Source organism: Triticum aestivum, chromosome 6D, assembly GCF_018294505.1.
Source record: "Triticum aestivum cultivar Chinese Spring chromosome 6D, IWGSC CS RefSeq v2.1, whole genome shotgun sequence".
In the NCBI taxonomy this organism is placed as follows: domain Eukaryota; kingdom Viridiplantae; phylum Streptophyta; class Magnoliopsida; order Poales; family Poaceae; genus Triticum; species Triticum aestivum.
Window position 1 is genome coordinate 7869048 of NC_057811.1, and position 71490 is coordinate 7940537.

The window sequence follows — 71490 nt, forward strand, 5'->3', positions numbered from 1 at the left end:
GCTAGAGCTTTTCCAATGTCAAGTATCTTTTCCTTAGACCATTAGATCGTGTAACTCCCGGATGCCGTAGGAGTGCTTTGGGTGTACCAAACGTCACAACGTAACTGGGTGACTATAAAGGTACACTACAGGTATCTCTGAAAGTGTCTGTTGGGTTGGCACGGATCGAGACTGGGATTTGTCACTCCGTATGACGGAGAGGTATCTCTGGGCCCACTCGGTAATGCATCATCATAATGAGCTCAATGTGACTAAGGAGTTAGCCACGGGATCATGCATTACGGTACGAGTAAAGAGACTTGCCGGTAACGAGATTGAACAAGGTATTGGGATACCGACGATCGAATCTCGGGCAAGTAACATACCGATTGACAAAGGGAATTGTATACGGGATTGATTGAATCCTCGACATCGTGGTTCATCCGATGAGATCATCGTGGAACATGTGGGAGCCAACATGGGTATCCAGATCCCGCTGTTGGTTATTGACCGGAGAGTCGTCTCGGTCATGTCTGCATGTCTCCCGAACCCGTAGGGTCTACACACTTAAGGTTCGGTGACGCTAGGGTTGTAGAGATATTAGTATGCGGAAACCCGAAAGTTGTTCGGAGTCCCGGATGAGATCCCGGACGTCATGAGGAGTTCCGGAATGGTCCGGAGGTGAAGAATTATATATAGGAAGTCCAGTTTCGGCCACCGGGAAAGTTTCGGGGGTTATCGGTATGGCTGAAGTGGGAGGGGAACCAGCCCCTGGTGGGCTGGTGCGCACCCCATGGGCCTCCCCCTGCGCCTAGGGTTGGAAACCCTGGGGTGGGGGGCGCCCCACCTGGCTTGGGGGGCAAGTTTCCCCCCTTGGCCGCCGCGCCCCATGTAGATGGGATCCCAGGGCCGGCGCCCCCCCCCAGGGGGCCTATATATAGTGGGGGTGAGGGAGGGCAGCAGTACCCTAGCCCCTGGCGCCTCCCTCTCCCTCCCGTGACACCTCTCCCTCCCGCTTGCGCTTGGCGAAGCCCTGCCGGGATCCCCGCTACTTCTACCACCACGCCGTCGTGCTGCTGGATGTCCATCAACCTCTCCTTCCCCCTTGCTGGATCAAGAAGGAGGAGACGTCGCTGCTCTGTACGTGTGTTGAACGCGGAGGTACCGTCCGTTCGGCGCTTGATCATCGGTGATTTGGATCACGACGAGTACGACTCCATCAACCTCGTTCACTTGAACGCTTCCGCTCGCGATCTACAAGGGTATGTAGATGCACTCCTTTCCCTTCGTTGCTAGTAAACTCCATAATGGATCTTGGTGATGCGTAGAAAATTTTAAATTTCTGCTACGATCCCCAACACATCGGCCCCTGACGGACATGCCGCCGAGGGGTGCTCCTGCTACACTCGCGTCGACCAAACGACCGGCTCCAGACGGATGCACCACCAACGGCTCCAAGCTCACCAAAACGCTGCCCTCTTCAGATCCACCGCACCACCACTAACCAAGTGCTCCCGACATCAGACTTGACTCCAAGGCAATGCTTCCAACAAAGTAATGACACCAAAGGTGCACCATTACACACGGTTTTCACCCGGAGACAAGAACTTGAAGTAGGGAGAGGTGTCGCATCTCCTCGATGGCGCATCTAACAAGGAAAAATCACACCCCGAAGTAGGGGTGGAAAGTGGTAGCAGATAATCCGAAATATCAGATATTCGTATTCGAAAACTTGTAAATTATTATGCATTACAATAGTATTTATTCATAAACCTATTTATCATTGACTTATTTTATGTCACAAGTTGATTATTTCAGGTCACATAGCTATCGAATAATTTACTTCAGCAATATGTTGATATTATTCGTATCCGTTCCGAATCAAGAAAATATCCGATACTTATCCGTATTCGAATAATATCCGAGCCGCATCCGTATCCGATAACATCCATATTCAGATTCGTATTCGTTTTGAAAATATGAAAATGGAAGTGGCAAGAGCACTATCCGATCCGCATCCGATCCGTTTCCACCCCTACCTCGAAGGCATCATTCGCCACCAGCCTAGACCGAAGTCGAGCATGACTTTCGTCAAGAAGTCGAGCACCTATGCCGGGGACAACGTCTCCAACACACCACCACCAAAACGGAGCACCAGACGCCCTTGATGCACCACACAAGAACTAGCCGAAGCACCACCGGCGCGCAATCCCGGAGCATCCCAAAGGCCCTAACGAGACCACGCCACCGTGGACCACCATCCCGTTAGTGAGCCACCACACAACCTGGCTTTAGACAGTCGCCGACCGTACCGCCTCCAGGCCTCCGGCCGCCATAGCGCCGGATCCGGCTAGCAAGGGCCCTCCAGATCCGGCCGCTCCAGACCAGAGGCTGCCCGCCGGGGCGAGCCCACGCCCCCCAGCATCACCCTCTGACAGCGACCCTCACGTCCGTGTCAGCCCAGGCCTCCACGCTGCATTGTCCACGCCTAGCACCTCCACGTCACAGTGAGGGCGCGCACACACCAGCTGCTGGACAGGTGCCCGACCGTCAGCTCCATCTCGCCCCCATGGGCACGCATCGGGCGGATCCGGGGCGCGCAGACCGCCGAGCTCGAGGTCTCCTCGACGACCGAAGTAGCAACCCAACACGACGCACCTCACCAGCAGGAGAAAGTGCCCCACCGCTGCCTTCCTTGGGGTCGGACCGGGTTTGCCGGCGGGCGCCCTCCGGCGGCGACGAGACTAGAGAGGGAAGTGGAGAAACGGTGGCGGCGCTAGGGTTTCTACCCCGTGTCGACAAGCACAGTCATAAGAGCATCTCCAATAGATGGTCCAAAAATTGGCGGTCCAAAATCGGAGATGTAAAATTTGGACCACCAAAAAGTGCGTTTTGGAGCTCCGAAAAAAGCTCAACTCCAACAGATGTCCAAATTGATGGTCCAAAAGAGCAACTCCAATAGATGGTCCAAAATGAAGATGTAAATTTCTTAAAACGACAAACTACTAGTCCATTCAACATAGTTCAAACATCAAATTCAACATAGTTTCATACATAAACTTCAACTACTACTTATTCAAACTACTAGATAAACTACTACTCATCGTCGGAGCTGCGGAACTGCGCCCAGAACTCCTCCTTGTCCGGGTCGTCGCACCCCTCCTCCTCCTCCTTCGAGAAGTCTACCCAGTCCTCCTCGGAAGAGGACTCGATGGGGATCACCGTCGAGGGACCGGCCTCGTCCTCCTTCTTCGCCCCCTTCTTCTTCTGGTCCGCCTCACGCTTCCAGTAGTACTCCAGCTTGGCCTGGACGTACTCGGGATGCTCCCGAGCAAACCTCACCATCGCCTCCTCGTCGGTCTCACCGGCACTGACGACAACCGACGGCTTCTTCGTCGTCTTCTTCTTCGTCGGGATCTCCTTCATCTTGATGCCCTGCGGCACAAGCATCTCCGCTTCCGCCCGACTCTCGATTTCTGGGAAGTTGAGGTGCTCCCGGGGCCTCTCGGCATGCCACACCGCCACGTCGTAGGCAGGCGCGGCCTCGTGGGCGGAGGGGTACGTGCCGATCCACCAACGCCTCCCGGCGTCGGAGAACTCCACTCCGAAGTTACCGGAGGGCTTCTGCCTCACGCCGAAGAAGGCCGACTTGCCCTTCGGCGGCTTCTTCGGCGCCATCGGAGAGCGGTGGAGCGGCGGTGGCGTGCGGCCGGGGCGGTGGCGTATGGAGCCGGGCGGGGCGAAGCTGAGGGGCGGTGGCGAACGGAGCCGGGCGGGGCGATGGCGGACGGAGCTACGGCGGGCGGGCCGGGGCCGGGCGGAGCTGCGGCGGGTCGGAGCTGCGACGGGTCAGAGCTGCGGCGGATGGGACGGGGCGGGGCGGGCGGGGCGGCGGCGCACGGGGCTAATACCATCTCTACATAGCTAAAGAGACCATAACAAGGCAGACGCTCTATATTAGTATTCTAAACCTATTTGGTATTTCATCCAGCCAGCAACCATATATATTGGCGACACTTATTTGAGGATAGAAATTGGTCGCTGTTTGGATGATTGACCACACAGAACATGCAATGCACTAAAGAGGAGGTATTTGATTGTGTCATCGTGAGTACAAAAACTACACTTCTTGCTTCACAGTCACTTGCGATGAACGAGATTGTCTTTGGTTACCACAAGTCCACTCATGAAGCGAGATGTTAGCAAACACACATGCCTCTAATGAAGCGAGCTGCAGCTGGCGTTCAGACACACCCTTAATTCCAGGTGCTTCCCAAGCCCTAACCCAAGAACCATACTGTGATCGATCTGGGCACATGAGAGCAAAGAAGATCCTCCAACGGACGGATATCTAAGCAGTGGAGAAGTCGGTCATATGTGTCTCTGAATATGTGCATATATATGAATATCAAATAACCAATAAGCAGTACTGTTAGTTGGGAGCAATCAAACTATCACATGTGCGTGTTTGATACAGCCGCTAGTACTTCAGTGCAGCATGTAAGGCTATACATGTGCGTGTTAAAGTTAAACTACGGCATGCATGGATTGCTCTACAACTTTTTTGAGTACTAGCACATATGCCCGTGCATTGCAACAGGGGGAAAAATAATATGCATTTAAAGTTAGTGAGAATTATATGTGCAAGCAAAACACTATGTGCACGTGAAAAAAGGAACATTTCGCTTCTCGGTTCCGCCGGGTGTGAAGTAATCAATCCGCTATTTTTCCATTCATTGATCGAGGGTATTTAAGAGTTTTGTTACATCATCGTACGCCAGAAAAGACCCATAAATTATTCAATCTACTTTTCCTTCACACCTAGAGGATTTAAAGGTATGAAGTATCTGAATATTGTAGGAAACAAGAATCTTTTTTTAAAATTCTGAACATATTTTTGAAAATTATGTACACTTTTAGAAAAATGCAAAGAAAATTTGAAAAGGAACATTTTTAAAATTCACAAACATTTTATAAAAATACCAACTATTTTTTTAATAAAAATATGAACATTATTTTAATTTGTGTACATTTTTTTTAAAAGGAACATGTGTTGGAAATTCATAACATTTTTCGAAAATGTGTATCTTTTATACGCAAACATTATTTTGAATAGTAAAAATTTCACTAAACCAAGAATATTTCTCGAATTTAGAGCATTTTTCAAAATGCAATTTTCATTTTATGAATCACGAATAATTTTAAAATAATATTTTTTAAAAAATGGGAAACTTTTTTAATTCCGGATATTTTTTAAAATAGTAACGAAATTTTGGAAGTCTGAACATTTTACAAAATTTGAGTTTTTTAAGAAAATCTGAACTTTTTTTGGAATTTGAAATTTATGAAGTAAATTATATAAGATAAGAAAAATAAACTTGTAAGGGAAAAAAGAGATAGCGGAAGGAGAATAAAAATAGAAGTAAAACACAGAAACAAAGAAAAATGGGCCAGCCCATTATTGGTTGTCCTGTGCGAAGCTCCGACTATTTGTCGCACCATGCGGAAAATAGAATTTTCTCAACTGTGTGGGCAGAAAAATAAGTGGGCTGGCTTCGCTGGGCCACAAAGCGCGGGCCACGTACGAAATTCTGGAAAAGCCTATTTTTTCTAGCAGACGAACGCATAATAATTTAGTATCACCTTGGATAGAATTTTTTTTCGGCGGTGAATGGATAAAAATGTTAGCAAAACACACCTTGCTATATATATATATATATATATATATATATATATATATATATATATATATATATATATATATATATATTGCACATTCCTTATTTTCTCAGGTTCTCCCCAGCAATTTTTCCTTCTCAAAAGTAAAAAAGATAGCTGAATCTACAAGGTTGCAATATTAAGTCCTTGAGTTACTATGTTTATATTTAATACACTTGTCTATTAGTCAGAACAAATATACAGTGATTGCGCTAATTCACTACATCTATGAGGCCTCTGCTAGCAAAATTGCCTTGCTTTTAACTCAAGCATCTCCAATGAAGCATCTTATTATTTAATGGAAAATTGTGAAGATTGAAGTGCACATCAGATTTTTTCATCATATGAACATCAATTTTGGAATAGAATTTATCTTAGACTATTATACACTAATATAGCTTCATGTTCTATCTTGTAATGTAATATTTTCTATTATACACTATTATACACTAATATAGCTTCATGCTTCATATAGCACCACCACCGCCCCTGACGGACATGCCGCTCAGGGGTGCTCCTGTTGCACTCGCATCGACCAAACGACCGGCTCCAGTCGGATGCACACCAACGGCTCCAAGCTCACCAAATCGCTGCCCGCTTTAGATCCACCGCACCACCACTAATCAAGTGCTCCCAACATCAGACTTGACTCCAAGACAATACTTCTAACAAAGTAATGACACCAAAGGTGCCACCTTACACACGGTTTTCACCGGGAGATAAGAACTTGAAGTAGGGAGAGGTGTCGCATCTCCTCGATGACGCCTCTAACAAGGAAAAATCACACCCCGAAGGCATCATTCACCACCAACCTAGACCGAAGTCGAGTATGACTTTCGTCAGGGAGCCAAGCACCTATGTCGGGGGTGACGTCTCCAACACACCACCACCAGCCTAGACCGAAGTCGAGCATGACTTTCGTCAGGGAGCCGAGCACCTATGTCGGGGGTGACGTCTCCAACACACCACCACCAAAACGGAGTACCAGACGCCACTTGCCGCACCACACAAGAACTAGCCGAAGCACCACCGGCGCGCAATCCCGGAGCTATCCCGAAGGCCCTGCCCAGACCACGCCATCGCGGCCCACCATCCAGTTAGGGAGCCACCACACAACCCGACTGTAGACAGTTACCGACCGTACCGCCTCCGAGCCTCCACCCACCGGAGCGAGCCCGTGCCCACCAGCTTCACCCTCGAACAGCGACGCGGGTGTCCGCGTCGTCCCTGGGCTCCACAATGCACTAACCACGCCCAGCACCTTCACATCACAGTGAGGGCGCCCATGCAGCAGCTGCTGGATAGGTGGCCGACCATCAGCTCCATCTCGCCCCCATGGGCGCGCAGACTGCCGAGCTCGAGATTTCCTCGACGAGCCAAGGAGCAGCCCTACACGACGCACCACACCAGCAGGAGAAAGTGCCCCTGCCGCCGCCTTCCTTGGGGTCGGACTGGGTTTGCCGACGGCCGCCCTCCGGCGGCGACGAGACTGGAGGGGGGAAGTGGAGAAATGGTTGCGGGGCTAGGGTTTCTGCCTCGTGTCGACAAGCACAGTCATAATAAGAAGAGAATTCCCAGCATATATAGCTAGAAAAGAAACGTTGTCTGAGGCTCATGACTCACATAGTATATGGTGTGAGGCTTTTTCTTTGAGTTAGTTATTACTCCTAGTTCACGATACAGACGTGCGAAGCCACTTCTTCAGAGAGCCGAGGTCTCGTCTCAGGCCAGCGCCGGCGGCGGCGGCGGCAGCGGCGGAAATACGGAAGTGGCGGCGGGCGTTGAGGCCCTCACCGGCGTCGTGGACGTAGCGCGCGGCGACAGAGGTTGGTCTCGTCTTCATCGGCGTCAGGGCCGCCACAGACCTCGCCCCCCCTCAACGCTGTGGCCGTGTCGACCAGCTCGCCGGCAGCCAGATCTCCTGTACAGCAGCTGCATCTAAACGGTGAGCATCCTGGCAGTAAACGGCGCTGGCGACCATGGAGCAAGCTCCTTCTTGCTCTGCTTTCCTTCCTTCTAACCCCAGGTTCATTCATGCCCAGGCTGCGCCGCTGCGGTAGGTCGTGAGCGGCAGCGAGGAATTCTTCAGGCACATCTTGGAGCTATGAGCCGCCGCCTTGTCCCCGTCGACAGACGCATCTTGGAGCAGAACATCAAGGCTCGGTACCACGCCGGAGACATTGGCACCCAGGATGCACTCCACCTGTTTGACGAATTGCTCCAGTGTGCTGGGTCCTCCTCGATCCGTGCCATCAACTATCTCGTTACTACTGTCGGCCGTGATTGCCCTGCGCTCGGCGTCTCCCTCTTCAACCGCGTCGCAAGTGCCAATGTGGCACCAAACAGTATCACGTACACCATCCTCGTCGACTGCTGCTGCCGTGCTGGCCGCTTGGACCTCGGTTTCGCTGCCATGGGCCACATCATCAAGATGGGATTTGCAGCAGATGCTATCGTCACTTTCAGCCACCTACTCAATGCCATCTGTGCGGAGAAGAAGACCAGCTATGCAATGGACATCGTACTCCGAATAATGCCCATGTTTAACTGTGTTCCGAACATTTTCTCCTACAGCATTCTTTTCAAGGGTCTCTGCAACGAGAAGAGAAGCCAAGAGGCTCTCGAGCTGATTCAGGTGATGGTTGAGCATGGAGGTAGCTGCCAACCTAATGTGGTGTCCTATAGCACCGTAATTGATGGCTTGTTGAAAGAGGGTTTGGTGGGCAAGGCTTACAGTCTATTCTGTGAAATGCTACAGAGGGGAATTTCGCCAAATGCTGTGACCTGTAGTTCAATCATCTCTGGCATGTGCAAGGCTCAATCAATGGACAAGTCTGAGGAGGTTCTTCAACAGATGCTTGATAGACGAATTCTGCCAGATGTTACCACATATAATAGTCTGATACATGGATATTATTCATCAGGAAGGTGCAAAGAAGTTGATCGGATTTTCCAGGAAATGTCTAGAAATGGTGTTCAACCAAATATTGTAACTTACAATATACAGATGGATTATCTTTGCAAGAGCGGAAGGTGCGCAGAAGCTAGGAAAATATTTGATTCTATGATCGGTCTGGGCCAAAAACCAGATGTTACTACCTACAGTATTCTGCTTCATGGGTCTGCCATGGAAAAATCTTTTCATGAGATGCATTGTCTCATTGATTTGATGGTGGGAAATGGTATCTCACCAGATCATCATGTCTACAACATACTCATATCTGCATATGCTAAAGAAGAAACGGTTGGTGAGGTAATGCATATATTTACAAAAATGCGGCAGCAAGGACTGAACCCTAATGTAGCAAACTATGGAGCGGCAGTAAACTTGCTTTCCAAGATTGGCCGAATGGATGATGCTATGTCCCAATTCAATCAAATGATAACTGAAGGGTTAGCTCCTGATATCATAGTTTTCACCCCCCTTATTAGTGGTTTCTGTTCTTGTGGCAAATGGGAGAAGGTTGATGAACTATTTTCTGAGATGTTGGATCGCGGCATATGTCCCAACACAGTGTTCTTCAACACAATTATGGACCGCCTTTGCAAAAATGAAAGGGTTATGGAAGCCCAAGATCTCTTCGACCTGATGGTACACATGGGTGTGAAGCCTGATGTGTGTACTTATAGCACACTGATAGGTGGATACTTGTTCGTTGGTAAGATGGATGAAGTGAGCAAGTTACTTGACAATATGGTCTCAATTGGCATGGAACCAGATGTTATCACCTATAACATACTGATGCACCTCATATACCTCATATATATCCATCTTGTCTGTTATGTCCCATGGACATATCTCATTTGAATGTTCGCATAAGCAAAAAAGAGATCCGCATAGCATGATTGTGTAACCAATCTCCATTCATGCTTGTCTTTCCACAATTTTCGTTTGCCCCTGTGTCTACATAAAATAAACTTAAGGCATATACTGCAACAACAATTAGGCTTAGGTATGGGAGGCAATAGGAAAATCAATACTTGATGTCAAAGATGGTCAATAAGCAAGATGAAGCAAGCAAGAGAGAGAAACCAACGCTTGGTGTCAAAGGTGCATGTCACCTATGAATATGCTGTTGGGTTGGGCAATCTAATGTTCATCTTTATTGGTACATATACGATTGATGTTTCATAAGATAGAAAAAATATATTTGAAAACATTTCTCAAAAATTGAACTTAGGATATATGTTGAATGAATTAAGATTAGTAGGATGTAGGAACCACATTTTCTCCACATCCCACGCCAATTTGACATTCATTCATTTTTAGGTCAAGAAACATGTTCGCTGCAGTAAATCCTTTAGAAAAGATTAAATTGTTCATGCAGATCAATTATGGATACTAAACTTACCTCTTCTTTTCATGTAAAAAGAGCAAGTGAGATATAGTCTATTTTAACTGGTGAAAATATTTATCCCTTTGCTTGCCTTACATGGACAAGGCATCTTTGTTCCCTTACAAACATGTTCGATAGGTTTTGCAAATCATTTAGGTTTCAACATATTTCATGTTTCAAACGATTTCACTTTTTAGGTTTCTTCTTGCCTTCTAGAAATTTACTGGTTCATAATTTTTCCATGGTTTGGAGCGTTGTGATGTTTAAATTTCTTTCAGGTGGTGATTCAAATCGAGGTATTTCAGATCCAAGAACCCAAATCAACAATTGACCTACGTTTTTACTCATTTTCATGCCGAAAACACGAAGGAAAGGGAAAATGGGATCATTGTGGCATCAATATGTTTGGATATGTTCCATGATCACCATAATCATGAACACACACATTATCTATTTTTTGGATCTTCGAAATATAAACAAACATGTATTTTCTTAGGGAAACAAACATGTATTATTAGTTTAAAACAACATACACTAGCTAAATACCCGTGCGTTGCTACATGATGAAACAATATCTAGGTGGCATTTGACTAATTGTCCTCAGCTACGATGGTGTCAACTGTGCTATGACGACATTGGGGGCTACCAGCTCCAACCCGGAGAAAGGTGGCGAGATGAGGAGTTGAGGTATGGTTTTAGATCTGATCCTCAACAGTTGTCGTCCGTCCAAGCCACCAGCTCCAACCCTTGGGCTCCGTCGCACGCCGACAGCGGATAGGGATGCTAGTGCGTCATGTTGCCTGCTCATTGATGGATAATAAGTGTGGCCGCGACACCTAGCACAAACGTCGATGCATGCAGCCGGGACGTCACACATACTCGTCGTGGGGTGTCATGTTTGTGTCAGTGGTTGTTGACCGTCCAAACCTTGAATTTATAGGAAAAGGCTAAATCAAACCTTGAACTCCCAATTCTTGAAATCAGCACACCAAACTCACTGACCCCGCTCTATTTTGAACCTTGAGAGGATCTAGCGGGTATTCGCTGAATTGGGCCGGCCCATTAGTGCAGTCTCTCGCCTTGGTCTGGTTTTTCTTTTCTTTTTGTTTGGTTTTTTTCCTTCGTTATACTTTGTTTTTCACTGGTTTTATCTGGTTTTTCTTTCTTCGTTATACTTTTGGTTTCTTTTCTGGATTTTCTTCATATTGTCTTCTTTTTCGATTCTCTTTTGTTTCTTTACCGGTAACCAGTTTTCTTTTTTACACATGTCTAATTATTCTCAGTACTCAATGTAAATTTTCAGCGCAAATATTTTTTGATATGCTTTCGACATATTTCAGATACGTTATTTACAATTTTTTTAACTACATGTTTTCAAACAAATTGAATACATGGTAATCTTTTTCCAAATACACGTTTTACATTTCTTAACAACAGTAAATATTTTATACAACTACATGAACATTTTTTTTACATTGTTGAACATTTTTAAAACTGTATACACTTTTTTCAAATACATGTCATGTATATTCTTTTAAGGGCATGCCACATTTATTTACATCATGCAAACTTTTTTTACATTGTATACACTTCTTTTTGAAAATGTCACAAGCACACTTTTTTGAAACACATGAACATTCTTGAAATGTTACATTTCTTGAATGAACAAAACATTTGTTTGAATCACATGAATACTATTTACATTGTACATACATTTTTTCAAAATACCACGTACTTTTTTCTGAACTCGTTATATTTTTTTAGATGGCACAACATTTCTGTACGCATTTGTTCAGGTTTCAAATTTTGTTCCCATTTTTTGAATTTTAAAAAAGTGTCTGCACTTTAAAATTTTGTTCTGGTTTCAACAAAAAATATGTTTCAAAAAGTGCTTGCTTTTTCAAAATTGATTGTTAAGTATTCAGAATTTCGAAAACGTGCTCACACTTTATAAAATGTTCGGACATTTCCAAATTTGTTTACGTTTTCAATATTTGTTTGCCCCAAAAAAGTGTTTCTGAAGTTTGACGGTTCGATGTTTTCGAAAAGACAAATAATTTATGAAATTCCAAAAACATTATTTGTGACACAATTTTTGAAAATCGGAAGAAAAAAATCATATCATGTGAAAAACTGTTGGAATTCTGAACATTTTTTTGAAAAATTTGCTTTTTTAAATCACAGACAGTTAAAAAAATGTGAAATGAATTAAAAAATTCCAAACTTAAAAAAACGCAAAAGGAAATTGAATTTGTGCCAAAAATAGAAAACATGAACATTTTCAACTTCTGAACAATTTTAAAAATGTGCAAACATTTTTTAAACCTCACAAATTCTTGTTGTGGTATAGTGGGTCAGCCCAAATTTTCGTCTATCAGAGTAGCAGGTTATCCTGGTTGGGATTGTAGTATTCCCTATGTGCCAAGTAGGTCTAGGGTGTAAAATAGACCGGGATTACAAGTTCAAAGTGCCAATTTCCGGGATTTAAAATTCAGGGTTTGGTTTATCTTTCGTCTACAACTTGAAGCTTTGTTTTGGACTTTTTACTTAAATGTCCCTTACGAAGTGGTAACAAATTACCATCACGTATTGTTTTCTTTAAAATAATATACTCCAATTACATTTTGTACCCACACCCCCCACGATTGTGCATTGACCGGTCACTAGGCGGTCTCTACTCTTTAATACTCCTTTCATTCCATAATATAGTGCGCACGCATTTTTTGATCTTTAATACTCCCTTCACTAGGCGGGGCTTCTCCGTTCCCCTTTTGCTAGCCTCTCAGGCTGGCGTAGGACGCCTGGGCATGCGGAGGTGCTGGGTTCACATGGGGCCCAGCGTCCGGGGCGGCGGCAGGGCTTCTCCGTTCCCCTTTTGCTCGCCTCTCAGGCTGGCGTAGGACGCCTGGGCATGCGGAGGTGCTGGGCTCACATGGGGCCCAGCGGCCGAGGAGGCGGTGTGGCCCTCTGGTGGCGGTGCTTCGGCGCTCTGGGAGCCCGCAGGCGGTGCGGCGACTGTGGGTGGCGTCTTTCTTAGGCTGTGCCATATGGTACGGTCCGGCTAGATCTGGCCGATCTAGTGTCGGTGGCCTGTAGTGCGATGGAGGCTGCATGCGGTCCTGGGCTCGTGGGTGACCCGCTCTGCAGTGGCCAGCGGCTGGTGGTGCCAATGGCGTGTCGGTGGCGATGGTAGATGTGTGCTGGGAGGTTGAGGGCGCGGATTGCGCCTGGTTCTGCTGTGTTTGGCCTGGCCGGTTCTCACAGCGGTGCGGGCGGCGGAAGGCAAGGGCTGCGGGCAGCAACCTCTATCGTGGCCACTTCGGCTGGTGGAGGGGGCGGTGCAGCGCCAGTGGTGTGAATTCTCGCCAGTGGTGGGAGCCGTAGTGCTTGTGGGCAGAGCCCGTGGCTCGGATGCTGGCCAGTTATCATGGTCGTGAGGGCGGCGTGATGGCTGGCAATCGGCGACCGGTGGTGGGGGTATGGCAGTGCCCGTAGCATGTTTCAGATTTGGATCGTGCAGGCTGGGATGAAAACCCTGTCCCCATTGGGCAGGGCGTCAGTGACGGCGCCCATCGCCCCCTTCTTGAAGGCACCGTCGCAGTTGGTCAATCCTCTCCGAGACACTCCGGGTGAAATCCGGGATCACTTTGATCGGACGGTGGCGGCGCTTCGATGTCGTGCCCTTCCTGAAGACACCGATTTGCAAACCTCGACTCGTCGATGTTCTGTTGTGTCCTTGTTTATTTATCTGAAGTGGTGCTTTGTTACTTATCGTTCGTTTGCTTCGTGGTATAGCTGATCTTTAGCATCTTTGTATCCAGTCTAGTGGTGGTCACGAGTGCTAGCGCGAGAGCCTTTTTTTGTCTTACTAAAAAAAGAAACAGCGGGCTCCGATATGTTTTTATTCAACAAAAGGCCACTTCTTCAGGGGGAAGAGGGCCAGTGGCGGCGGCGGAAGTACAGAGTGGTGCCGGTCGTCCTCACCGGCGTCGGGGACGCAGCGCGCGGCGACGGAAGGCCGTATTCTCGTCAGGGCCGCCGCAGCCAGCACCGAGCGCGGAGATCTCGTCCTCAACGCTGCGGCCGTGTCGACCAGCTCGCCGGCGGCCAGATCTCCTGTACAGCGCATTTACCTACTGCAGCAGCTGCAACTCGAAGGTGAGCATCCTGGCATCTCGTCCATCTTGCTCTGCTTTCCTTCCTTCTAACCCCAGGTTCATGCCCAGGCTGCGCCGGTGGTGAGCGGCGGCGGCGCCATCCTATCCCCTCGAGGGATTCTTCCGGCCAGGTGGAGCTATGAGCCGCCGCTTTGTCCCCGTCGGCAGACGCATCTTAGAGCAGAACATCAAGGCTCGGTACCACGCCGGAGACATTGGCACCGAGGACGCACTCCACCTGTTTGACGAATTGCTCCAGGTTGCTGGGCGCTCCTCGATCCATGCCATCAACTGCCTCCTCACCGTTGTCTGCCGTGATTGCCCTGCGCTCGGCGTCTCCCTCTTCAACCGCGTCGCAAGGTCCAAGGTGGCGCCCAGCAGTATCACCTATGCCATTCTGGTCGACTGCTGCTGCCGCGCTGGCCGCCTGGACCTTGGACACACTGCCATGGGACACATCATCAAGACGGGATTTGCAGCAGAAGCCATCGTCAATTTCAACCACCTACTCAAGGCCATCTGTGCAGAGAACAAGACCAGCTATGCAATGGACATCGTACTCCGAATAATGCCCATGTTTAACTGTGTACCCAACATTTTCTCCTACAGCATTCTTTTCAAGGGTCTCTGCAACGAGAAGAGGAGTCAAGAGGCTCTCGAGCTGATTAACATGATGGTTGAGGATGGAGGTAGCTGCCGACCTGATGTGGTGACCTATAACACCGTGATTGATGGCTTGTTGAAAGAGGGTGAGGTAGGCAAGGCTTACAGCCTATTTTGTGAAATGCTGCGTCAGGGGGTATCGCCGGATGCTGTGACCTGTAGTTCAATCATCTCTGGCATGTGCAAGCTTCATGCAATGGACAAGGCTGAGGAGGTTCTTCAACAGATGCTTGATAGAAGAATTCTGCCAAATGTTGCCACATATAATAGTCTGATACATGGATATTATTTATTAGGACAGTGCGAAGAGGTGGATCGGATTTTCAAGGAAATGTCTAGAAATGGTGTTCAACCAAATGTTGTAACTTACAATATACAGATGGATTATCTTTGCAAGAGCGGAAGATGCGCAGAAGCTAGGAAGATTTTTGATTCTATGATCAGTTTGGGCCAAAAACCGAATGTTTATACCTACAGCGTTCTACTGCATGGGTATGCTATGGAAAAATCTTTTCATGATATGCATTGTCTCATTGATTTGATGGTAGAAAATGGTATTGCACCAGATCATCATGTCTACAACATACTCATATCTGCATATGCTAAAGAAGAAATGGTTGGTGTGGTAATGCATATATTTACGAAAATGCGGCAGCAAGGATTGAACCCTGATGCAGTGAGCTACGGAGCAGTAATAGACTTACTTTGCAGCATGGGCCGAATGGATGATGCTATGTCCCAATACAATCAAATGATAACTGAAGGATTACTCCCTGGTATCATAGTTTTCACCCCCCTTATTAGTGGTTTCTGTTCTTGTGGCAAATGGGAGAAGGTTGATGAACTATTTTCTGAGATGTTGGATCGCGGCATTTGTCCCAACAGTGTTCTTCAACACAATTATGGACCGCCTTTGCAAAAATGAAAGGGTTATGGAAGCCCAAGATCTCTTCGACCTGATGGTACACATGGGTGTGAAGCCTGATGTGTGTAATTATAACACACTGATAGGTGGATACTTGTTCGATGGTAAGATGGATGAAGTGAGGAAGTTACTTGACAATATGGTCTCTATTGGCTTGAAACCAGATGTTATCACATATACCATACTGATTGATGGTTACTCTAAGAATGGAAGGATAGATGATGCATTGGTTGTTTCCAGGGAAATGTTGGCCGGGAACGTTAAGCCTTGTGTTATCACTTTGAATATTATGATTGGTGCATTGCTTAAAGGTGGCAGGAAGGAAGAGGCTAAAGATTTGTTTGATGGTATCTGGGCCAAAGGATTAGTGCCCACCGTTGTTACATATAGCTTAATGATACAAAAACTTATAGAAGAAGGTTCTCTACAAGAGTCGGATGATCTATTCCTTTCTATGGAGAAGAATGGATGTGCTGCCGACTCCCATATGCTAAATGCTATAGTTAGAAGCTTACTTCGGAAAGGGGAGGTGCCCAGGGCTGGGACTTATCTGTCTAAAATTGATGAGAGGAGGTTCACCCTTGAAGCTTCCACAGCTAGCTTGTTGGCTGCAGTTGCGTCAGGGGGGAAAGGCCAGGAATATAAGGAGTTACTCCCCGAAAAATACCACTATTTTCTGGAACAGGGCACTGATTGAAACCTTTTCTAGAGATTTTGCCTAGATGCTCTGGAGTGCTAATTGAGCGATGAACTTCTCTTTGTAGGTTACTTCTTCCAACCTTTTCCTTTTTTAGTACGTCTGAAATGTAATAATCGTTGGAGAAACTGTAGCAAAATTTCTGACTGTCAACCTTTTCTAGAGATTTTTTAGTACTTCTTCCAACAAGCTAGTAGTAAGCTTTCTGACTGTCACCATTTTGTTGATCCACTATGTGTGTTTCATACATATGGATGGCTACTACTTCAAGGGAGTTGCACATTTGGCCTCAGCTAAGCTGCAATTTTTAATTAGTTTTGTCAGTCCTGGATTTGTCCTAATAAGTTATCCTTGGCACCTTTTGCCTTACTTTTCTGCTGTACTGATGGTCATATGCTAGATATTCAGCCCTTCATAACTTGGGTAAACTTTGGAGTAAAGCTATGGCAAGTTGGCAACCATTGCACTCCATTAGACTTCGAGAACGACCACAATCAATGCATGGTAGGTTAAACTTGTCAGAACTATTTATACTCCTAACTGATAAGGAGAAAGAATAAGCTGTAGTATGTATCCGAATGAGCTATCAGATGACGAAATCCGGAGTAGGGCAGTCTCCGAATAAGCTGAGTGCTGTCTCCGCAGTCGTGAGAGCGGGTAAGCTTCCAAGGATGCAGAGGTCTTTATACAGTTCAATCCATAATTGCTCAAGGTTGACGATGGAACCCATCAAATTCGGAACCCTTGGGGAGATTGACCACCAGGTCAACCAAGCCGAGCAGGGCACCATTCTTCTTCCAGTAATAATCTGCAATCACAATTCCAGATAGATAAAGAGTGAAGATTGTGTGTGCCTGGTTCATAGAGAGAAGATGCAATGGCTTTCATGCACTCCCCATTTGTATCTTTAGTGGCCTCTTGATCATCGCTAAGATCAATATTCAGCTTCCACAAACTCTGTAGCTTGCCAAAATCTTGAAGAAAATTGAATTGGCTGATTAAAGCCTCTGACTAGTTTCTACGTCACTAGTGCTTGCATCCTGCCAATTCCTCCTTCAGGAAATGTAACAAACTCGCCGACTAATAGATGCACCAAATTTTCTAGATTAACTACAGATGATGGTAAACTAGTTGCCCCTGTGAGATCTCTAAGCAAGATAGATGTCCTGTTTCTTCTGGAGCTCACATATTCCTGTCCAAGAGAGGTTTGGGTACCTCAAATGGAATAACCTACCAATATTTACTATCTAGATAGATGATTGTCTTCCAAACTATGGAAGGTCAAGAGAATCTGGGAGGTGTTTAGCATACGGCCACATTGTGACTTTGTGCCTTCAAATCTTTTTCTTGGGCCGATCAAGCACCGTTTCTTACACCCACGCAGGCACACAGCACAGCTTCGTCCATGCATCACACTAGAGCATGTCCGCACACTGCGTTGTTGTGCCCTTCACATACATGGAGGCACACGCCGTGTAGCCCGAGCAACTCTCTAACCATGGCACACATAGGACGTTAACAAAGGTAGGAGAGCACACGAGTGACTTCTATGTTTATGATGAAACAGAGTGTCAGCAAACACAGGAGTTTTGTCCACATTCATGATGAAAACAGTGTCAGCGATTAGCAAACACAGGAGTTTTGCTGTCAATGCATGTATACCCTGAATTCCCGGTGCTTCCCAAGCCCCATAATAGACCGGTCGCTGGACCAGGTTCTCTTTGCGCTCTACCACGACAGCCGCACCGATGGCTCTGTTGTCGGCTGCGATGTATAGCAACATTGCTTCTAAGGAGCTGCAAGAATGAGCGCTTCAGAGAGCTGCTTCTTGAGTGCTTCGAAAGCAGTATTGGCCTCGTTGTACCAGTCAAAGTTGTCAGATTTCTTTAAAAGCCAGTAAAGAGGTATGGTTTCTCGCAGCCCCATAATCAAAAAGTGACGTACGTAACCATGCACATTAGTGCTAGAAGACCCTCTTTGTTGTTAGTTCAAGTGAGAAGTAACAGCAAGACTATTGACTGATGTAACCAAGTACTATGCAGAAGCCGGGAGTTATCCTCCTTTTCAAAAATAAAGTAAACTAAGTACTAGAGATATTTGCCACCAAAAGCTCTCTCTCTCTCTCTCTCTCTCTCTCTGTCTCTCTCTCTGTGTGTGTGTGTGTGTGAGTGATGTACATATAAGCATCATATAAGTAGAAAGCAGAAACTGCAGTAGTTGGGGGCAATCAAGTTGTACTACCACAACACACGGATCTGGCTTCCTGAGTCGGCTGCAACTAAGCGGTGCATTAGTGCCACATGTGTGCGGAGTTCAACTTGTGAATGCACACTGTTGCATACATCTCTCTACTTACCAAGTTTGTGTATATTCGATCTTGAATTTTTAGAAAGTACTCCCTCCACCCCATAATATAAGACGTTTTTGCAAGCTATGTTAGTTTGCCAAAAACGCCTTATATTGTGGGACGGAGGGGGTACATACTATAAGCAGGTACTATCATTCCCAAATCAACATGTCATGCAACATACACCAAAGTAAGTCATAATGTCCCTACAATGTAAGTAAAACAAAAGCAAGTCCTAATGAGAACGCGAGAATAGAAATTTCTTGTTTTGTCGGGCTGTCCCTGCATTTTTTCTTTGAAGGCATAGAAAGACCGTTTATTCTGCACGACAGTAATATATTCACAGAATCACATGGTTGTAGTCAATAAACTTGGAATGAGGTGATTTGGAGATGGGCTAGAGTGAGCTCGAAATTTAAAATATCACAGAAGAAAACATATATAGAAGTTTCAAAAAAATTCCACATATTCCTTGAGAGATAATTTAGCATGTGACTACATACAAATGATAAATTATTGTATTTGAAAATAGCAAAAAGTGCATGCACTGCATTTAGAACACTCTAAGTTTTTTTTTGGAACATAGACGCTAGGAGCGTCCGGCTTTAAATTAATAAAGCCACTAGGCAGGATCCACACAATTAAAGTCTTACGAACCGAATACAACAGTCATCGAGCCCATGGCTCAGGATAAAGCTAAGAAGGTCACACCCACAGGTTCAATAGCGCAAAAGCGGCGCATCAAGGCAAAAGCTAGCTGAAAATAGAGGTCTCATGATCAAGCCGTCATCCTTGTCGAGCCTGAACACTCTAAGTCATAGCATTATGTTGATCTGCAAATATCGAACAATGCAGTCAAAGAGATTCAGTTACCCATTTCTTAGAAATCGGAGGTAAAGAAAACTTGATAGAAGTGCCGCAGATCAATATAGAGATGCGGACTGGTACGTATCCTTTTTCCATAGGGCTCTAAAGTATACTCGTCTTTTGCGTAAGACAGCATCTCGAAAAACTTCCAACCACATCCTCCTAGCTTGCACATTTCTCGTTGTCAAGCTCCATCCAGCCCAAACATTTCCCTCTGGGTGGGTATAAAATTAGTTTCTTCATGAGGGAGGAGGGCTGATTCAAGCAAGGGCTGAGAGCCTACATATAACTTAGATGGGCCAAGGAAGAAAAATCATCTACCACTCGTTAATTCCAATTCTCTTCGCTAAGGTTTCAATGTTTCACTCAATTTCATCCATTTTAACATCCATGATGTGGAGAGAAGAAATCGAGATGACGGTATTTATATGTTGGAGAATATGGTTTATCGCCATTCTCGCCTTCCCTTCTCTATTTCTTGCACTAAGGGCATCCAAGGAGATACGGACAAGTGTGTGCAAAGCGGCATCGGTATCCTGGAGCCTCCAGTGGGTGGAACAATAGCTCACACCACATATAGGTGGATTTTTTTCTTCTATTTCTCTCGTGTTTTCTTGGGCATGATTGTGTTGCCGTTCTAGCCGTCGTTACTCTTATGTTGTCTGAATGCTAGTTGTATGAATCGTTGATTTATCTATAAAACGAGGCGAAAGTCTATTTCGAGCGCCACAGCGCACAAGCGTGGGAGTGCAGCAGCCAGGGGAACTATGCGCGCAAGAGAGTTGCAGGGAATCTTGCAGGGGCGACCGGTACGCGCAGGCGTCATAGAGCCAGTGCAGCTGCGGCACGTCGACACCGAAAGAGGGAAGCTGCCCCAGCGCGGCCGCGTGCGGACGAGCTACCTTGGCTCCTGCTGCTCCATAGGACCCGCGCCGCCGTGCAGGAGAATAGGATATGGGTCCAGGTCTCAGGTACCGCGCGCAGGGGGCACAAGTCATTAACTGGGCCGGGCCGCTTAAGTACCTCCGTCCCTGAAGGGATGCGATCTCGTAATAGCTGCCACACAAAAATCTTAGTCTTGAGGGGTAGTGGCCACCGGCGTTCAAACGCCGATAGCACTCAGGGTGGACGGGACGAGCGGGCTTCTGGCCCGGACCGCGGCCCGTTATGGACCGGACCGTACGGTCCTGGCTCGCTAGATAATATGGCCGGTCCGGTCCGTGAAAACGAGACCGAAATTCGGTCGGTCCGGTCCGGTTAAAGCTCGGTCCGGCTCGGAGGACCGAAGGCCCAGCCCAATTAAAGCTAATCAGAAGAGCCCAAACACATATATCGTGCGTGCGTGACCTAGCGAACTGCCACTGCCTCCTCTTCCTCGCACGCGCCGCCCCTCTTCCTCCCCTGCGCCGCCATCTTCCTCGCCTTCCTCTCCTCGGCACAACCTCGCGCCGCCGCGCCTCTACCTCTCGCCGTCGACCACCTCCTGGTGCTGCCGTCGTCAACCACCTCGCCGTAGACCACGAAGCCGTAGTACTGGAGGGAAGGAGGAGAAGAGGAGGGAGCGCAGCGCGAGCAGCTGCCCGCCGTCGAGTTGAGGGTCGGCCGCCGCCGTCTCCACCTGTCCGTCGTCAACCACCTCCTCGCCGTCTTGCTGCTGTCGATCAGAGATGACCACGAAGCTGGAGGAGGGGGAGGATGTGCCTGCACCTGCACGCCGTCTCCCCTGCACCTGTTCGATCTCCTCTGTCCTCTCCTCTGTTTTATCCTATCTCTGACCGAGGTATTCAGTGCCAAAATTTTCAACAATTAGTACTGAATTTTTAGCAGTTCACACTGATTTATTGAGTGTTGAATACACCATTGTTAGCAGTTGGTACTGAATTCCAAAATTTTCTTTTATCATCTTTCATCCATTCTTCAGCTTGTCATTGTAAACCTATTGCAAAACTTGCTTACTTACTGTCGATTCCATCCTCTTTCGAAACAAAGATTCTAAATGTTCAAAATTTGTCTCATATATGCTGTATTCTTGGTCCATTTGCTTTACAGAATATACAAGGACGACTAAACAGTGGCTAAACAGAGCCAAGAACCTCCCAGCGCACTCCCAGGATACATATACAGTCGGCCCAGTCGGTCCTCTCGGTCTTGACCGAGCTTTGCTGCAGCCGGTCCGGTCCTGAAAATATGGACCGCCAGCCACTTCGGTGCGGTCCGGACCGGACCGGCCGCGGCCGGTCCAAAGCATGGCTCGGTCAGGGACCGGACCGCGTCCACACTGAGATAGCACCACTGCCAGATCTGCCCAGCTGTGTGATTAGCTTAAGGTAATCCCTGATTTATCTCATTCTCCTCTCTGCTAATGTATAGCTGACCCGTGGACCACACCTTAATTAACACATAGGAAAACAAGTGGTTTGTATGATAGAATTAGTTTACTGAATTTTTTGTCAGTTTCAGTAGTTTGTAGCATGTTAAATGGTTTGACAAATGAAGATGCATTTCTGATTGCAGGATCTTTTGATGGCCTTTTCACTGTCCAAATACACCACAAAGGATTTTTTTGTGGAACCGGTTGCAACATGACTTATATGGACTATGAAGTGGACTGTTTTGATAACTGTGATAGTGACACTTGGTCACTACTGTGGATTGATGATTTTCTCAAGCAACTAGGTTATGACAGAGCTGTGGACAAGCATAATGTTTATTGGTGCCAGCCTGGAAAGTCAGTAGCTGATGGACTGAAAGAGATTGTATGTGATGCAGATATCTTGTTAATGATTTCAGCAACAATTGAGCACAAGAATTTGATATTGATTGTTGACCATGGTGATACTTTGGAAACCCTGACCAAAGAAGATGTGCTGCTAGATGGAGCTCCTGAGTTGCCCAGAGTTATAACCCCCACAAAAGGCTGGAAGGGAAAAGAAGCTGCATTGTCCTCGGAATATCCTAAGAGTCCAAAACAGAAGAGAGCAAAGAGAGTTAGAGGTCCATGTACTTCGGTGAAGGATCAAGTGCAGGTGTTGGTGATGCTGCAGAAGAAATGGAAGGAGGACAAAGTAGTGACGCCGAGGGACAAGAGGATGTTTGTGATGAAGAAACAGATGAGGAGTTTTATGATAGCGACTTTGATGCAGAAGATGGTGATGATGATTTGTTTGACAGGAATGTGGACAAAGAAGTTGGTGATCATAGAGAGAGTGAGTTCATACCTGACATTGAAGCAGAACTACCTGAAGATGCACTAGATGACAGTCACTTGGATCTGAGCAAAGAAGAAAGGGAAAAACTTAAATACAATTTTAGAGCATTTAACCCAGAGACCGACTTGAACGCACCAACTTTCAGGCTTGGCATGATTTTTGGAGACATGAAGGAGCTCAGACTTGCTATCAGTGCTTATAGTGTTAGAAATAGAGTGGTAATGAGGAAGACAAGAAATACAGCAACTACATTAGTTGCTGTATGCAAAGAAGGCTGCTCTTGGTATATGAAGGCAGGCAAGGATAACAGGACAAGTAGCATTGTAATCAAGAAATTTCAAGGTAAACACACCTGCACTAAAGCTTGGGATCTCAAAGTGTTGACTGCACCTTTTCTTACAAGAAAGTTCAGGGAAGAGTTCAGAGATAATGAGAAAATGTCGTTGAAGAAATTCCAAGACAAAGTGCGGGTTGAATACAACATGATTCCAACCAGATTCAAATTGGGAAGGGCAAGGAGAGCAGCTGCTAAGGAGATTAGAGGTGAAAATGATGACCAATTCAAATGGCTGTGGGATTATGGGCAGGAGCTTAGAAGAACTAACCCAGGCAGCAAGTTTTTCCTTTGCACAAAGGAAGTGATAGATGAGAAAACTAAATTGCCACAAGATCATTTCTCAACTTTGTACTGGTCAATAGATGCTTGCAAGAGAGGGTTTCTTGCTGGTTGTAGGCCCATAGTATTTCTTGATGGTTGTCACATTAAGACTAGGTACAAAGGGAATCTGCTTACAGCTGTGGCTATTGACCCCAATGACTGTATATTTCCAATAGCTTTTGGCTTGTGTGAGGTGGAGTGTACGAGCAGCTGGGAGTGGTTCTTGGCATCACTCAAGGATGATCTCAATATATGCAACACATCCCCTTGCACTATAATGAGTGATAAGCAGAAGGTTAGTAGGTGTTCCTTTTCATTTCAGTACTTTCATCTAGCTTTTTTCAACCCATCCCAAAGTGTGATATCTTATTAAACAACATGTCAGAAGTTTTCAACAGGTTAGCTTCCAATCCATCGATATGTTATTATGAATTACAGCTACTTATTAGTTCAAAACCATGTGAATCCCCTCAGTACGAATTGTAGTCACATATTACTTCAAAACCATGCCATCACACTCATTGTAAATTGCATTCCATGACACCCACTCTTAATTGCATTTCAGTAGTACTTCAAAACCATTCCATGACGCCCACTCTTAATTGCAGTTATATATTGGAGGCAAGAGAACTACCAATGGTGTCAATGTTAAAGAACATTCATGACAAGATATCTCACAGAATTGTTTCCAAACAAAAAGAATCAGATAAGTGGACTGGGAGACTCTGCCCAAAGATCCAGAAAAAGCTTGATAAATATGTTGAATGGGCTGCTCATTGTATGGTTCAAGAAGCTGGTAGAGGAGTTTTCCAGGTGACATCCTTCAAAAACATTTATTTGGTGGATCTGAATATGAACAACTGTGAATGCAAAAAGTGGGAGTTGTCTGGCATCCCATGCCATCATTCCGTAGCTTGTTTCAGACATGAAAGAATTGAACCGGAAAGCATGGTCCATATGTGCTATACCGTGGAGAGTTATAGAAAGGCATATGCTTATAACATAATGCCATTAAGGGACAAAGCTAGATGTGAAAAAATGTATGGCACTATTGTGTATCCACCTTTGTACACGAAAGTCATGGGGAGGCCGAAGAAAAATAGGAAGAAAGATCCAGAAGAGAAAAAGGACAAGCATGGAGGGTTGAAGCTTCCCAAACATGGATCCACAATGCACTGTTCCATAAGTGGAGCACCTGATCATAACAAAAAGGGCCATTACAAGCATGAGAATGTCATTCCAAATGAAGAAGTAGCTCAAGCAGGAGAAGATTATGATGATCCGTCCATCATCGATGTAATGTTCTAAACTATTATCAATATGGTTGTTTTCTAAAAAAGTGCTTTGCATAACCTATTCTTAACCATATTCAGGATATAATGCCGCATACTGTGCATGCTGATTTGGATCCGACTCAAACTCCTGGCTCTATGATTTTCATGATGCAAGAACAGGTATTATGTCAACTAAAACTCCAGCTCAATCTATTTTATTGTTGAGGTTTTTGTACTGATAATCATCTCATTTGATTCATTAGGAGAGGTTCACATATCCACCTGTCAGGGACTTTGGTCCACTGCCAGAATCCACTTTCATTGCTAATGCAAGGGCTGAGATTCCATCTGCCAGAGTGACAACAGCTATGTCAAGGGGAAGGCAACAATCAACAAGAAGAGGAACAGGAGGGGCTGGGAGAGGAACAAGAGGAGGGGCTGGTGCTGGCAGAGGAACAATAAGAGGGGCTGGGAGGGGAACAAGAGGAGGTGCTGCAAGAGGGGCAAGTGCAACTACTACAAGAGGAGCAAATGCAAATGCTAGAAGAGGAGCAAGTCCAACTAATGCTAGACGAGCAAGAGCAGCAGCTCCTTGCTTCTACAACCTCCCTCTTGGAGATGACGTGGATAATGTTACAGGAACAGGAACTTCAAGAGGACCAAATTATGTCCAAGCAGAGGAAGAGGTTGTGTTCACACAGAATGCACAACTAGATGATGATTGGCAGCATTTTCTCTCACTATAGTTCAAGTAGATGAGCAACAACTGAAGCATTTCAACTGATGCACTACTATTACTATGTATTACATTTCTGAACCTTCCCTTTTGTGCTACTGAACCTTGTCCTTTTATTAATGCAATATTGTTGCTATCCGTGATGTCTGTGATGGTTGTGATGTTGCTATATGTATAATGCAATCTTCCTCTACAAAATGAATATAACTTGTTTATGGATGATTTTTACTGTGAGCATTTGAACCGTATGTTCTTGCTGTTTTACAGGTGATTTTTCACTATAAACATTTGAACTGTATGTTCTTCTGGCAATAAGTGTGACGCACTATATGTAGTTCCGCAACAAAAAAAACTGACATATAAAAATTTGGGTGGCCTGGGGTTTGAGCCCAGGACCTAGGCAGAGAATGGTCGTGCTAGCTACCAGTGAGCTACGACCAGATTTTTGATAAAAGTAGAAGCCTGCTGTACTCCCGCCGTTTCACGCTCTTACCCTGCGACTAGTACAAACTTAAGGGGTATCTGTAAAACGCTACGCGCCAGCCGCTGACAGTGGCCCCATGCGTCAGGATACACCCGCAGGTCTGATTTGCACCGTATATATGTGCTCGCAAAAACAAGTTTTGGCACCACTTTTTCGTATTTTGCAATATTAGGCACCAAACTGCACATCCTAAGCAACTTTATGTACCACCGGTGCATTTACCTCTTTCACAAATTTTACGTTAGGAGTCAGCATCGGTCAACACAGTAAGAAACAGTCAATACCGAGCCGGGGGTTGATTTGTGGACCGAGTTACAAGTTAAGGGTGCGGGGATAACCGGTTTTCAAGTTGGGGGTTGAAATCTAAACCGAGTGGGCAAGTTGAGGGTTGTAATGTGGACTTTTCTCTTCCAAGGACAATGTTGGACTGACGACATATTTTCTCATCACGGTTCGCCCCGCAAAACTCCTCGTGCATCCTCTGTGATCAAGAGACAGAGTGTATGCAACACTTGCTCAGTGGTTGCTCCTTCTCTCGCCAAGTTTGGCACGAGATCCTCTCCTGGTGTAGGCTCACGACAACCCACCCCTCCGTCGACGTCCCCTTCCTCGACTGGTGGGTGGCCTCCTTCCTCGATGTGCAAGGGATTCACCTCTATCGTCTCCCTCAATGAATGGTGGCTTTGGAAACAGTGCAATGACTGCACTTTTGACGGTCTCTGTTCCTCCATCACTAGCGTCACTGAAACCATCCACGACGAGGTGTGTCTCTTGGTCTAGGCTGAGGCCTCCGGATTACATAACATCCTCAATATAAGCTAGCTCAGGGCTTTTTGCTTTAGGGCTGAGCACCCCCCGCCTTCTTGTAATGCTCAGGTTTTGTGCATCACACCACCACGCGTGTTTACGATCATGTGCCTAACCTAACCTGTATCAAATCTTTCTAACTATCAAAGAAAAAATACGTAAGATTTGCGTATGCACAAAAAAATACATTTTAAGTAAGAGATGGATCAACTCTTCCTTGGACAGGACAACTAACGTTGGCAAGAGAAGAGGAGTATTTATGATAGGGAAACCCTTTGTAGTATGATATTCAACGAGAACATTAAGATAATGAATATATGAATATCGATAAAAATAAGTCGAATGCATGGTCCTATAAGAATTTGCAGGTTTTATATATTTTTTAATGTTTTTCTAGTTCCACTCTTTTTTTGCAACAAGTAAAATTCCGACTTAGGAAATACGAGTACTTGGTGATGATTTTCTCACAAAAAACACATTAGGATGATACGGCGTACACGTAGGCGCCACATCACCAGGCTTCCCGTTTTGACGTGCAGAGGTGGCTACGTGGCCAGCCAGCGTGGGTTACCAACCCACCGATTCAATCAGCCGCAGGCAACAAACAAAAATGCTCCCCGTCCATCTGTTCGCCGTGCCGGCAACTGCCACTCCGTCATCGCTCGCCGCCGCAGCCGCCGACCCATCCGGTCCGGCGGGCCTTCTCCTCTCCGCCAACCGTGTGGGTCCGCTCTAAGTAATCCCGACTCGCGGCGATCGTACGGCTGGCTGCCAGCCGCGCCCACCTCCACATCCACGGCGCGCGGCAGGTGTTCGACGGAATGCCAGCGACGCTGTGAGACGCCATGTCGATCCTAGACCACGCACGCGCGCAAGATGCTAACCGCCAAGATTGCGAGCTCGAGCCCAGTGTGCGCTTCTTCTTCGTTGGGCATGCCCTGGCCGCACGATGTGATGGATTTTACCGAGGTGCGTGGATGTCCTCTTTCCCCTCTTTGCTCTGCCTCTGCCTCTACCATTGGCATGCACGCCTCCTGATCGATCCTGAAAGTTTTGAGTTTTACAACTTGATTGTTTGAACGAGGCATGCTAGTGCAACACGAATTACACAAACTGATCACCCTTTTCCCCTGTCTGGAAAAGATCTGGACAAAGTGGGCCTCTGTCTCGGGTCATGATTCTCCTTCCTGATAGGCCGTATTTGTTAGAAGTCCCATGAGCTCCCTGGGACTTGTTGAGTTCGTGCATTATCAGTATGTAGGTTTTCACAAGCTACCCTTTTCTGCATAATAGGGTAGAGCCAGAAATCAGCTTCCTGGTTTCTTGTTCATCGCGTCATTAAAGTCTATTCACAATTCATATGCTAATAGCTAATAGAGATAATATGTTCGACATGACAGCGTGCAACAGCTAATAGCTAAGGTGTTGGCACGGTATAATGGAACAGCAGTTAGACGCTACATTAATCGAGTTGCCAGTTGGTTTAGAGCCCTATTTTTTATTTTTGCCAGTACAATTGACAGCACATAGATGCCCGTGGCTGGCATTTGGTCCAGGCATCCCAAAACAAGTTGCTGTTATCTGTAAAGGTATAGTGCAATAATGGTGAGAGTTGACTTGATATAACCGAAAGACGTGGGATAGGATTCCAAGTCTTAGTACCTGCACCCTTGTTTAATTTGTATTTTGAGACGCATTCCCTGATGTCATGTGTTAGACTTGACCCGTATGTTACCCAAGATTGGCATTAGGCGAAGGAGTTCCTACGCTATAAGAATCCTAAATTTTTCCTAATGGTTCAAAGCCGCCAGGGATAGAGGTACTGAAAATCGTCAATAAACTTTTTCTGTCTAGTTTCGGCCCAGCATTCCTGACACAGATGCTTATCCAGGGAGAGCTATTATTCCTGGCAGGACCAACATGGAAGGCTTTCCTGTTAGTTTTGAGTTTTAAAACTTGGTTGTTTGAACGAGAAATGCTAGTGCAACACGAGTTACAGAAACAGATCAACCCTTTCTCCTGTCCAGAAAAAAATCTGGACAAAAAACTGGGCCTTTGTCTCGGGTCATGATTCTCCTTCTGACATACTGGATTTGTTAGGATGGACTTATTGGTGTTTTTGGATTAAGTATATAGGTGTCCACACCACAAGCTAGCTTTTGCTGCATGATACTCCCTCCGTCTCAAAATAAGTGTCTCAACTTTGTACTAACTTTAGTACAAAGGTGTAGTAAACTTGAGACACTTATTTTGGGACAGAGTGAGTAGGATAGAGCCGGAATGCAGCTTCCTAATTCATGTGCCGTGGAGGTATGTACAGATAATATGTCCGACATGAGAACATGCAACAGCTAATAGCTAACCTAACACGCCAAGGTGTCAGCATGATACAATCGAACAGTTAGACACTACATTACTCAAGTTGTTAGTTTGTTTAGAGCCATATTTTTATCCGTGCTAGTATGATGGACAATTGGACAGTTCATAGATGCCAAGTCCAGCATTAGTTTTAAGCAACCTAAACAAGATGCTCTTATCTGTATAGGCCTAATGCAATAATGGTAAGAGTTGACTGAATATGACAGAAAGACTTTGCATAGGATACCAAGTCTTGGTACCCGACCCCTTGTTTAATTACTCAAAACCGTAGGTATTATATTGATATAGTGCTTGTGTAGACTTTCAGAGGGAGGTGCCGGGTGCGTGCACAAATGGAAGCAAGAAATCCCCCCAAGTTTCAGAGCCTGCTGCAGCAAACAAAAAATCAACAGTCCCTCAAAGCCCCCCAAGTACGCCCAGTCTCATCAATCTATTGCTACTAATCCTATCAAAACCCAGAAATTTTCGGTAGGTGCTAGTGAGGAACACCAAGGGTGCCAACAATGGAGATTGTGGTGGGTGCTTCGGAGGCCACCATGAAATCTCTATTGAGGAAGCTCGGTGGCCTGCTTGCTCACGAGTATGCTCTCATCAGGGGCGTCCGCGGCGACATCCAGTACATCAACGACGAGATGACGAGCATGCAGGCCTTTCTTGGCGACCTCAGCAGCACTATTCCCCAGGGCCATGACCGCCGGATGAAAGACTGGATGGAGCAGATCCGCGATGTCACCTACGACATCGAGGACTGCGTGGACGACTTCGCGCACCGCCTCTCCCACGACCCCGGTGGCGAAGTCTGCTGCGCGTTTGTCATCTCCAAGGTCTATGAGTTTTGGACGTGGCAGTCTCGCCGCGACATTGCTTCCAGCATTGCTGAGCTCAAGGTACGTGCGCAGCAGATTGGCGAACGGCGTACGAGGTATGGCGTCGATAATCCGAAGAGTGGCAGTGGGGAATCCAGTGCAGTTGCCACTGGAGGATTCCAGGCTGCCGAGAACCAACAGATGAGCCTTGAGCTTGTTGGTACCAAGAAGCCTGTCGGAGTGGACAAGGACATCAAGGACCTCGGGGAATGGGTGACCTTACAACAACCAGCTGCAACATCTCCCACAGATCCCTCCTCATCAGCCCCTACATCCCAAACGGGGCCTAAGAAGAATGGCCAAGGTGTTCTGTCCATCGTCGGGTTCGGAGGGGTGGGCAAAACTACAATGGCCATGGCGTTATACCAAAAATTTGCTGATCAATTTGACTGCCGGGCCATGGTCACGGTGTCGCAGAGCTCCGACATAGAAGCGATACTACAAAGCATACATAGTCAAGTCATGCCACAATCCAAAGATGCTAACGAGAAGCAAGGCAGCAGTGGTGTCGGCACTTCGGAGAAAAATAGCCTCGTGGCTGCCATTGGCAGCCTGTGGGATACTTTCAAACAGAAGGGCCACCAGGACGATGATCAGCCTGGTGGCAGCACCTCAGATATTGCACGAGATCTCAGGAAGCACTTGGGGGAACAAAGGTACAGCATATTTTTCAAGATGAGTTTGCATTATGGTTAATTAGGTCATTGCAAAATCATAAGAGTTGCATAGTATACAGGAACATAATATATACAAGCATGCATAGTGCTCTCCATGTACATCATTACCTCTCATTAAAAAGGGAAAAAAGAAAGAAAAGGTGCGGCTAGTATACGACCAATTGTTATTTGACCATAGACATGAGCAACTTATTGGTCATTTAGTCAAAATTGCAAAAGCGTTGCATCCAAAATAGAAAATATGCTAGTTTAATACTGCACTTTTGGGGCAAAGTTCTTATAGTGTGTAGTTCATTTCCTTGCTGTTGACATTTCTTTATTCTTAGTAAAATTTAACATGGTATGCACGCCTAGAATATGTCTATAATAGATTGAGTATTTGTATATGTACACAATTTGTCTTTTTTGTGTAGCTTACATATTATATTATTTATAATTAAATTTCGCATATATGTAGGACACATCTACATGCACATGTGAAAGTTGTTTAAGCTGTTTCTGAGACATTTAAATTTGATTTTTTTTATTTCTGAAAAATCCCAGACTCACTGGAGCCAGCGATGTTCGTATTCCTCATATTTACCAGTTACAGTGATAAGATAAGATAGCATAACATACTGTAAAGAGCTTATTTAAGACGTACCAATTTTAATGGTCTTTTCTCCTCATTGCAGTTACTTGCTCTTAGTTGATGATGTATGGTCTGCATCGATGTGGGAGAAGATAAGAAATTCACTGCCTAAAAGTAAGAGAGGCGGCAGCATAATACTCACCACACGGTTTCAAGCTGTTGCTAGTGCGTGCATAAGAGATAAAGGAGTTCATGTTCATAAAGTGGGCGTACTTAGGGATGACAAACCTAAAGAACTATTCATGGCCGAATCCAATATGAGTGAAGAAAACCAGAAGAAAATTCCACCTGAACTCTGGGAAATTTGTGGGGGTCTGCCATTGGCCATAGTTACCATGGCTGGGCACGCAGTCTGCAACCCAGATAAACTAGAGAAGGACTGGATGGATGTTTGCACCAGGTTGGTACCGGACTCTGGGAAACCTATTGGCCAGGATGGAGTCACAAGGATACTAAGCCATTGCTACAATGATATGCCTGCTGAGATCAAGACATGCTCCTTGTATCTATGCATATTTCCAAAGGGGCGAAACATCAGCAGGAAGCGGCTGACCAGGCGATGGCTAGCAGAAGGCTTCGTCAGCGAGAAGGATGGGCTGAGTGCGGAGGATGTCGCGGAGACATACTTCAATCATCTCATAAAGAGGAAGATCATACGTGCTGTGGAGCACAGCAGCAACGGGAAGGTGAAGAGCTATCAAGTTCATGACATGGTTCTCCAGTACATTGTGTCCAGGGCAAGCGAAGAGAACTTTGTCACCGTGGTTGGTGGCCACTGGCTCATGGCGCTGCCTAGCAACAAAGTCCGTCGGCTGTCTCTCCAAGGTGGTGACTCCAAATACAAGAAAGGAATGGATGGCATGAACTTTTCTCATGTCCGATCTCTGACCTTGTTTGGGAGCTTGACCCTACTGCCTTCCAATTCATTGAAGTTTGGAATTGTGCAAGTGCTAGATCTTGAAGGTTGCAATGATTTTAAAAAGCAACATGCCAAGGAGATATGCAAGATGCTTCTACTCAAGTACCTCAGTCTCCGAAGGACAGAGATTGACAAGATCCCTAAGAAGATTGGAAGGCTCCAGTATTTGGAGACTATTGACATAAGGGAGACCAATGTCACAGAGCTGCCGAGCACTGTCTGCCAGCTGGAACGACTGGTCAACATACTTGGTGGGAACAAAAGAACACGGAAGGCATTGAGGCTTCCAGAAGACCTGAAGAAGGAAACAATGAAATCCCTGCGCATACTGTCGGGTATCGAGATCGATGAGGGGTCAGCGGCTGCTGTGGCAGACCTTCATCATCTAACTGAACTGAGGAAGCTAGCCATTTACAAGCTCAACATCGGAAAGGGAAGTAAGCTTTTCAGAGAATTAAGCTCCTCAATTGAGTATCTTGGTGGCTACTCTCTTCACACCCTGATAATCGATGATGAGTCATCTGAGTTTCTAAAATTGCTGACTGCTCTCTCTTTCCCTCCCAAGTTTCTGAATGCTCTTGAACTGTCTGGCAAGTTGGTTGACCTCCCACAATGGATCACGGAACTTGATATCTTGACGAAGTTGACCCTCTCGTTGACGGTACTGACTACTGATACTTTGCTCCAGTTGAGCAAGGTCAAGACACTGTTTTCTCTCACATTTTCACTCACTTCAGCAAAGGTGGATTCTGGTACAGCTGCCACCATTGGGGAAAACAAGGCTGATGGGAAGATCATAGTTCCAGCTAGCGGATTTGAGGAGCTCAAACTTCTTCGCTTCTCAGCTCCATTGGTGCCACTGCTAACCTTCCCAGATAATGCAATGCCGAAGCTAGAACGGCTTGAGCTAAGGTTCAGCAATTTGGGTGGAATAAATGGCATCGAAAATCTTCAAAATCTAAAAGAGGTGCATCTTAGAATACATGACAAAGCAGGTGGTGTTACCAAGTCTATGGTAGACAATATGGCAACTGCAGCGAGGGAAGATGACAAAGGCCCAAGAATAATTGTTGATCAGTATCACGAGTGAGTGACCCAAAAGCCAACTACTGGTTTATTATTATTCTTTGAGTTTTCTTCTAAAAGATATTATGTTGTGTAATTTTATTCTTTGTGCAAGTTCAGAGCAGTATTTACTCGATCTACTTTTAATTACATTCCTTGAGCTTTATCTGTAATGCTTTACACCGCTTGAGCAAGCCAAATGTACAAATTGTTTTCTCACATTTTCATTTACAGTAGCATAGCAGAATCCAGATGATGCCTTAATCCATGTGTTTATCTAGCTTGCCTTAACAAATGATACATATCGTATGTGGTTGTTACTCACTCCTGTGGAAGCCAGAGAGCCTTTGGTTACTGGGTCTGCCCGATGGCAGCTCGGTATATCTATAACCGGTTTGGATGGCGATCCAGTAATAGGATAGGTGTTTAGTCATCTCGTTCTATTTTCGCCATTGGTGGCATATTATACTTTCTAATTTTTCTTCAGCTCTGAGCGAGCTTGTTCTGGATCACAGACTTTTCGGTCACTTTGCTTAATAGAGGGGCTGCATGCATCACTCTGATGCAGAGGCCGGGGGTAATCCTCCTTTTCTAAAAGAACAAATGGTACATAAATCAGTGCTAGAAAAGATTCATAGGCACCGAAGGAAATTCTTCTGCCAAGGCTTGCAGTTGTTCAGCTTGTTGGGCGTCTTTGTTTTTGTTTCTGGAAAAAAAACCCACACCTGGCTGGACTTCCCCGACCTATCCACACCACACATTTAATCAAGATTCACAAACTGTATTCCTATGCCGGGGGGGGGGGGGGGGGGTCCCACAAAAATGTGGACTTCTTCTTAGGAGGTCAACAACCTAGGACTGCACTTGCCCAAACACGGTTAACTCCGTGAAAACTTTTAACACAAATAACACTCAATTCTGCACATTTCTTGTATTGTAGCTCCTAACAGTTTGCAAAAATCACATCTGATTTGGTATATTTGTCAAGTACATACATTACTTGATCAAATCACAATCCCTTTTTATGGACACAATCATGATGAGCATCATGATCCAACCGAAAATACATCTACTACATTTTTTTTACCTGTTCATAATGGATATGCATCCTTACAACTCAAACAATAGCACAAATTTTAATTGCAACTCACATCTTTTACTCGGGTATTTCAGTCGAAGAAGTACGCATTCAGATCAAGGATGCACAAAGTGATCAACTCAGACTAGTCAAATAAAGCAGCATGTCAGTGATAAACTTCGGGCTGTTTTGGTCACAGAAACACAATATCACAGATGGGTCTGTTTTAAACCGGTTTGTGATAAGCATTCTGCCCAGCCCCAAAAAGCTTATCACTGACACGCTTGAAGAGGCATGGCAGTGCTATTGCCATCACTGACGCGTGGTCAAGGGCCGGTCAGTGATGAGAGGCGAGTAGTGTTTTGATCTGTAGAGGTGAAAGATCCTTCTCTCTAATCTACAAGTATTCCTATGTATCCATTCACACCTGTTATACCTGAAATAACCTTACCAATCCCCATGACATCAGGAACGGTGGATGTTTACCGTTACTAGCCTCGCAGATTTGCAATTCCCGGTTTTCTGCATTCAGCACCAAAATTGTCTTGCGGGCATAAGTACGGACTTGCCGAAGGAACATGGATTTTCTGCTCCCAAGCTCAAATGCACTAGAAAAACAGTAAAATCGAAAGAAAAGAAAAAGTAAAAAAGAATTAAAAAATCTGATCCTTTTGGCAATGAACATTAATATGTGTTGCAACTCGCCGTAAATTTTTGCTGAGAAAATAAATATGTGGTTGTCTGTGATTCTCTTTAAGGATAACAAGACGACCTCCAGTGGACATGTCATTTACTTCCAAACTACTCCGTCTTTTTCCAGTCTTTTCTCAGATTGCATTAAAATCAGCCTGATCGTCAAGATATACAGGATTTTAGGATATCATCTGAAACCAATGAAAATAAGTAGGTCCTACAAAAAATCGGGTTTTCTATTGATGCCCTGAAAAACATATAGCTTATCCATAGATAAAGAAAAATTAGTGTACAATACATGCCACAAGCAGTGCTATCAAGTATGTCAAATAGAATAACTTGGAGAGTTCCTGATATTATGATAAGCATCGTAGTGTAGCGTTACGAAAATGACACATCATAGAAAAGTCCATACCCATATGAGGATACAAGCATTATTAATAAGGGTTGCATGGAATAAGGATAGATACAATTCATATACAAGCATTATTCATGATATGGATGTCTTGTCCTTTACACCTCAGCAGGCAGGCATCTTTTAAACCAACCGTATTTGCTTGTCTTGAAACAAGAAAGAGGAAGATAGAGTATCTAGTAGATGATGAATTTCCAAGAAAACCAGAGCCCAACGTCAGGCTGGCGAACTAGAGGGAAGTGCCCGTTGAACGAAGCAACCAACATTGGCACATACCTGCCAACATGAGAAATGGAGGCTGGCAGTATGATGGTGCAGAGGCAGGGAACAAAGCTGAGAAAGAAATGGAGGTAAAGATATATCAGCACAGGCTTGAGCAAGTTTGTAACACGAATACTCTTAGTGGCGACGATTTCAGGATCAACTATTGTTTTGCCTGAACCTTGCTGTTTCTCTAGGAGCCCATAACCACATCCATGGGAAATAATATCTGGATGGGAAAATGTATTCATTCCCCCAACCTCCTCTCACAACCTCAGAATCGCCATTGACAGAAAACCTTATCGGCTTACCATGTGTGGCAGCCTGTTCTCTTATGGTAGCAACTGCTTTCGTGATACTGCCACTGATTGCATGATCTGAAGAGTACCGGAGGCTAATCTTCTCAAGACTAGGAAGGTTGATGATGCCTGAAGGAAATTTATAATCTGGGCAAGCATAGAGCTTCAAGTGGAAGTGTTTCAGTGTCGACATAGCTCCCTGCTGAAAGGTGATCCATGGCACATGACAATCGAAACTGAAAACCTCGAGCTTCGGGAAACAATCTTCTGGAATTGTTTCTTCCTCAGGATGCAACTTGCTCGTGATAGTTACATCTTTCTTCAAAATAATGCAAATCAGTTCAAGTGCGAGAGTGCTCAAGGATGGCAGGGCTCCAAGTATCTTAAGATCATCTTGGTCTAGCTGACAGACTCTGATATCAAGCTTCCTGAGCATGGTAAGCTCTGCAAGCCACCGGGGAACTTTCATAAATCTTCCTGCCACTTTCAATCTCTCAAGTGAACGAAAATAGGGGGATACAGGAAGTTCGTTGCTTGGGCTGTAGTCACCATAAATAATCAGATATTCAAGATTCACGCACTTGCCAATGGAAGACATTAACTTATCATTCTGTACCATGTCGGCAGGCTGATCATACAACATTACTTCAATCTCCCTTAGTCTTGTCAGTCCACTAATCTCCTCCATGGCATTTCCAGAACATTCTCTTGAATCAACAGTACCAAGCACCTTCACTGACTTCAACTGGTCACTTCCGACAGGTAACTTTACTCCTCGAGCAGAATTACAATCTCCAAAATAAAGATAGGCTAGTTTGGGAAGACGAACAAGTTCCTTAGGCAGCTCTTTCACCTTTGTCTGTCTTACATCCAGAGTCTCCAGATTTTGAAGTTTTCCAATTTCTGGCGGGAGACAACTGATTTTTATGCCGCCTGCATCGAGAGTCTTCAGATTTTGCAGTTGCCCAATTTCTGGTGGGAGATTACTGATTTCAGTATGCCCTAAATCCAGAGTCTCCAGAGAGTGTAGTCTCCTGATTTTTGGAGGGATTATTGTGACTGGAGTATGCTTGAGACTCAAGTACTTCAACAGGGTCATTCGGCATATATGATCCACATCAGAGTTTTGCAAATCCTTGTAGCCATCTAGATCCAACACCCGTAGATACACCCAATCATGGTTTAAATAAATCTTTGCAGGTCCAGCAATAGTTGTGGAACGAATGCGAGATGAATCCATCACTGGAAGTTCTGTACCAGAACACTGGACTGACAAACGGAAATAATGAGCATAATCCCTTGAAATACCAACGCCAGACAAGATGGTAGCAAAATGTTCTTTGTCTGATATTTGCCTAAGAACATAAAGCACCATACTATTCACTTCATACATCTCTTCCCTTGAATAGTTATCATATTCTGACAGCCGGATGAAACTTCTGCTGATGAGCTCATCAAAGTACCCGCTTGCTACTTCCTCTCGACTATGCCTCGCATTTTCAGAGATAAATCCTTCAGAAATCCATTTCCTAACCATAGTAGTCCTATGAATTATTTGGTTCTTAGCATGTACTGCTAAGTAGAGCAAACAGTCCTTCAGAGGGCTGGGAAGGTGGGCGTAGATAAGTGACAGAATATCTCTCAAGTCTTCAAAACCAGGAATATTCTCAGATTTAAAACCTAAAGAACTTGGCATCTGCTTCGAAGAACAATGTAAGTAATTCATCATCTCCTGCCATGGCTTTTGTGCGGTTACTTTGGTTGCGAGTAACGAAGCAATACTTATTATTGCTGAAGGCGTACCACTGCACATCCTAATGATATCATCAAAAATGTCTGTATCTGCATCAGGCCAACTGCCATGGCGAAAATAATGCTTCAAAAACAACTCTCTGGAATTTTGGTATCCAAGACACTGAACTTCATACATTGACTCATTACCGCCTGAGCAACACAAGTTAGCTATACCATTAACACGAGTAGTAGTAATTACTCTGCTACCCTTGTCATTACTGGGCAAGCTAGATGAGATGCTATGCAAATCATCTTCGTTCCATAAATCATCAATTACGATCAGGTACCTGTCAAAGTTTGACAATGAAAGTCAAACTCGAGTAAGGCTTGATAATAATATTTGCTACTAAGAGCATAAAGGTGACCAAATAAAGCAGTCATATAATATGCGTGATATAGTAATCATGACGGGATAAGTGTGGCTGCGATAACTAGGCAACCAAGTCAAAGATTGCTAAAGTATGTGTACGTATTATTGAGCCTAGCCTGTCTGTAAATTGCTAGCTAGCAACGACAAAAATGAAACCAGAGGAGTACAATTTTCGTTTCAAGTTTATTAACTATGGTTAAAGAAGTTCATTAAATCCTTGAGAAGCGAATCATGCAAGGCTGACTCTATATCTAAAGCTAAAAAACACAATAGTTATAGCTATCTAAGTAATTACTGCCTCGCAACTGTGTGCATTTGAGCACAAACTATGACTACGCACCTATGAACACCTGCCAGGCTCTAGCCCATGCAGATCGAGCCATCTAAGAAAACAATGGTTTTAAGAAATAGAGGGTACTCACATTGTCGCATCTCACAAATCAAAATTCAAGAGAGCTACCAAATTGCAATGACGTATAACAATAAAAACACATGTATTTTGTATCTACTTGATGCATTGATAAAGTTCATATTGTCTACAAGAGAAGAAAAAACATGTTCGTTAATTGATCCATACCTCTTGTTCAGAAGAAATCCTCTAATTAGAGAAACAGGCTGTATATTATCCATTGCTTCTTCATTGATGTTTATATGATTTTTCACATCCAGTTGATAGAGCATCTCCGTGAACAATCCCACCATGTCGGGTTTAAGGGGGACCCTAACAAAAGCCACACAATCAAACTGTGGTTTAAGCCGATGGTACACAACATGGGCAAGAGTTGTCTTGCCCAATCCCCCAAGACCGACAATGGAGACTATTTTCTGTTGATTCATTGACATGTCATCTCCCTCTGTCAGCATCTTGATTAACACATCTTTTGGTCCGTCGATGCAGACGAGGTCTTTCTCATCTTTGTACAACGGCCGTAGGCAACCGTCAAGATGTTTATGTGTGGCAAACACGTCCAGGACATCCAATGTTATCTCTTTGATACGGGCAATCAGATCTTTAGGATCTTGATGAGGAGGATTCAGTGAATCTCTGGTCCTTCTAAAGAGCCGCCTGCAGACACCCGGGTCAGCGGCTGGTTTAGAGCACTCAACCATCAGGATGTCGACGATGTTCTCACTCTTGCGGAACGCCTCGCTGATTTTGGATAACCAACCCCGATCAAACTTATCGAGCTGGTCTGGCGGCGCATCTGTCATGCTGCAGAAGTAAGCTTGCAGGCGCCTCTGCTCTTCTGCAACATACTTGAGGTCTTCCTTGGCGCCGGACGGCAGATTGTACTCCTCCTTGAGTAGCTTGTCCAGCTTGGACAGGACGGAACCCATGACCCCCGCCGTGATGTCCATGCTCGGTCCCTCCCCTCTCTCTCTCACTTAATTTTGATCTCTGGTGGTGGATCTAGTTTGTGGATGCCTGAGTTGGCTGTCCTCTCCTCCCTCAGTTACAGGCCGTTGACTTACATAGCAGCGAGTCTGGAATCTGGATTGGCAATGTGGTGAAGAAGAAATAGGTGGTGGTGTTTCGGCTGGCAAGAAGGCAGGGAGCACATTGATGCACCGGCGGCGTGTGAGATAGCCGACGGCTGGCAGCCTGAAATAGGGAGAGGCTAGCTAGCTTAAGGTGGCTGTGGGAGACCCTACGGAAATTCATGCCATTGAGAGACTAATGGAAGCGGAGAAGAGAGCAGCTGCAAGTTAAAATCAAGGGAGATGATGAGCATTATGATTCAGCCATTCAGGACGTGCATAGAGAGAAGACGAATACATTTCAGTTTGCAGGTAGGATCAGTAGAAAGGAAGCGGAAAACCACAGGGAAGCTGCATGTGGTGGTCGGACTTACAGCGTGGTCGACCGGTCCGAGACACCGGCTGTCAGAGAGGTGGCGAGCGCGGAGGCGGTGCTGCGGGGCGAGGGGAGGCTCGACGGCGTGCAGGATGGGCGAAGGCAGTCTCGAGGGCGTGGTTGGGTGGGTTTGTGGGGGTGGTGTGTGAGCCGGTGGCTGCGGCTAGAGGGAGGGAGGGAGGGAGTCGACGGCGTGGAGGTGTGATGGGGAGTGGGGGACTGGCGGGCGGGGGCGGCTCGAGAGTATCGGGGGGCTTCAGGTCTCAACCGATTTTTCGGTGGGGTCCTCCTCTACATTGCGATGGATGCATGCGCAGAAATATAAGTAGTACGTAGAAATAAAACACAGCAAATTTATTTTGTACTCCGACGTTTTTTGACACTACTACATTATGAGACGGAGGGAGTATATGTTACGTAAAATATAGCAGAAATCCCGATTTTCTCGGTAGCGAGTACCAAGTTTCAGAGTTGAAACTTTAAGCCATTATTTTTGCCGGTCGTAGGACAAAAATCATGATTTTATCGGTCCCTCATACTAAGAATCAAGAGTTGAAACTTCAAGCGTCTTTTTACTCATCACATCGCTCAAGCCATTACTAAGTTTGAAGAGTTGAAATTTAATAACTATTTTCAAAATTGGTCAAAAGGTATTTAAAATGGATCTTGTTTGAAAGTCCTCATCAGAAATAAAAACTTGAATATTAACTTATTTTGAACTTTTTATTCAAAAGATAAAAAATTGAAAAATCGAAAGCCAAAAAAAAAGCATGCGCAAGAGACTCGGTGCCCCGCATCTGTATGTCCCAAATCCTCTCCCGCAAATACAGTAATACTGTAACTAAATATAAAACGTTTTACCAGTTCAAAGCATAGATGCACAACGCAAGATGAACAATCTTATAAAAGCTATACGCATCGATAAAGCCATATGTGACCGATGCTATAGCTATGTCGAGGGAGGTTTTTTTTTAGAAAAGGAGGAGGACCCCCGGCCTCTGCATCTGGACAATACATGCGGCCACTTTATTAATTATTCACATAAGACCTTAAGTCATACAATAGTAAGACTAAAACCACCTTCTAGGCAATATCTGTCGCTACTTCTAACCAGTTGATGAAGGGATGCTGATAGTCTGGGGCTAATACCAAGCAGACCTCGCAGCCAAACCTAAACATCTAAGACCTGAGGTCCCAACCAGGACGCCTCCCGGATACGGGGCACCTACTAGTCCGGCGCACTCCTCAACCAGGACGCCTGCCGGGTATGAGGCCGCCGCAGCCACCTGCCACCAATCCATCTTCAGAGTTGTACTGTTGCATCTAACGTGCCAGGTCTCTCTGTCATCGACGCCACCACGACGCCAGATAGCGTCATCCTCCTACGCGAGTCCATCCTCGCACATCGAACGCTGAATCTGCACTGTGCCACGCCGTAGAGATCCGCCGCCATCAATGTGTAGGATGAAGCACCGCTCCACCAAAGATGTCGTCCGCTGGTCCCGCGAGGCCGAGTGCACCTCCAAGAATGCCGCCCCCAAGGGGGTAACGACACATGATTGCCGCCAACATCCGATCAGCTGATCTAGGGTTTTCCCCCAGAGGTATTGAGTGGAGTTGGGAGCTTCACCTCGATGATGCCTTCATGAAGGAAACGATGATAAGGGCATCGTCGTCACCGGCTCTGGCCATCGATCGAAGACCAGGTTTTCACCCAGATCCGTCCCAAGTAATCCACTAGACAACCTGTGCACCGTCTCGACCGCCTTCAAAGCCCAGATCTAGCCGCCTAGATCCGGCGACCAACCGCAACAGCAGTGCCACCGTAGGAGCCCTGGCACACCGGCCACTGCCTGAGTGTGCCACCACTGGAGCCTAGGAGGAGGGCTCCCACCCTGCCTCGCCAAGCCGCGAGAGACGTCGAGATCGATCCCGCGCACTCGTCACCGTCTTTGATCCGAACCAATCCGTAGACCCGATCACCGTCATAGATCCGCCTTGGACAGGGACTGCACCACGCCATGCCGCCGCGGGAAGCCCTAGCTTCACCAACCGCCACCATCCAGGGCCGCAGCACCGGGATCCAGCCAGAACATCGCCGCTGCCACCGGCCATGTTCCGCCGCCGTCGACCGGCCAAGCCGCTGGCCCCTGCGACCTCCACCGCCATGACCATGCAAGCCCACCGAGCAGCCTGCACCACCAGATCTTCCACGAAGCCCGCAGCTCCGCCGCCTCCTCCCATCACCACGCCGCCACTGCGCCATCGCTGAACGAACGGCTGCGCCGCCACGACTCAGATCGAGGAGGAGGGCCCCTGCGCCACAGGTGACCCGCCTCACCCAATGCAACACAGGAGGGAAGGGGGCCTCCGCCGCCGCCCTCAACCGCCCGGGGCTTCGCCCGGCAACCTCCTCCAACGGCGGCGGACGAGGAGGGAGAGGTTGGTTGAGCCCGGCGGCGGTGGGGGTTAGGGTTCCGCCCGAGCCGCCCTAGCGGGGGGCGGCGCCATGTCGAGGGAGGTGGAGGGTCATTCAAAGATTATACTGCCACCCTTGTTAGGTAAAAACCTTCCTAGCCACCCGTTCCAACCGCATAGACGCCGCGTTGAACAACGATTGGTACTATGTTCGGTGTAATATAGACTGCATACAAAACGAATATGTACATCAGTATAGAATCTGCATAAGAGAAGAGCATCTACAGTTAGGCGCCCCAAACCCGCCTCAAACACCCTGGCGGCCCGCCCGGCCACTGACCGGACATGAAATTTTGATCCAGACGGACGCTTCAAACAGGCCTCAAACACCCGGGGTGACCGGCAGCCCTCATATCCAGCCCAAATATGGGGCGGATATGGGGGCACCCGAGCGCGTTCGCCACATCGGACTCGGCCCATGCTGGCCCACCCGACCCCACATATATTTCTCCCCATCCGCTCGTAGGACCAAATTCTAGCCCCATCACACTTCACTCCCACAACTCCCTCCGCCACCCAAGCTTACCTCCGGCGATTTCCGGCCGTCTCTGGCATGGCGGGCAGCGGATCTGACTCCGACTAGTCCGGATCCGTCGACTGGGGTGTCATCCCATGCGGGGTTGGAGGAGGCAATGGCGGTCTGCATTGCACTCCATCGCTCCCGGGATGACAGTGCCCGGGCCACGACAGGATCTGTGCGGTGCTACTCCATAGAATCGGCTCAACGGGTGATCGGGTCCTCTGAGCTGGATCATTGCGGTGCCAACAGCTGGAAAATGTCTCCTTCCCATCACCGGTCGGGCGGACTATGAGTCTCGCCGTGGACGGGAGGCCCGCCGTGGAAAGGAGAGGATAATGGCCGCCGAGGCCCGTAAGCGGCGACAATGGCAGCAGCGGAGACGGCTGATGCGGTGATGCGGGTGGCTGCAGAGGAGGAAGCCATCGACAGCCACATTATGAAGAAACGGTAGTGGACGAACAAACGCGCCTTTGCCCGAGAGCAGAATCGGGCGGTCCCTGCCATGGCCGGACTGCCACCAAAGGAGGACAGCGACAACGAGGATAGCTCCGGCGACGAGCAGATCCGGCTCGATCCCTACTGTGCCTTTGACTGGTACTTCTGCCAGAAGGACGGCAAGGGCGCCGGGAAGGGCAAGGACAGCCGTGGATGATCTCCACCATAACCAAACATGACAAATTTTGGTAGTCCGGTGGCATGTTAGTAGTGATGGAGTAGCCGAACGATGTGTGTAATGCATCGACGTAGTTGGATGAGTTTGTATTGATTTGAGATATGATAATTAAGGTGTCCAATTGTGAGAAGGCAAATTATAGACTTGACCTGTCAGTGGCGGGCATTTGAGGGGCCCGATTTGCAAAGTTCGGTTGTAGATACTATAAGAAGATGTGCAAGAGCACCATTCTTATCGTGAACAATACGATACAAAGTTGGGTACCGTTCCCGCTGAGTGGCACTTACCTATTTGTCCTCCTTATCAATAAAGATCCGAAGCGGAAAAGATATTTCTGTGTTACTAGTGGGCCATTCAAAAAATGTGAATTTCCAAGCTTCCAACAAGTCTGAGACACTGATATGCCGTAAGACGTATATATAATTTTGATCATTTCATGCTACAATTATATCATTTTGGCATAGTTTTGCCATCTATTTTTGTTATTTTCTGAACTAACCTATTAATTCAGTGCCAAGTGTCATTTGTTTTTTCTGCTATTTTTAGACTTTTCAGATAAATCCATTTCTGAGGGACCAAAAAAATCAGAAAAATTTATATTATGAAGTTCAGAAGAAGATCGATTCAGGTGTGACACCGTGTGCACCGGGCACCACCTTTCAACTGCCTATTGATGCCCCTACCTTTATATACTCCCGAAAGCCCAAAGAAAATTATCAAGGATTTTTTTCCGCTGTGGAACTTCTATGTTCCATGAGCGGGTACGTGCACATGTCCTACTCTACCTCGCCGGTGACCGGAGCAACACTTCAAAGGACGCAGCCGACTGCCGGACAAGGACAGGGCGGAGCCGGACGAGCTCTACTTTGATTAAATTTCATGTTGCATGTAATAATATGGATTTGATGATTTAAAAATGAAGTATCGGGTTGTGTATTCGATTTGTTATGTTTTCGGGTCACTGCCCGCGAACGCGTCCGCGGGCGTTTGGGGACCGGAATTTGGTACTTCCGGTTGTAGATGCTGTATGTACCTAACAAGCTCATGAACCAATTGCAGTCAAATGAACAGATGCCTACATTACTCCAACAGCAGCGCGTTGAGTTCTTTAGAGAAGAAGATCAAAAAGCAAATATAATTATATCCAGTGGTGCCACAAAGCTAGCTAGTAAATGCCAACTCACCTTGCATTTTAAGAAACCTAGTAGAACAAGTCGACCATATTTGTATTCATCAGTTGTGAGTGTCTTATTTTGCACTAGCTAGATGCAGATCAATTTTCTTGAGATGTGCAAAACAGAAAGCGACTTCACATAGTACAGATACCAAGTCTTTTTAGACCGTCGTGTTTAGGTTTTATTTATCATTTTCAAGCCTTATCATGTATACTGTGCAAGATCATGCAGATGCCGACTGGTGCATTATTTTGTCAGAGTAGGCAGCGAACGGAAGTTGCTCCTATTTATATGGAGCAATAATGGTTGGAGTTGACCGCATAAAACAGAGTTACCAGAAGACCTCAAATCCCATGGTTGCTTATTGTCCTGTCCGGCCTTCGAAACTAACTTCTATGACGGGAACCTTCAACGCGTGAGGACATCTAAATTTAGTGACGAGTACTTGTGAAGAGACCTAAGAAAATATAGTTTTCCTGACATCTGCGGCTTAACCCATGACGTTCAGTTTCCCACTTATTTTCGAAAAAGAGGGAAAGACCCTCAGCCTCTATTCCGACTGATTCACACAACCAATTTTCATTTTCCGAAAATGAGGTTAAAACTCCTGACCTCCGGTGTGATGCACACATCCATTCTTATTAATTATTAAGCAGAGTACATAACAAAGGAAACCACGACCTAACTTCTACAAGATATTAAAAGACACCTACGATTAGGCCGACTTCTTCCGCAGTAGTGCCTTTAAGAAGGAAAAATATATATACTCATGTCAGCGTTGCCATGTATGACCGTAGACGGCCTAGACAAGGATTTTCATCTTGATTGCCGAGACCAATCATTTTTTTTTGCGGGGGTTTCGGAGACCAATCAGTGACGAGCAACACAACAATAAGTAGAAAACGCCTACAATAAAGTAAAACGCAAGTTCGCCGTTGTTGAGCCCGACCAATAAAGGCAAGGACAAGTTTTTTCACCCCAAAAAGTATTTTCAATGCACGAATAATCTGCATGAGATAATAAAACCATCATGCATGACTAACAGAAAAGACTCGTCAGTACTGATCAGTGGTGTTCATGGCCCATATTGGTGAACACAACTGACGGGCCAGGATAAGAATGCGCATATAGGAGGTAAAATGTCACCACCGACAGGCATATGTTTGTTTATCCATTGTTTAATTTATTGGCTAGCATCAACAGCTTCACTACTGGCTCCACATATTAATGCATCGATGGTCCATTCGATGATTCGATGGTGTCTTGAATGGATTGCACATGGCAGCAGGGTTGTTTGTTGGTAGTATTATCGTGGGGGATCTTGATGATTGATCCCAGTTAATTAGAAAAGGAATACAATAACAACATTTCGTACAACAGCATCGTTGACATAATAAGGCGTGGATCTTGCGGACAATAAATTTAATCAACTCTTATTGAATGTTAAACCTCGAGTTATGGCCTGTCAGTTGTCAGCTTTGGCGTGAATCTTGATGATAAACCTGTCGATTAGTACTTGCGAAAGAAACAAAGTGAAAATGGAAGAGTGTGTTTCGATACGCCCCTCTATTCTGCTAAGTATTTCTCGCAAGGAACCAACAGCAAGCAACCGCAAACAGCCTTATTTTGGGTTCTATATAGCTGCTCATCTGCCCCAGCATGCACACTGTTGAGTGTTGAGATTAATAGCTGTTACAATTGACGTGCCTCCCATTTTTCAGGTAATTTATACTAGTTGGAGTCATCATTGCGTATAACAGAATCAGCCATAGCAGAGTATTTAGAAATCTTTATAGGGTTAGCTTAGTACATCGATTTTCTAGAAGAAAAGAATAGAGTGCTTAGGAAAAAAAATTCTAGGGGAGCAGAGAATATCAATAAGAGTACTGAATTTTTGACTCTTTTTGTACGAAAAACTAGTTCCTATTCCACTAGCAAGCGCGCGTTGTTCGCTTGACGGGGATTCGATTCCGCCATTTCTAGCTTATCACTTTTGTGAATTCACATCCATTTTTTCAAATTCATTATTTTTGAATTTGTGATCATTTTTTCAAATTTGTGAACAAGCTTTGAAGCCGTGAATATTTCTGGATGCACAAATATTGATCAAATTCCTGAACCTTTTCCAAATCATGAAATTTATTTCAAATTCAAGAAAAAGTTTCAAACTTGTGACCTATTTTCCAAATTCGCATGAAAAATTTCACATTCATGAACATTTTTTTGGTCACCTCCATTTTTTCAAATTTATAGATCAATTTGTAAATTCTGGAACATTTTTAGAATTTTCATTTTGAACCTAAATTACTATTATTTTTAAAAACAAAAAATTAAAATCTTAGCACACACATACACACCCTTTTCTGCACACGCACACCCTTGTTACTAAACAAACCACACTTCCTTTAACAGCAGACCTTCTACCTGGGAGCTACTATAGGGCGCCTTATGCATCGGTTGAGCCAACTAGCGCTCACTGCAGCACGCTAGTGGACCGGCCAATGAACACTCAAGGCGGGGAAAAATTGTAATTATAACACGAAAAAAACGCCCAAAAGTGGCTGCGGTGAGGAATCGAGTCTGTGCAATTTAGCTCCAGTGAGTGGCTAGCTAAACACTAGAGCTACTTAGGACTTAATGAATGAAATATTACAACGCGAACATATTAAGAACAAAACCGTAGCCACGAAATTTAGTAAAACATGATTTCTTATGAAAAAAATGCAAACAAAATTTCAAAAAACACCACGAATTTGAAAAAAGTTCATCGAATTTGAAAAACGTTCATCGATTTGACAGAAAGTTCATCAAAATTTTTATAAAAGTTTCTCGATTTTGAAAAAAGTTCATCGAATTCAGAAAAAAATCATCAAATGTGAAAAAGTTCGTCGAATTTGAATCCATCAAATTAGAAAAAGTCCATTGATTTTGAAAAAATCCATCAAATTAGAAAAGGTCCACTGATTTTGAAAAAGTGAAGCAGCGCCACGCATGTGAACTATGCACATGACAGGAGGGTTGTGGCCGAGAGCCCAAAAGCAGGGGAAAATAGGGGGCCAGGGGCGGAGGTGACACCACGGCGAACGACGGGGCCACCGCCGGAGTTTGGAGAATGATCTTGTCGTCTAGCGTGCGTGCAACACGGCGGCGGCATCGCGAGTGTTTCATCTTTTCGTGCGCTAGATCGTTGGGTGGTGTTGTCTCGCGCAAGAGCTATGTCTCGCATTAAGCGAGACGGTAGGAGCTCACGCAAGGATTTTTTCGTCTCCTATAGCAACTGGGCCGACCCATTTATCTTTTCGATCACTGCCACACGAAGTTCGATCTCTTTTTTACATTTCTCCTGAGTTTTATTTTGTTTCATCTACCATTTTTTTGTTTTTCCTTTCTCTTCTCCGATTGTTTTCTTCTTTTTTTTGGTTTTCGCTTTCTTTTTTATTCTCCTATTTTTTTTCATTCGTTTTACCTTTTCTTACTTGGTTTTTATTTTCATTTTCTTTTTTTCTTTGGTTTATTTTGTTTATTTCTTGGTTTTGTTTATTTCATTTTGGTATGCGTACTACATATTCTTTATATGTCAACAACATTTCTCAAATAAACATCTAATATTTTTCCAATACAAATTTAACATTTCTTTAATACATGGTCAACATTTTTCTATCGATATTTCTACCATATTTTAAATGCTTGACTAACATTTTTCAAATAGAAGATTAACTTTTTTTCAATACATGGTCAATATTTGTTCTATGCATTCTTTAAAAATTTAATGCTTGATTAACAGTTTTCAAATAAAATTATTAACATTTTTTGAATACATGGCCAACAGTTTTCTATACACATTTAACATTTTCCAGACGTTTGACAAACTTTTTTCAAACACTTGTTCAACATTTTTTTTCAAATCCTTGATTAATTTTTTTATATATATGATAAAAATATTCATCATTTTTTAATACATGGCCAACACTTTTTCTATACATATATAACATTTTTCAAGTCCTTGATTACCATTTTTCAAATAGTTGTCCAACATTTTCCAAGTGCTTGGTTAATTTTTAAAAAATACTTGTCCAGTATTTTTACAAATGCTTGCTTCCATTGTTATATACATGATCAAAAAAATTCATCATTTTCTTAATACATGGTCAATATTTGTTCTTGGGAGATATGTGGCTCATGGACATCATTGAGTTGGTGTGGCGGCGATCTGGATCAGGAGGTGCCGCGGTGTGGCATCTACCGTGTTGGCGACAACGGGTCTTGGCAGCGTGACATAGCGGGGTCTCGTTGATGGACGCGCGCAGGCCGGGTGGTGAAGATGGCTGGCGTCGTGGTGGCGTCCACGGCAGTTGGGCCTGGCAAGGTTAATGCGTTGATACTTTTGAAAGTTGGGACGGTGGACGATGACGGTGACGGATTCTGCAGCGTGCGCATGCGGTGCATGCTGAGAGTTTCCTAGACCAGTTGGTGATCCCGACTCGCTGGCGGGCGATCGACGAGACCGTCGGATTAGATGGTGATAACTCATGCCTACATTCACTCACTAAACTCCTAAGTTCAGCCACTTATGGTCCAACTATATGCACACAATTCAATGATGAAACAATAAAATCGTTGTGTTCTAGAGCAACGAGAGTGCACAAAAGATGATTAGTGAGAAAAGATAAAGATTGGAGAGAGTGCATGTACGACGGAGATATGTAGCAAAGAGTAGAAGAGGACGTGATATGTGTGTTAAAGTTTAGTGTTTTCACGTAATAGTGGGAAAACTTAACCGTGAAATTTTTGATAAACCCATTGGTGAAATTTATAAAAGAACTAAGTAAACAGTACCATGAGTAAATGAGATATTGTTATATGAACATGTAAAATTTCTAATTCTATGTTAAGAGTCGTTCCATTTGATATTTTACTTCACATTTAATAATATATAGTTTTCTTAAGATGTTATCATCCACTTTATGGATTATAGTTTTATCTATCAAAAGAATAATATTACACAATTATGATAATCTATGTATGGACAGAAAACTATATATTTACAACCAGAAAGTTAATGCAAACATAGATGTTGCCGGAGCATTTGCGAGGGCCGCTGTGCTAGTTTTCTGCATATGCCTCAAAACTATAGACTTGTGGTTTTTGCAAACATGTCCCATAATATGGTCGTTTTCTGAAATTAACTCGATAGAAAGCTATATATATATATTTACAACCAGAAAAGCTAATGCAAACATCCATGTTGCCCGCGATGCGCGGGCCACTATGCTAGCTTGACAAATAGAAAAAACCATTATACATGAATAACGGAATAAGGAAACATAACCTGGATCCAGAAGATAGGCCACTGCTCTGCTGCGTTTGCGTCAAGCCGTCAATATACCTCACTCTGTGCATTTGAAAACCGAACCGAAAAACCATACCGAATCAATTTTATGGTTTTTGGTTTCAGTATGGTATGAACTTTCCATACCGATTTGAACTTTGGTTTTTATGGTATATACCCAAAAACCAAACGGTTAACCGAATAAACCGAAGTAAAAAATAAATTTATATTTCTTGAGATGAACAACCATACAAGTTGTCATTTTTCTTGTACATGAGTTAAATTCACTACTAAGCACGTAAATTTTTCTTCTAACATAGTAATTTTTCTCTTTTTAAAATGCTGAGCACGTCCATAACCATCAACAGATGAATCAATGCATGCATATATACTTATATATATAGTTATATACTATTTGTTGTAAAATAGTATGTGTTTTGAGTCATAAATTTGCAAATTATTATTACGTCATTTTCAAATTCACGTCAACTTTGGTTTTTATGGTATATACCAAAACCATACCGAAATAATTCGGTATATACCGAAACCGAACCGTATTTTAATTTTATACCGTATTTACCGAAGTATTAATACTGTACAAATCAAAAAACCATATAAACCAAACCATATAAACCGAACGCACAGGGTGAAATGTACCCCATAGCTAAATCAGGGCACCTGCGGAAGGATTGTTCGTGAGCTTGTTTCTACCAGTAACGTACCATCAGTTGGTGAGGTTCCTACACTGTACTGACCTGAATTTTCGATAAGTGGTGCTTTTATAAACTCAAAATCTAGCATCAAAGGGATACAACGGATCAATAGGGTACACCCGGCCTCATGTTAAAAGGCTGTGATCTTCTAAATTCCAATGCAGGTACTGAATCCTAAGTTAGTTAACCGGTACGTACATAAACTGCCTCATTGTGCAACTGATGCGATCAGCTCTGCCACTTAAACAACCGCCAAGAAGCGTACAAGAAACCCAAAGTGCCCTTCTCAGCTCGAGCTCATATGAGCTCGGGTGAATAGTAAAATATGAAAACAAAAATTGAAGACAATAAAAAAATTCTGAATTTTTTTGACAAATTTTGACTAATGCCACGACTACCAATGTTACCACAAAAAGTTCTCAAACATTGCATGCATTTTAAACATTTGCCGAATATTACCACTGTTAGATAATGTTTATATGTAGCTTCTATGTATATCATGTATATTGTATATAGCCACACCCGTTTTGGGTGTCATGCAGTTTCCCACAAACATAACGTTCCTCATGGTATCAGTTTAGGGTTACGGTCGTTCGCTTCCGCACCTCTGTTCCCGATCGCATCGATGGCTTCGGTGACGACTGCCGCCGCCACGATCTCCATTGCTCCGGCCTATCCATTTTTGGCCTCTCATGAAGGAAATATGCCCTAGATGCAACAATAAAGTTGTTATTTATATTTCCTTATATCATGATAAATGTTTATTATTCATGCTAGAATTTTATTAACCGAAACTTAGTACATGTGTGAATATATAGACAAAACAGAGTGTCCCTAGTATGCCTCTACTTGACTAGCTCGTCAATCAAAGATGGTTATGTTTCCTGATCATAGATATGTGTTGTCATTTGATGAACGAGATCACATCATTAGAGAATGATGTGATGGACAAGACCCATCCGTTAGCTTAGCAAAATGATCGTTAAGTTTTATTGTTATTGCTTTCTTCATGACTTATACATATTCCTCTGACTATGAGATTATGCAACTCCTGAATACCGGAGGAACACCTTGTGTGCTATCAAACGTCACAACGTAACTGGGTGATTATAAAGATGCTCTACAGGTGTCTCCGAAGGTGTTTGTTGGGTTGGCATAGATCGAGATTAGGATTTGTCATTCCGAGTATCGGAGAGGTATCTCTGGGCCCTCTCGGTAATTCACATCACTATAAGCCTTGCAAGCAATATGACTAATGAGTTAGTTGTGGGATTGTACATTACGGAACGAGTAAAGAGACTTGCCGGTAATGAGATTAAAATAGATATGATGATACCGCCGAGATCGAATCTCGGGCAAGTAACATACCGATGACAAAGGGAATAACGTATGTTGTTATTGCGGTTTGACCGATAAAGATCTTCGTAGAATATGTAGGAACCAATATGAGCATCCAGGTCCCGCTGTTGGTTATTGACCGGAGATGTGTCTCGGTCATGTCCACATAGTTCTCGGAGATGTGCCGCTGTCGAACCAATATTAACATTCGATGACGATTTGTATTATGAGTTATGTTTTTTGGTGACCGAAGTTTGTTCGGAGTCCCGGATGAGATCACGGACATGAAGAGGAGTCTCGAAATGGCCGAGAGGTAAAGATTGATATATTGGACGATGGTATTCGGACACCGGAATGGTTTCTGAAAGGTTCGGATATAATTCGGAGTACCGAGGGGTTACCGGGACCCCCCGGGGAAATATTGGGCCTACATGGGCCTTAGTGGAGAGAGAGAGGGGAGCCCGCAAGGGGTGGCCGCATGCCCCCCCCCCATGGGAGTCCGAATTGGACTAGGGGAGGGGGCGGCGCCCCCCTTCCCCTCTCCCTCTCCCTCTCCGATGAGAATGGAAGGGGGGGGGAGGGGGTGGAGAGGCGAGTCCTACTAGGAGTGGAGTCCTAGTAGGACTCCCCCCATGGCGCGCCCCTTGGTGGCCGGCCTCCTCCTTCCCTCCTTTATATACGGTGGTAGGGGAGCACCCCATAGTACATCAATTGTTCTCTTAGCCGTGTGCGGTGCCCCCCTCCACAGTTTACTTCTCCGGTCATAGCATCGTAGTGCTTCGGCGACGCCCTGCACAGATCACATCACCATCACCATCACCAAGCCCTCGTGCTGACGGAACTCTCCCTCGACCCTCTGCTGGATCAAGAGTTCGAGGGACGTCATTGAGCTGAACGTGTGCTGAACTCGGAGGTGCCGTACGTTCGGTACTAGATCGGTTGGATCGTGAAGACCTTCGACTAAATCAACCGTGTTAACCTAACGCTTTCGATTTTGGTCTACGAGGGTACGTGGACACACTCTCTCCTTCTTGTTGCTATGCATCTCCTTTATAAATCTTGCGTGATCGTAGGAATTTTTTTAAAATTATATGCTACGTTTCCCAAAATCTCGGCCGCTCGTTTCCCTGTTCGGCGCCTCCATGGCTATGGCCGCCCCGCCGTTGGCTTTCAGTGCTCCTGCCGCCCAGCCAGCGGCAGGCTGCTACGGCACCGCTTCATCCCCCGCGAACGCTCCCAGGTGCGGGGCCGAGTTGGCCTACGACGCACCCCATGGCGGCGTCCTGCAATCACAGCCAGGCGCTGTTCCACATCTGTAGTCGAGCGTCCTCCCGCACATGCAGCCGGGCTACGCTCCGCGCATGCAGCCGGGCGGAGTCCCGTACACGGCGCACGGCAGCGTCCCGCAATCAGTCCAGCAACACCTGTACACAACACACGGCGGTGTCCCGCAATCGCAGCAGGGCGTCCAGCAATACCTGTTGGCGGGGCCGACTCATGGCGGCGTCCCGTACCCGCCACAGCCGCGGCGGCTGGCTCCTAGGGCGTTGCCCCCGCTAGTCCGTGACCGGCTTCATCTTCCCCGTTGGCCTATGCCTATCTGCCAGCCTCGGTGACCGCGTCTCCTAATGGCGCGCCCACTTCGTACGGAGCGCCCTACGACGGACCATCGACTAGCTTCGTCCGTGGTACTGAGTGGTCCTTCATCCCCGATCTTTTATGCGTCGCCGTCACCTTCGGATTATTGGTCTATCTAGTGCACAGTTATACTTTGTGCATCTCATCCCGGTGAAGCTGACGACGGATAACTATCTGTCATGGCATGCTCACGTCTTGCCACTTTTCCGCAGTCGCTACTTGGAGGGGTTTCCTGATGGCACTTTGCCGTGCCCACCGCCGTACCATCTGGGGCATCATGTGTGGGTGATCAAGATCAGGCCATTCTCTCTGCCATCTAGTGCTCTCTTACGGAGGGGGTCTCGTCACTGGTCATCTTCGCGATACGTCTCGGGATGCGTGCATGGCTCCTCATACCAGTTTTGCTTCTCAGTCTCAGGCGTGGGCACGTCATCCGCACTGCGCTTGGGGAGGTGAAGCTTCATGATCTCACCGTCATCGACTACTTCAACAAGTTGCCGGGTATGACTGACACACTTGCCTCCATTGGCAAGGCGCTTGGTCCGGAGGAGTTCACCTCTTATGTGCTCAACGGACTGAGTGACGACTATGATAATTTGGTGGAGAATATCAATGGTCATGACACTCCCATCAAGCCGTGTGATTTGTACGCGCGTCTCCTCGCTATGGCACAGCGCATCCAGGCTCGCTGCTCTACGCCGAGTTTCCCTTCCACCAATGCTGCAACGCGTGGGAAAGGCAAGCCCTACAAGCCACCAACTGGTGGAAAACGTCCGCCGACCATGCTTAGTTCGTGGAACACCACTACCTCCACGGGAGGTCGAGTCCATGCCTGCTGCCCTTCATGTGGTGGTCCGGTCCCCTGCCAGTTATGTGGACTTGATCGTCATCTTGCCTCCCGTTGTCATCATCGCTTCAAGCAGGATTTCTTGGGGATCAGGAACAATGGCAAGGGTAATGAGAAGCAGGATGTCCTGGCGAGTCATGAGCAGGGGCATACTCCTTCCTATCTAGTTGATGCATCTTGGTACATGGATACGGGAGCTACCAATCACCTGATGAGTGAGATGGGCCAGCTCTCTACACAGGAGCCGTATCGTGGACACGATCTGGTTCGCACCGCTAATGGGGAAGGTATGCACATCTCACATATTGGTTAGGCATCACTTCTTACACGTCGATCCACACAATTACGTCTTCTCAATGTCCTTCGTATTCCCTCTGTTTCACGTAGTTTGCTTTTAGTTCCTAAACTTACTCGTGATAATAATGTTCTTGCTGAATTTCATCCTTCTAATTTTTTGTTAAGGACCGGGGCACGAGGGACGTACTCCTTAGAGATCAACTGTGCCATAATGGTCTCTATGCACTTGATGTGCCACCAACTCCTAGTGCTTCGAGTGGTGTTCGTGTGTCTCCATCACATTGGCATGCATGCCTTGGTCATTCTGCCACTCCCATTGTTCGCCATTTACTTCATCCTCATGAGCTTCCAGTCGTGTCCAATAAACATGTTGATGCAGTTTGTAATGCCTGTCAGCAAGGCAAGAGTCACCAGCTTCCTTTTTCTCAATCGAGTCGTACAGTCAATAAAACGCTTGAACTTGTGTTTTCGGATGTATGGGGCCATGCCCAAAGCTCTGTTAGCGGTCATAATTACTATGTCAGTTTAATTGATGCTTACAGTTGGTTCACTTGGCTTTATCTTCTTAAACGCAAGTCTGGTGTGTTTAATGTTTTCTTGCAATTCCAAGCGCATGTTAAGCGTCTACTCAGTCATAAAATCATTCGTGTGCAATCCGATTGGGGGATGATTATCACAACCTCAATGCATTCTTTAATAAGCTTAGAATTACACATCGTGTCTCTTGTACTCACACACGTCAGCAAAACGGTGTAGCTGAGCGTAAGTATCGTCATATAGTTGAGACTGGTCTTGCTTTGCTTTCCCATGCCTCCGTGCCTTTCTGATTTGGAGTGATGCATTTTCCACTGCATGCTTTCTCATTAACAGACTTCCTACACGACTCCGTTAGACGAAAACACCAGTTGAGCTCTTGCTGAATGAAGTTCCTGATTATACGTTTCTCAAGGTCTTTGCGAGCGCGTGTTGGCCACATCTTCGTCCATATAACCAAAGCAAGTTGGAGTTTTGGTCTAAACAGTGTGTGTTTCTTGGTTATAGTTCTCTTCATAAAGGGTACAAGTGTCTTCATGTTCCCTCTAACCGCGTCTTCATCTCACGTGATGTGGTGTTCGATGAGAATTTTTTTCCTTTTTCCGCACTTCCAGTCACCTCCACCACTCCTACTGCACCTGAGAAATCTGCATTACCTTTGCCTGGTCAATTTGTTGATGCTGCGTATACCCCGCTGTTGCTACCTAACCATGGTGCAGGTACTGGGCGCGGAGCACGCCTCGAGCTTCTGGATGAGCAGCCGCCCGCGTCCCCTCGGATGTCCGTCGAGCCCACTCGTGACGCCCCTCCGCCACCTGGCTTGCCGACGGGACTGGCCGAGCCGGGCCCCGCCACCTCGGGACTTGTCGACGCGTTGGTAGAGCCAGGCGAGCTGGCCGAGCCAGCTTAACCTGAGCCAACCTCTGCCGTGGGGGTCGAGCCGGCGTCCCCGCCCGCATTGGCCGAGCAGGCATCCACGCCTTCATCGCCAGGTCGGTCGCCTGGTGTGACTGGCTTGACATCTGGGGAGCGGTCTGCGTCGTCAGCACCATCTTCATCGACCCCGTCTCCGCCGGCACCTCCGCCGCCTACCCCTGTTCTGGGTCCTCGTGCGCGCAGTTAGAGTGGTATCATTCAGCTGAAGGAGTGCACTGACGGCACGGTTACGTGGATTGCGGCATGTATGGCACAAACAGATACTGACCCCACTGCCGAGCCTCGGCATTTTCAGGCGGCCCTTCCAATTCGTCATTGGCACAGTGCCATGGAGCTACAGTTTCAGGCACTACAGAGGAACGATAGATGGTGCTTGGTTCCTCCTGTGTCTGGTGTCAACATCATTGACTCCAAGTGGATGTTTAAGGTAAAGAAGCATGCTGATGGATCTATTGAGCGATACAAGGCACGATTGGTGGCCAAAGGATAAACAACGGTAAGATCTTGATTACGAGGATACCTTCAGTCCAGTTGTCAAACCTACCACCATTCGTCTGCTTCTGTCCTTGGCTGTTGCCAAAGGGTGGTCTCTGCTTCAACTTGATGTTCAGAATGCTTTTCTCCATGGGGTCTGGGAGGAAGAGGTTCACATGCGGAAACCTCCAGCTTTTGTTGATCCTGCTCGTCCGCATCATTTGTGTCATCTTGTTAAGGCGCTTTATAGATTTAAGCAGGCTCCTCGTGCATGGCATGCCCGACTTGGCTCGGTTCTTCGACGTCTTGGATTTGCTCCGTCCACTGCAGACACGTCTCTGTTCATGTTCCATCGTCCTGAGATTACTATGTACCTACTGGTTTATGTTGATGACATTATTTTTATCAGCTCATCAATGACCGCCGCTGATCGTTTGTTGTCTGCTCTAAGTGGTCATTTTGCTGTCAAGGATCTGGGTGCTCTCCATTACTTCCTTGGTCTGGAGGTTTCACGGTCTTCTTCTGGCCTGACTCTCACTAAACATAAGTATTCCTTGGACTTGCTGCAACATGCTGGTATGTTGCAATGCAAGTATGCTACCACCCCTATGCCTGCAACTAATCGGTTATCAGCCTTGGATGGTGCCTTGCTTCCTTCAGATGATGCTAAAGAGTACCACACTATTGTTGGTGACTTGTAGTACTTGACTATCACACGGCCGAACATCTCCTATGCGGTAAACCGTGTGTGCCAGTATCTTCATGCTCCATGGACTTCACACTCATCAGCTGTGAAGCGTATACTGCGCTATCTCTCTCATATTGTCTCCTATGGCTTGCATCTTCGGTATACCTCCTCGAGTGCTCTCTCGGCATTCTCTGATGCGGATTGGGTTGGGAGCCTGGATGAACGGTGATACGGGGGGCTATGTTGCTTCTTTGGTCGCAACTTGATCGCCTGGAGTGCCCTCAAGTAGGCCACAGTCTCTCGAAGTAGCACTAAAGCAGAGTATAAGGAGGTTTCCAATGCCGCGACTGAGCTCATTTGGGTACAGTCTCTATTGAGAGAGTTGGGAGTCTCTCAAGAGCAGCCACCGGTTCTTTGGTGTGATAATATTGTTGCGACGTATCTTTCATCGAATCCATTTTTTCATTCTCGTACGAAGCACATCGAAGTTGACTATCACTTTGTGAGCGAAAGTGTTACACATAAACTTCTTCATATCAAGTTCATCTCCTCCAAAGATCAACTTGCTGACATCTTCACGAAGCCACTTCCACAACCTCGGTTTGAAGGTTGTAGGCGCAATCTTAACTTGCTTTGTACTTCAGGCCACGGTTAAGATTGAGGGAGAGTGTTAGATAATGTTTATACGTAGCTTCTGTGTATATCCTGTATATTGTATTTGTAGACTTCGTGTACCCTTATATATATGGGATAGCCACACCTGTTTTGGGTGTCGTGCAGTTTTCCACAAACATAATGTTTCACAACCACAAGAAAGTCAGATTTTTTTGATTTGCTTTAAATTTTACTGTCAACCTGAGCTCATATAAGCTCGAGCTCAGTTATTTAGCGTCCACACGAAACCAGAATCCTATCAAACAAAAATCCAGCTGGGATATGAAACAACGCAAGTTACTATGCAAGAAGCGAACTTACAGAAGAATGCTTTGTGGAACTAGCATAACAAGCATCTCCAATAGGAGTCTGCTCAAACCGTTTTTTGGCATTTGGGGCAAAAAAGTCTCGAACAACCGCCCTATCATAAAAATAATATATTTTTTGTGCAGCCCAAAAGAAGGCACCAAGTGCCGCAAATATACAACACTTGAGCGGCTACCGCAAAATCAAGACAAGCCGCGTGCGACCCTCCAACCATCAGTTTCATTCCCACCTCCGACCGCACCTTCACACCACCGCCACCGCACTGCAGCCCCACAAGCCATCCCCTCCGCACCGCCGCTCACCCAGACTCCAACCCAATCCCACCCAATATCTCGCCACCTCGGACGGTTTCCGGAGCCCCCTCCGTTGTGCCGATTTGACCTCGGCTACCGCGCCGATTCCAGCCAACTGCCTAAATGGTTGTCGGCGGCATATGGAGATCAACTAGCGGCTATTGGTGCACCACTTCTGGCCACTCGACCACCGCAACGGAGTGTTTCCCAAGATGTTTTCGTTAGCTGTCCTTGGCGCGACATATCCTCTCATGCAGCCACATCGACTCTTTGGCGGCTCACGGAGTCCATTTCTATGATTCTTCATCTCTGCTGGCTACCAGCTAGCCATCGACGAGCCGTTCGCCGTTTTGCTCCTTGCCGAACACAAGGTGTTTGATGGAATCCCTACAAGGTAAATAAATTTGTCATGCATTTCTTTGCATAAGCACAGAAGATTGAGCTTCCTAGATAGTTTGTATTGTAGATGAGCTCATGTGACTACAAGTTTTGCTATGATTCCTTGTTGGGTGAGGAGTTTGACATGGAGGAGGAGGAAGCACTTGAGTTGATCTTGGCAATGCACATGAAAAAGAGGCCGAAGCATGGCGGTTCTATTGGCATGGATAGCTTAGAGGACAGAAGAAGGAGGCCACCATCATCCTTGAGGCTGTGCTGATCATGAGAAATGGATATGACGTGCATATTATGGGATGCCTAGATCTTGCATGATTTCAATGTGCTCCACCACTCACCTCTCTTTGCAAAGTTAGCGAATGAAGAACTTTGATTGGTGACCTTCCAAGCAAACGGATGCACCGACAACTTTCAGTACTACCTTCTGGATGAGATCTCTCCAAGGTGGGCTACGTTTGTGAAGCCAATAGTAAAACCCTAAGATATGAAAGTACTTTATTTTCACAATGCTCCATGGACGACTAGGAAATATGTTGAGAGGGAATTTGGGGTTTTGCAATGCCAATTTGCTATTTTGTGAGGACTAGCTAGGCTTTGGGATCAAGAGATCCTTTGTTACATGATAACATCATGCATGATCTTGCACGACATGACCTCATGCGAATACCCTTTGTATGACCTCGTGGGAATACCCATGCGGACGGCTAGAAGGCAAGACCGGATCAAACACCTTCTTTAGGTGTACCATGACATTAGAGATGCGGATGCACTGATCTTGAAAAGATCTCATAGGATCTCACAGAGGAGTGGTGGACATGGCATGGGCATGAACAACCATAGTTGCATCTCTACCTTTGTTGTATTTGTGTGATGAACTTTGTTGTATTGTGTGCTAAAAGGTTTGTTATTGACTTTGATTTGATGAAGTATGTAATAATTATTGGTGGTTTTATTTTGGACATATGAGTTGCATTTGATATTTTCTGTATGCAATATGTATGTGTTATTCGAGATGAAAAGTGCATATGTGTCGTTGCCGTGCGGCAGCCTTATTATAGGGCAATTGTTGGAGACAACATTTTTTCATGAAAGAAAGCAGTTTTGGTGCCTAATTTTTTTACTCGAGCCACTTTTGGTGACCTATTATAGGGTGCTATTGGAGATGCTCTAACACCTCAATTTATTAATTAGGCATAAACAATGAAGTCGATGCCATAGTGTTGTTTCCCAGTCTTTCTTGGTACAATTTCAGCAATACAATCTGGAACTAGGATTCTGTAACAACATGATGATCGCCATCTCTCGTAGATGCAGTCAACGCATAAACAATACGCGCACAACAAACAAGAGGAATTAACAAGCCACCAGAAACTGGAACTTTAGCTTAGAAATCAATGTCAAGAAAAAAAAAAACAGCGACGGCTCACGGATACCCCGAGTTGCTGTTCTGTTCATCATCGATACAAAACAACCTATTACTCCCTAACTGACTACACAACGCGCAGTGGCGGAGCCAGGAAAAATTAGGAGCCGCGGAAGACAGCAAGCTAACTAAAAAGACAAAATACCACATGCTCCTCCATTCGAACCTTTTTTTGCCAAACTTTCAAAATCTTTGCAACCAGAAAATGGAACATGATTTATCAAATGAAGAATCTAAGTCTCAAGTTGGTCTCTCAATAATGACGGTAACTATTTAAGAAAGATCTACTATATATTTCAGCAAGCCACAAGAAACACACAATTACATCTTGATTTGAGTCACTGAAGGTCTGAAGCAATGATTCATCTCAACACAATCTAACGACATAAAAAATCTTCAGCCCGACAATAATGAAGATCGGTGATAGTCCTTCCCTCTAGTTCTGATAATTATAACTTCAGATTAAAATTGAATGCTTTAAAATTATTGAACTAACTAACAATGATTTGGCTAGAGGAGTCAAGAAGAAGGAATACCTATAAGGAGTGGAGATCGATTTTCCTTCAATGAACCTTTTCGGAACGATCGAATCCCCAAATTACTATATAGATGCAAATTACAAACCAATTTACTACTAATAAAATCTCCGAACCTAAGGAGTGAATTCCCATCCCATAAATTTGTGTGTGCGTGTGTGTCCACTGATTGAAATCCCAAAATCTAGTTGATCTTAACTTACCTTGCCTAATTAGTGGACATGAATGTCTAGGAAGAGCCGTTGTGGATTGCCATCTTTTTTCAATGGGAGGAGCTGCGCCCGTGCCCGGCGAATCAGCAGTGCGTTTTGCCTGTATGAGACTACGACTGCCGAATTAGTTGGATGAACCGTCGTGGCGACCGAACTGATCGAGAGAGGAGACGTGAGCAAGCTGCGTTGTGAGCTGCGCTGTCACTTTTTTTGTAACTTGTGGAGGCGTGTTGCAGACTATTTTTTTTGAGCAACTGGTGTGTTGCAGACTGTATGTCTCTACGTGCAGCCATGAGCATGTTAATTAGATTGACCGAATGGGCCTAGAATCACTAAGCAAGGCCCAAGAGAGATATGCCGGGCAATCATGGTAAATATGGCTAATTAATACGCGACGCCATAGCATGGTTTATGTGGCAGCTGGCTGGTGAGCCCGGGCAGCTGCCCCGGGTCGCCGGGTACTGCCTCCGCGATTGATTTAAATAAAAATGTGTTAATTTTGTTTGAAGTTAAAATTGTGCTAATTCTGTTTGTTATGCCTTGTTATCCTTTTACTTGATGTTGTTATGCATTTAGAGTAAAAAATGTGACAATTCTGGTTATGATGCATTTAAAGTAGAATGTTGTTTATTCTGTTGTAAAAATTGTGCTAATTTTTGTTACTGTCCTGGTTTATTCTTTTTTATTCCTTACTCCTTTTTTATTTCATATGATGATGCATTTAGAGTTGACATATTGTTTATTCTGTTGTAGCTATATATTATGATGCATTGCTAACCTGGTGCTTAAAATTTTGATATGTAGGGCTTGTAAGCAATGACATCTATTATATTTGGAACCATGGCCCCAAGTTTGGTGGGGGATTTGATTGTCGGTACTGCCCCCTAATCACTAGAGGAGGAGGTGCAACCCGCTTTAGGGAGTACCTTGGAGGTATACTAGGTGAAGTGAGGGAGTGCCCCAATGTTCCAAGAAATGTGTGTGCTGCAATGAGGGACTCCCGGGATGACGCAAGGCGGAAGAAGAGGGAAAAGACAAATCGTAAACTCTGCTTGGAACGGGATATCATGGAAGGGTTGTACCATGGAGAATGGGTGATAAATATTGAAGAAGATGATGATGAACGGATTCAGGCCGCACTTCGGGAGTCCCTAAAAGACATTTTGGGCCGAACGAAAAAAATTTCGGTCATACTTATGACACTTCTATGACGATAATTGTGACAAAACCCGGTATCATCATAGATGTGGTGGGCTTCTACTTCTATGAAAAAAATCATGACAGAAAATGGACTTTTCGTCCTGGGCGGGCCGGAGACGCAGCTGCATGACATTCTTTGGGTCATCCATGACGGAAAAAACCGTGGTAGAAGCGAGGGCGAGGAAAATTTCGGTGAGTTCCCGGTTATGGTGGGTGGTCCGGGGCTAAGCGATGCACGTTTCTCTCGTACACGTACGCGTGTGTGTGCGAGGCGTTGGGCTCTAACTGAACCCGAGCGAGGCGTTGGGCTATAACTCAACCCGAGCGATTGCACTGCAGGCTACGCATTACTGAACCCGAGCGATCGATCGATGGCTGTTAACTGAACCCGATTGAGCGATTCCTTCGCTACTGTTGCTAACTGAAGCCGATCGATGCTGCCTCTAGATGAACAATGAGCGTTGCTGGGGTTTGGATGAATAGTTCCCAGTGGGGTGGATGAACATGACCCCGTGGTGTTGCCTCTGGATGAACGGGACCCCGATCGATCGAGCCGGTTGGGGCTGGATGAACAGGACCACCCCGTGGAGGGGCTGGATGAACAGTGACGGTGGAGGGCTGGATGAACAGTAGCCCGTGGAGGGGTGGTTGAACAGGAGCCCGTGGAGAGGGCTGGTTGAACAGTAGCCGGTGGAGTGATACGTCTCCAACGTATCTATAATTATTGATTGCTCCATGCTATATTATCTACTGTTTTGGACATTATTGGGCTTTATTATTCACTTTTATATTATTTTTGGGACTAACCTATTAACCGGAGGCCCAGCCCAGAATTGCTGTTTTTTTGCCTATTTCAGAGTTTTGCAGAAAAGGAATATCAAACGGAGTCCAAACGGAATGAAACCTTCGGGAACGTGATCTTTAGGAAGATTATGATCCAGGAGACTTGGACCCTACTTCAAGAAACAAAGGAGGAGGCCATGAGGTAGGGGGGCGCCCCCCCCCCCCACAGGGTGCGCCCTCCACTCTCGTGGGCCCCCTGTTGTTCCACCGACGTACTCCTTCCTTCTATATATACCTACGTACCCCCAAACGATCAAATAAGGAGCCAAAAACCTAATTCCACTGCCGCAACCTTCTGTACCCACGAGATCCCATCTTGGGGCCTGTTCCGGAGCTCCGCCGGAGGGGGCATCCATCACGGAGGGCTTCTACGTCAACACCATAGCCTCTCCGATGAAGTGTGAATAGTTTACCTCAGACCTTCGGGTCCATAGTTAGTAGCTAGATGGCTTCTTCTCTCTTTTTGGATCTCAATACAATGTTCTCCCCCTCTCTCGTGGAGATCAATTCGATGTAATCTTCTTTTTGCGGTGTGTTTGTTGAGACCGATGAATTGTGGATTTATGATCAAGATTATCTATGGACAATATTTGAATCTTCTCTGAATTCTTTTATGTATGATTGGAATAATAGTAGTAGATGCAGGCAGGAGTCGGTCTACTTGTCTCGGACGTGATGCCTATATACATGATCATACCTAGATATTCTCATAACTATGCTCAATTCTGTCAATTGCTCAACAGTAATTCGTTGATCCACCGTAAAATACTTATGCTCTTCAGAGAAGCCACTAGTGAAATCTATGGCCCCCGGGTCTATCTTCATCATATTAATCTTCCAACACTTAGTTATTTCCTTTGCTTTTTACTTTGCTTTTATTTTACTTTGCATCTCTATCACAAAAATACCAAAAATATTATCCTATCATATCTATCAGATCTCACTCTTGTAAGTGACCGTGAAGGGATTGACAACCCCTTATCGCGTTGGTTGCGAGGAGTTATTTGTTTTGTGTAGGTACGAGGGACTTGCGCGTAGCCTCCTACTGGATTTATACCTTGGTTCTCAAAAACTGAGGGAAATACTTACGCTACTTTGCTGCATCACCCTTTCCTCTTCAAGGGAAAACCAACGCAGTGCTCAAGAGGTAGCATGGAGTAGCGCGCGGTGGAGGCTGGATGAACAAGAGCCCGTGGATGAACAGTCGCAGGTGGAGCCTGGAGGAGGTCGACGGTGGATGAACCGTAGCCCGTGGAGGCTGGAGGGGGTCGACAGTGGAGATGAACAGTATCCCGTGGAGTCCCGTTTTCCGGTACGCCACACCCCTCCTGATGAACAGTACACCCGTTTCGACCGTAGCTCTCCGACACAAGTCATTTTCCTCCGTTTTGCGGTAATCCACACCCCTCCCGATGAACAGGACCGCCGTTTCGACCGTACGAGGTCCGTTTCCTCCGTTTTGCAGTACGCCAGACCCCTTCCCGATGAACAGGATCTCGTTTCGAACTTGGCCGGTCGAACACAAGGCCGTTTCCTCCATTGTGCGGTACGCCAGGCCTCATTTCCATTGGCTGTTCCGTCCAAGCCGGTTGGCTCCCACGCGTTCCGTTGCCTCCCGATGAACACAACGCATTCCGTTGCCTCCCCATGAACACGAGGACGAAGGAGTTTCTCCGTTCCGACCAAGCTATGTACACGAGCCCTAGCCGTACGTATGCGTGAGCAGGCGTTCGAGACCCCGCCCGTATGTACGTACGTGGTCGTATTTTCTTTCTTGCACACTGGCCGCTGTACGTATGTGTACATGCTACGTGCGCGCCTCTACATCGACCAGTATGTACGTACACGTTCGTGACCAGAATGAGAACGCTACATACGCTTCGACCAGGTGGGTCCCGACTGTCAGGCACTTCCTTGCGTGCGAAGATGTAGCTGGTGGGTCCCAGCAGTCAGGGGGCGAATCGTTTTTTTTGCCCGGACGCACTTCCTTGCGTGCGAAGATGTAGCTGGTAGGTCCCAGCAGTCAGGGGGGAAACGTTTTTTTGTGAAATACGGTTGCTCGTCCGGTGGGTCCCTGCTGTCAGGTGGAGGAATCATTATTTCCGCGTAATAAGGAGGCACTTCCTTGCTGCGGCCGTGGACCCAGCTGTCAGCCTCTCCACGTACAGTCCACGTACGATGGAAGCCGTTCCTTGACCACATTGACCACACCGCGCCGAGAGCACCAGGACGGTGGACGACGGCGAGGCCTAGGAAGGGGACGACGCGGAGCCAGGGAAGACGCGGAATTGGATGCCCACGCATAGAGGAGTATGAGGGTTCACTGGTTCACTGCAGTGTGAGGCTGCCGTCGCCGCAGAATAATAGGGGGTGTGGGTGAGTAGAGGGATGGCCTAGCTAGCGGTTGGAATAGTAGGGGGCGGTGAGGCCTCCGCGGCATCGCAACTAGCCACGGGAGGCAGGAGCACAAGGCACGATCGGTGCTGCTTTGGGCGGCTGGAGCAAGAAGACCAGAGGTTGAAGAAGCACTACGGCCGTTGGATGGACATCGTACGGTCACTAGAGCTAGAATCCTACATATTGACTAAGTTGACAAAGCCCTCCGTCCCCGTCAACTTAGTAGGCCCACAAGTCAGCCTACCACTATACTCGGTCCCAGCTAGCAGGGGGAGTATTCATTTTTTGTGCGTAATAAGGAGGCACTTCCTTACGTGCGAAGATATAGCAGGTGGGTTTGAGCTGTCAGTGGCGGTAACATTTTTTTTCACGAAATACAGAGGCCCTTACGGTGGGTCCCAGATGTCAAGTGGAGGAATCATTATTTTGCGCGTAATAAGGAGGCATTTCCTTGCGTGCGGCCGTGGACCCAGCTGTCAGCCTCTCCATGTACAGTCCACTTCAGATGCATGTCGGTCGTTGACCACGTTGACCAGGCCGCGCCGAGAGCACCAGGGCGATGGACGACGGCGAGGCCTAGGAAGGGAACGACACGGAGCCAGGGAAGACTCGGCAGTTGTTTCCCACGCGGAGGGGAGTACGACTGTACGAGGGTTTACTGGTTCGTCTCCCGTCGCCGGAGAATAACAACAGGTGTGGGTGAGTAGAGGGATGGCTAGGCCAGCGATAGGAGTACGGTGGGGCGGTGAGCCTTGCGCGGCAGCACAGCCGGCCGCGGGGAGGAGGGAGCAGGCACTATCGCCGGCGCTTGTTTGAGCGGCTGGAGCAGAAAGAGCAGAGATTGAAGAAGCACGACGGCCGTTGGATGGACATCCAACAGTCACTGCTTGTGCGTCAATCTTTTTTTAGGAAAGCCTCGAATCTATGGAAAACAACATACAGCCCATCTACCATTATTTCTAATAATTTATAGCCCATTTGCTAATTTCTTAATGTTTTTTTTGGAGCCCATATTCTGTTTGTTAGCATTACAGCCCATATTGTGGCCACGGTTAAAAAATTATACGAAATTATGCATATTTTGGTGTGGTCCGAACTGTTTTTAATCCCGAAATTTCGAGTCACATTCAAACTGATTTTAAAAATAAATGTATATCAATATAAAATCCAACAAATTGTCCACGCATAAAAATCAATGCAATTTAAAATCTTGAAATGAAAAAAAGAAATTTGAAACTAATTGCCAGTTTGATGTGTTTTAAAAATGTACAGCGCATTTCTCATTACTGATAGGCCATTTTCTCGGCCGGCCGAATGAAGCTCTCCTCGTCTTGAAAGATTTGCAGCCTAACAGGCCTGACAAAGCGACTTACTTGACAAATCACAAAAAAACTGGGCTGTGGCCGTGGACCTAGCTGCGGCCGTAGACCCAGCTGTTAGCCTCTCCACGTACATTACTCTTCCGATGGAATTCGGTCATTGACCACATTGACCACGCCGCGTCGAGAGCACCAAGGCGGTGGACGACGGCGAGGCCTAGGAAGGGGACGACGCGGAGCCGGGGAAGACGCGGCAGTGGATGCCAACGCGGAGAGGAGTACGAGGGGGTTTGGGTGAGTGGATGGATGTCCGGGCCAGCGGTGGGAGTAGTATGGGGCGGTGAGGCCTCCGCAGGCAGCACAGCCGGCCATGGGAGGCAGGAGTAGGCGGCACGACTGGCGCTGCTTTGGGCGGCTGGAGCAAGTAGACCAGAGGTTGAAGAAGCACTGTGGCCGTTGGATGGACATCGTACGGTCACTGGAGCTAGAATCGTTCATATTGACTAAGTTGACAAAGCCCTCCGTCCCCGTCAACTTAGTAGGCCCACAAGTCAACCACCCACTATGGTGGGTCCCAGCTAGAAGAGGGTATTCATTTTTTTGTGTGTAATAAGGAGGCACTTCCTTGCGTGTGAAGATATAGCTGGTGGGTCCGACCTATCAGCGGGGGGAACATTTTTTCGCGAAATACAGAAGCCCTTCCCGTGGATCCTAGCTGTCAGGTGGAGGAATCATTATTTTGCGCGTAATAGGGAGGCATTTCCTTGCGTGCGGCCGTGGACCCAGCTGTCAGCCTCTCCATGTACAGTCCACTTCCGATGGATGTCGTTCATTGACCACGTTGACCAGCCCGCGCCGAGAGCACCAGGGCGGTGGACGACGGCGAGGCCTAGAAGGGAACGACACGGAGCCAGGGAAGACACGGCAGTTGTTTCCCACGCGGAAGAGTACGAGGGTTTACTGGTTTGTCTGCCGTCCCCGGAGAATAACAGCAGGTGTGGGTGAGTAGAGGGATGGCTAGGCCAGCGATGGGAGTATGGTGGGGCGGTGAGGCCTGCGCGGCAGCATAGCCAACCGCGGGAGGAGGGAGCAGGCAGTCCCGTCGGCGCTTGTTTGAGCGGCTAGAGCAGGAAGAGCAGAGATTGAAGAAGCACGACAGCCGTTGGATGGACATCCAATAGTCACTCCTCTCGTGTGCATTATTTCTAACAATGTACAGACCATTTGCTAATTCTTAAGAATTTTTTTGGATCCCATCTTCTTTTTGTTAGCATTACACCCCATATTGTGGCCACGGTTAAAAAGTATATGAAATTTTGCATATTTCAGTGCGGTCAACTGTTTTTAATCCCGAAATATTGATTCAGATTCAAACTATTTTGAAAAATAATTTATATAAATATAAAATCCAAATAATTGTCCACGCATAAAAATCAATGGAATTTAAAATCTTGTAATGAAACAAAATTGAAACTAATTCCCGGTTTGATGTGTTTTAAAAATGTACAACCCATTTCTGGTCAAACCGAATGAAACTCCCCCTTCTTGAAAGATTTGCAGCCCAGCAGGGCTGATAAAGCAAGTAGGCCTCGTTTGGGTATTTCTTTAAAAAAATTGAACTGGGCTAGCCATTTTCAGCAAGAAAAAAACACAACTGGGCTCATGATGTGGTAAACATAAATAAAACCCTGGCTAGACGGGCCACAGCCCCCGCACAACCCCGTTGTTACCCTGATCCGTCGCTAAAACTAGTATAAATAACAACTACTTGTTCCTAAAAAAAATAAACTGTGCGACCTGCTGGGTCCCTGGTGTCAGCCGCTCGTAGTGTAATTCTCTCGTTTATTGACTACGTTGAAAATGGCGTGAGCCCCAGATGTCCAACCATTAGGAGGAACTATATTTTGGGCTTGTAATATAGAGGCACTTGCTTGCGTACTGCCATGACGCTGGTGGGTCCCTACTGTCATCCTCTCCACGTACAGTCATCTCCTTGTTCCTCTCGGTTGTTGACGACGTTGACAACGCAAGAGGGCGGCGCACTGTGCACGGCGAGCAAACCAAGGCCGCAAGGCGGAGGACGACGGCGAGGCCTCGGACGGAACGAACAGGAGACGTGGAAGATGCGTCGGTCCAGTCGTAGGCGGAGGGGAGTACGAGGGTTGACTGGTTCGGTTGCGGGTGCGTGTTGGGCTGACGTCGCCGGAGAATAACAGGACGTGTGGGGGAATAGAGGGAGGGACTGGCCAACGTTGGAGGGTACGTACGGTAGGGTGGCGGAGGCGCATCCAGCCATGGGAGGCGGGAGCAGGAGGAGCCGACGGGGTGGTTTGGTTTGGGTGGCTGGATGAAGAAGAAGACAAGAGGTAGAAGATACACGACAGATGTTGGATGTCAATCCAACGGCTGGTAGGCAGAATCGTTTGTTGACTGGCTAGTAAGTCGACACCACCTTGGATAGGCTATTTCCTCGCGGGTCCCAAATGTCCAAATCCAAATCTGTCACGGTCATGCAGCCTTTCCTATGAAAATTTACAGCCCATTTGATGTGCTAGTTCGAAATAAGTTTGTGGGTGCTGGTGGGGGCTAATCACTTGGCTTCTGTAATGCACAGTGAGCTCAAGCAGTCGGCGAGAGTGATGTTATTTCCCTTGGTTGGGATTTGTTAGTTGTTACAATATTTCACTCTAAATTAAACGACTGGCAAGCCATTTGCCTTGCTTCAAAGAAAATATGACAATCACAGCTGAGTTGAAAAGGGCAAGAACATCTAACTCCAGCTTACAAACTGTACAAAAGCACGAGGGTTAATTGTTCATCAGGTTTACAAAAAACCCAGGTTGAAAAGGGCAACAATATCTAACTCCAGCACTGTTTTCGCCGGTCACAGTCAAATGGATCGGTCAGGTCCATAGAATGAACATCCTGGGTCGTAAAATTTACTGGATTACGACCACAATATGTTGTAAATAGAAGCCCGACACGTTCAGAAGCTCTTTTGCCCACCTGAAACTCCTTTTCTTGCTCTTCCACATACCCATCCGTCAAAACCATGCTGCTGATAAACTTAAGCCTGATGGACAATAGTAACCTCACATTCAGCAGGAAGAATGTGACAAATCTAGTGTTTGCACGGTTGGCTACATATCGTTCTAGCGTTATTGTCTTCAATCGAATCTCATGAGAAGTGAGAAAATCCCGATGCTTACGAATCCACGGATTGGATATAACTTTCTTACCCCGTCCTGTTGCCTAAATAGACATGAAGATTGAAAACAGTTAAGGTCTAAAAAAAGAGTGTCGAAAGAGCAACAGCTGAACGGTTAATTCTAGTACACTATGTGCGGGCTTCCAATGTGCGTGAAATTATCACCTTTATATACAACTTCTCCAGACATGGAAAGCATTGCAGCAAGCCAATAATCTTGTTCAGATCAAAACTATTCATTTGGATATATAAAATCTTGACAGAATCCAGCACCATTGATAGGCCATCCATGGAGAAACTCTTCATTGAGCATAGAACATATTATTAGTACAAAATGTGTACTCCAAGATGACATATAACTTATGCACAGAAATTTAAAATGCAGCTTATGGTTACAAGTGTAGATGATAATATAAAGTACCTGAAGAAATGTGGAGCCAAACACCATATTGAAATGAGCACAGAGATCATGTATTACACCCAAGGTCTCCAGTTTAGGCGCAGAGAGGACGGTTATTTGCAATGGTGAATAACTAGAATCAAGGAACAACCTTTGAAGTGAAGGGGCATCTTGGATGATGAGCTGCCTTCCGTCAACAGAAATTCCAATTCTTACAAGGATAGGCGACTTTATTTGGAGACAACCGATTCTAACTGTGAAAACAAGCACCAAGCACTCCAGGGCAGGGCAACTGGAGTGGATGATGCTGTGCAATGAGGCCTCGGATATACGAACCCGCACAAGTGAAAGTATCTTGAGAAATGGGAGTTGAAGGTTTAGTACCAGATTGTCTGGTAGGTCGCACATCGCAAAGGTGGCGGTGTGGAGAGACGAGGAAAACCGCGAGATGGACATTGGTGCTGAGGGAACAGGTAGATGGC

General features: G+C 46.0%; 4 protein-coding genes across 6 annotated transcripts; 3 read left to right on the forward strand and 1 right to left on the reverse strand.

Annotated features, from left to right (window-relative positions):
• The first annotated feature begins 7346 nt into the window (after nt 1–7346).
• LOC123142974 (protein Rf1, mitochondrial) lies at nt 7347–16845 on the forward strand. Its single transcript, XM_044561712.1, has 3 exons — nt 7347–7642; nt 7740–9432; nt 15960–16845. The coding sequence occupies exons 2-3, from the start codon at nt 7802–7804 to the stop codon at nt 16474–16476; spliced, it is 2148 nt and encodes a 715-aa protein (XP_044417647.1). The 5' UTR covers nt 7347–7642; nt 7740–7801; the 3' UTR covers nt 16477–16845.
• A 4192-nt stretch (nt 16846–21037) lies between these two features.
• LOC123142975 (uncharacterized) lies at nt 21038–25705 on the forward strand. The gene is made up of 6 exons (XM_044561713.1): nt 21038–21470; nt 21740–22017; nt 22205–23852; nt 24166–24853; nt 24931–25011; nt 25095–25705. The coding sequence occupies exons 3-4, from the start codon at nt 22689–22691 to the stop codon at nt 24220–24222; spliced, it is 1221 nt and encodes a 406-aa protein (XP_044417648.1). The 5' UTR covers nt 21038–21470; nt 21740–22017; nt 22205–22688; the 3' UTR covers nt 24223–24853; nt 24931–25011; nt 25095–25705.
• Nucleotides 25706–27440: 1735 nt separating this feature from the next.
• LOC123142976 (disease resistance protein Pik-2) lies at nt 27441–34921 on the forward strand. 2 transcript variants are annotated; one of them, XM_044561714.1, is made up of 4 exons: nt 27441–27827; nt 29537–30759; nt 31455–33416; nt 34569–34921. In XM_044561714.1, exons 2-4 carry the CDS (start codon nt 29741–29743, stop codon nt 34606–34608), a joined length of 3021 nt encoding a protein of 1006 aa, XP_044417649.1. In that variant the 5' UTR covers nt 27441–27827; nt 29537–29740; the 3' UTR covers nt 34609–34921. The 2 variants fall into 2 exon arrangements, with proteins under 2 accessions (XP_044417649.1, XP_044417650.1); XM_044561715.1 differs by lacking the exon at nt 34569–34921 and having other exon boundaries at nt 31455–33545.
• A 570-nt stretch (nt 34922–35491) lies between these two features.
• LOC123142977 (disease resistance protein Pikm1-TS-like) lies at nt 35492–40363 on the reverse strand. Of its 2 annotated transcripts, XM_044561716.1 has the most exons (3): nt 40159–40363; nt 38883–40005; nt 35492–38222 (listed from the first exon to the last, which is right to left on the reverse strand). In XM_044561716.1, exons 2-3 carry the CDS (start codon nt 39662–39664, stop codon nt 36002–36004), a joined length of 3003 nt encoding a protein of 1000 aa, XP_044417651.1. In that variant the 5' UTR covers nt 39665–40005; nt 40159–40363; the 3' UTR covers nt 35492–36001. The 2 variants fall into 2 exon arrangements, with proteins under 2 accessions (XP_044417651.1, XP_044417652.1); XM_044561717.1 differs by lacking the exon at nt 40159–40363 and having other exon boundaries at nt 38883–40140.
• Nucleotides 40364–71490: the final 31127 nt, after the last annotated feature.

Coding starts and splice junctions, on each gene's coding strand:
- LOC123142976 (XM_044561714.1), top strand. CDS start 29,741: ATGGAGATTGTGGTGGGTGCTTCGGAGGCCACCATGAAATCTCTATTG. Junction 30,760..31,454: donor AAGCACTTGGGGGAACAAAG/GTACAGCATATT, acceptor TCCTCATTGCAG/TTACTTGCTCTTAGTTGATG. Junction 33,417..34,568: donor ATTGTTGATCAGTATCACGA/GTGAGTGACCCA, acceptor CGGGTATTTCAG/TCGAAGAAGTACGCATTCAG.
- LOC123142977 (XM_044561716.1), bottom strand. CDS start 39,664: ATGGACATCACGGCGGGGGTCATGGGTTCCGTCCTGTCCAAGCTGGAC. Junction 38,223..38,882: donor GGATTTCTTCTGAACAAGAG/GTATGGATCAAT, acceptor AAACTTTGACAG/GTACCTGATCGTAATTGATG.
- LOC123142974 (XM_044561712.1), top strand. CDS start 7,802: ATGAGCCGCCGCCTTGTCCCCGTCGACAGACGCATCTTGGAGCAGAAC. Junction 9,433..15,959: donor CCAGATGTTATCACCTATAA/CATACTGATGCA, acceptor TATCACATATAC/CATACTGATTGATGGTTACT.
- LOC123142975 (XM_044561713.1), top strand. CDS start 22,689: ATGTACTTCGGTGAAGGATCAAGTGCAGGTGTTGGTGATGCTGCAGAA. Junction 23,853..24,165: donor TAATGAGTGATAAGCAGAAG/GTTAGTAGGTGT, acceptor TCTTAATTGCAG/TTATATATTGGAGGCAAGAG.